This window comes from Pelmatolapia mariae, linkage group LG1 (genome assembly GCF_036321145.2).
Source record: "Pelmatolapia mariae isolate MD_Pm_ZW linkage group LG1, Pm_UMD_F_2, whole genome shotgun sequence".
NCBI lineage: Eukaryota > Metazoa > Chordata > Actinopteri > Cichliformes > Cichlidae > Pelmatolapia > Pelmatolapia mariae.
In genome coordinates this window covers 38,070,070-38,141,500 of record NC_086227.1, presented here as the reverse complement: position 1 = coordinate 38,141,500, position 71,431 = coordinate 38,070,070, and the positions used below count along the sequence as shown (strand labels likewise).

The following is a 71,431-nucleotide window of genomic DNA, read 5'->3' as shown; positions in this document are numbered from 1 at the left end:
CAGCTGCTAAAACCTGCCAAAGGCTCAAAAGAGTGTTTTTCGTGTTTTATGTTTACACTTTATTCAGCCTTTAATTTCAATTAAAGCATAAAAATCTGCATGCAGCATTGTTATATGATCATTATGACCTCTGACCTTTGACCTGCAGCTGTGGGAAACTGCAGGAGCCTGCATAAGCGCCCTGCGGTAGGACCAACCCTCCCTCTCTCTCCCCCTCTTTCTCTGTTTTATTGCCCTCCCCTGATGTTGGACAGGATGTCGCCAAGGCGACGGGGTAAACAGATGATAACAAGCCCTTAGCTCTTCAGAACTCATTTGAATGCTGCCACCGCTGCTGAGGGCCAGAAGAGGGAGAGCAGAGGCAGACGGAGGGGGACTGAAGACCGACAGGTAGGAAACTGCAGGACACACATGCAATAAAAAAAGAGAGAAATCAGGGAATTTAAAAAAAAGTTTTAGAGAATAAGACTCAAAGATTGGGTGTGGTGCAAATGTCAGAAGTGTAAAGCAAAGAAGAAGAATGGAAAAATTAAGAAGAACATAAAGTAGAAGTTGATGTGTTTAATGTAAACAGACAACTTTGTAAAAATATACAAGGATTTTTTAAATGACAGTTTTCAAATAAATTTTTAAAATCTTCATGCAGTCAGTGCTGGAGCAACTTTTTAGTTTTATTCCAGAAACGTTTTCTGCAGTGATTGAAGATCAGAGTCGGTTTAATTTCAGACATGCACAGAGAGCAGAATGTTTGGAGTCTGCACAGCTGGAAGCTTCAGTGATTCATCTGCTGTGTCTTCAATAATGCTGCCACTTATCAACTTAAAACGTCTGAAAGAAATAGTCATGAAGCGTTCTCGCCAAACAAATATTCAGATCTCACAAAAACAGCAAACAGCAGGATCCTTCACACCAGACAAGATGTTTGATTATAATTTGCTAAAAATTGCTGGCTTAAAAAGTATAAAATTAGAAAAGCGATGTGTGCACGGGATCTGCTACTGAACACAAACATGCAGGGATTTAATGTGCAGCCACATGCTGTCATGTTTTATGAATTTTAAAAGTGTGGACAGTTGGTAATCTGTTTATTTGTCTTTGCATAGTGACACACACACACACACACACACATGCATACACACTGACTGACACACCCATACACTTTACACAGTATGTGTGGCCCCATGACTAAAACACGCTCAAACTGAAGGAGAGCTGCTGCTAGAAACAGAGCATGTGAGCCTAGCTGAGCTTTGTTTTTAACACTGAGACAGGACTGAAGTTCCTACTATTGATTATCAATCAAGTTTTCAATATCTGTATGTGCGTCTCAAAGCAAAATCATAAAGGAGCAGTGAAGTGTCAAAACCCAGCCTTTCCCCCCGGGTTTCACGTCTCAGGTGAAGCTTTTCCTACCTGCCTGGTGATAATTGTGCATAGAATATTTGTTTTTTTAGGAAACCCAGGAATTACTCTAGATTATTGCTGAAGGACTCGGTCGTGTAAGATATTACACGATGTATAAAAACAGTGAAGTAAAAGCAAGTGATAGCCAGATGCTTTAGGCAGTAAGCTACAGTCAGGATGCTTTTGTAACAGGCTGTTGGTCACTATGGGCAGAATAAAGGCGGGGAGATGTGGGCAGCCCAGTCTATCGATGGTTAAGGAAAAAAAAATCACCTATTCGAGTCATTTTCACACATAAATGTTGGACAATTTCACAAGAATTAGTTCAGGAGAGTGTCTGAAGTTCCCCTTTCTCGCACGGCGCACCCAACAAGTGCTAGCATGAAGCTAACAACGTTCTCACTACAAGAGGTCCTTTTGCAAATCTTACGTCACGCTGACTTTTTACCACTGTTCCACTGTTTAATGTCCCATCTAACTGCGTTGAATGTTTGTGTCGGGTGGTATCGTAAAAAGTTCCCAGCTGCAGTGCATGTTTTAAATTAGCGCTGCGAATGTTGATCTGAATTTAAGTTTTTGTGTTTTTCATTATTTCTGTCAATGATAATGCACAAGAAACACAAGGAGGATGAGAAAAAAACTGTTACGCTTCAAACTGTTAGTCTACCTTTGCACAGGGAGTTTACGCTTGCTGTTTCTGCCAGATGTGATGTCACAACTGCTGGCGTGCCATTTTTTTTGGTGCTATTTCGGCTTGTTGTGCACCACCCAGATTTTAACTTTAACCTTACTGTTTCATCTTTGTTTTATTCCTCCAAGGAAGCAGGGAATTTTTCTGAGCAACGATACGTGTTTCTTAGGAAAAGACTACAGTGAGTCAAGTTCAAGTACGCTGACGTTAACGTTTATGTAAACAGTGACCTTGGTTATAAGCTCGGGGCTGCAGCTATCTCCCATGTCACCTTCCTCTTATTTCTAGAATTTCTAGAATCGCGTGTACCATAATACATCCAATTAATATTTGGTTATAGTCTCCTTTGTCTCTAACGCTCCTGCATTTCTCCTCAACCTCTGTGCTCCTGTTTTAACAGTTATTCATAGATTTGAATGTTTTAACATGTGATCGTTAAATGTCAGTCTCTGTTGGGATTAGCTGGTTTGGGAATGGTTTGTATCAGAGTGAATCATTCTACCACAATAACTGCTCAAACTTGACTGAACTCAGAATAGTCTTAACTTGTTGATGCACAAAGAGACCAGATTAATTCCTGCTTCGGTCTGTCTTCAGTTTTAACTGCCGTGATTGTGTTTTGGGTTCAGAGATGACCGACTTTCAGTCTTGCACCTGAACACATCTGATAGATGTTAGACCAGGGGTGGGCAATTCCAGGCCCCGAGGGCCGGTGTCCTGCAGGTTTTAGATCTCACCTTGGGTCAACACACCTGAATCACATGATTAGTTCGTTACCAGGCATCTGGAGAACTTCAGGACATGTTGAGGAGCTAATTTAGCCATTTAAATCAGCTGTGTTGGTTCAAGGACACATCTAAAACCTGCAGGGACACCGGCCCTCGAGGCCTGGAGTTGCCCACCCCTGTGTTAGACAGTACCTGCCTTGCTGTGAGCTAGTCCAGAGTCTGACTCCTTGCAATTAAACTATCGGTTGATTTTTAAATGTGTGATTTTGTGCGATATTTTCCTGTCTGTTTTCTAAAGAAGCGATACAAATCGCTGCTCATCACAAGAGGTCAGTCCCTGAAGATTGTTACAAGAGCCAATTGAATGCAGAGATGCTTCTTATGTTGAGATGTCTAAAAAGAGACTGCAGCGGAGCTGCACTGATCACTCTTCCTAAAAACAAAAAACTGGTTTAATGAATCAGCTTCCAAATAGAAGAGATCGCTTCACATTAAAGCTGCAGCTGCCTCCACTGCCTGGAATCCGACACCTACACACCAGTTTTAATGCACAGATGCACTTACACCTTTCACACACTGTGTGTGTGTGTGTGTGTCTGTGTGTGTGTAAGCAGGGCTCATATTAACTATCTGTACTATAACCTCAGCCACTATGGCCTGCAGCAGCTCTGATTCAGAGTTGTGCAAGTGGAATTTTCTCCAGAAGCAGCATGACAAGGAGACACAAGTGTATTTGGACAGAGATGCTGCCAGTTCTGTTTCCATGAAACCCACTATTAGGGATTGCATCAATGTGTGTGTGTGTGTGTAGTCGCACAAGCCTGAGAAACCACAGTGAGGTCACGTCTCACACCCTACACACACACACACACACACACACACACACACACACACACACACACACACATATTCTGTGGGCACATGCACACTTCTGCTGGAGCTGCAAAGATAATCAAAATGATCTTTATGTCCAAAACGCCTACACACAGAAGCAACAAGTTATAGCTGCTACTAGCACAGCAGAAGGTTTCCCAAAGGAAAACTAAGCATCGTTTCCAAGAACCATTCAGAAAGAGGAACTTTGCACAGAGAGGAGGAAATATCCACTCTGCTGGTTTATTTTACAAAGTGCTGTGCACGACATATTGACCTTCAGGAAATAACAGGATAGAATCTGTAACGAAGCTGTGCCAGAAACTGCAGTTCCTCTAATGACCACCGGAGGGTGACTTCAAAAGCGAATCAATCTCCACAGACGCTCATACATGAAAAACATAATCACAGCCTGTTCTGGGTGTGGTTGCTCTGACTCCGCCGACACAGTCACCTGTTCTCTTGGCCCATCTGAACCACTAAACTGAATCTGTCAACCACAACTGTGATGTTGGTAACTGTTGAAGCATTTTAATTAGAATTATCTGACAGCATGTGTGGCTCCAGGTGACTACAGGTGAGTAAACTAAATGAAGAGCTGTAATACATATGGCTTTGATTTATAAACTCAAAATGCTCTCATAAATCCTGTAGGGGGAGGAGATTACCTTCACACATGATCTCCAGTGTTGTCCTCTGCTTAATTTTATTGTAGATTATCTTTTCATCATGGCGGAGAGTGCAGACATGGAGCAGCTCCTCACAGCTTTCAGGAAGTTTGCAGTTCATGGAGACACAAAGGCAACAGGCAAGGATCTAACCGGGAAGAACTGGGCCAAACTGTGCAAAGACTGCAAGATCATCGACGGCAAGAACGTCACCGGCACTGACGTGGACATCGTCTTCTCCAAAGTCAAGTGAGTGTTCACATCAGCGCCAGTGTCAACAGACTGCAAAAAAGTGCAGTTCCTCTAATGGCCACTTGAGGCACTCTCCAAAAGTGAGACTCCCATATTATAATCCCCAGCCTCACAGTAGAAATGAACTGGTTAACTGTCGTCATTAAAATGTGCAGCCTGGAACAGAAAGCAAAATTTTCCCAGCTTTTTAACCAAGTTTGTGACCATCGGCTGATAAACTAGCATCTCATCTTAACATGGCCAAATCTCTCTCCAGAAACTCAAAAGGATTACAGAGGTGACTTTACATAACACCCTGCTGGTGACATGTGCATTTTGAGTACTGGAGATATTTTACTGTGGTATTTGAAGACCTGCTGGTCCACACTGAATGTGAGGAAAATTGAGTACCGTTATGCTAATGAAACAGCAGTGCTCCACTGTCAAGGTAGCTGTCACATTTTTATTGCATATGCACATTTAATGTGGATGATGGGGAGCTCAGTGTTTGGTGCAAACCTTGAAGGGTTTTGTGCTCGGACACTCTACAGATCATGTCTAATCTGGAAACGCCCTTTTAGAAGCGCCGTTCAAGCCTTGCTTGTAATGTGGGACAACAGTGCGTGCAGGGAGTGAATGTGTCCTGCTCTTTAACAAAGGTGGGGCGATTATTCAAACTTATATTTGTAAAACCACCTCCCTTAAAGTCTTTTGTTAGCATATTGTATGAAAACACGTGCATAAATCTTACCTCTGAAAGACTTTTTGCTCCGTATTTAGTTTTTAAGTCAGTGTCTCCTCCACACGCCCTGATAAAACTGCAGCGCTTTAGTCTATATTCAAACACAAATGTAGCACATAATTAGTTCAGGCAGAGCGCTGAAGTCATACTCCGAAAACTGATGAGTGTCATCCATCACATGGGTGTAACATGGGTGGGACTGGCGGATAAAGACAGTCGTGGAACTACATTATAAAACTTAGTAACAATAGTATATCATTGTTTTGGGGGACAAAATGTTAAGCACTGGATGAAATGATTGATGTCAAGTATTTCTTTAGAAACAATAACATACACTGGGGGACAAAGAAAATAATGGAAATGTTTAGGGACCCGTTTTGAACTATGCCAAAGATTTAGACCTGCAATAAGAAGACTTTTTGCTGTGTTCCTGGGATGGATGTTTTTGAGGAATTGCAGTGTGTTGTATCGAAGGGGCAGGCTGTTGTTTGTTTTCTGTAGTTTTGTTGCTCTACTTTTAGTTACTTGAGTTATTGTTGAATTCCACGTCACCACCATTACTCTGACAGTTTGTGTTGCGCTTCCCAAACTTTTCTCAATGAAACAAAATATCTGTTTAATAATTTAAAAACAGCTACAAGACATTTTCCAACCAAGAGAATTAATAGTACAGTTTAGACTCTGAACTCTTCCATGTCTGTGTTCTTTTTGTGTATTTCTGTACAGACAGAAGACGTCTCGGGTCATCAACTACGAGGAGTTTCAGAAAGCTCTGGAAGAGCTGGCTCCAAAGAGGTTCAAAGGTCAAAGCAAAGAGGAGGCACTGCAGTCTATCCACAAGCTGGTGGAAGGCCGAGAGCCTACCAACGTTGGTGTGACGGTGAGACAAGATGCTTGTGTGCCTGTTGTTTTAAAGCTCTAAATCCCACAATAAAGATGCTCAACAGTAAAAGAGGAAATTGTGATTCTATGCTATATATATTTTGTGAAATGTATCATTTTTCTTTTTGTGCATATGTGTAAAAACAAAAGCAATGAGTCTCCAAAAGAAAAGACTTAAAGGTAAGTGATAATGTAGTTATATGGATTAAGCCACACTGTCATGCTAAGCCACACCCATACTTATATATAAAATAGCCCCCTCCATGAATCGCCACCTTACCGTGGTGGGGGGGTTTGTGTGCCCGAGTGATCCCAGGAGCTATGTTGTCCGGGGCAGTTTGCCCCTGGTAGGGTCTCCCAAGGCAAACTGGTCCTGGGTGAGGGGCCAGACTAAGTGCGATTCAAAACTTCTATGATTGGATTCATCAAGGACTGAGGACCAGGAATACCAGGACTCTACACCTGGGGTAGGGCCTCTTTTAAAAGGGGAATAGATAACACAGTGTATTTAAAGTGATGATAAAAAACATCAAGGGGCGAGTGAAGTCGGAACCAGAAGAACATAAAACTGCATCATCTGCATAGAAACAAATTTTTCTGATCAGTTTAGTCGATTTCCCAGCTTCACACTTTGAGCTACAGTTTGGACAGAAGAGTGTCTGTCTGTGAAAAACAGCAGCATAATCGTGAAAACATGATTAGACGAGTTTGATTATGTGCTGCTCATATTTTATATTTAGCTCAGCGTTTAATCACCTCAGGCTCATCTTCTCAGTTTTCAGCTGTAGAAAAACAAGTCCTGAGCTGCTCCACAAACAAGCATCTTACTCTGCTCTAATGTTTCAGAGCCATGGCTCAATCACAGCTGGTTCATCCATCAGATCACAACTGCACACATCAAAGAGCTCTTATTTTATAATGATGAGGTCCTCAGAGCCTGAGCCAGCAAGTGAGGCAGTCTGGATCCTCTCCAGATCATTAAACGCTCTTCAGTCATCAGAGCAGATACAGTCAACACTAACCTGACTGAAATGCATGCATTACAGATGACAATCCATGAGTAAAAAACACGATCAAGTTACAAGCTTTTGTGTTCATGAAGGAATCAGCGTTATATTATCTATCATAGGTACTGTTATCGATTCAAAGTTTTAAAGTTTTCATGGATTAAAGCAGAATTTCACAGTAAGACGTTCTTGGTGGCTATCTGTGGAGTTACAAATGACACTGCATGTCATTTAAACTTTAGCTATCAACAGTACAACATGGGACTGTTGGTACCTATGGTGAAAATCCACTGTTTTCCTGAGGTGAAAAAGAACTGTTTCATATCCAGATCTACCCATTCACTCACTATTGGTTCTCACACTGATTTGATAACTATACAACTGTAACAGGCTAAGGAGTAGGCACCTTTTGCTACTTGCTAATCAAGTGGGAATGGTGCTAAATAAATGTGACTTTAAAAACTTTCAGATGCTTTATTTAAATGTCACTATTCTTTAAACTTTGGTTTCTACTACCCTTCCTGTTTGTCTTGTTTTGCCTGCTCTGACATTGGGCCTTTTTTCATTCGCTTAGTTTCCAATTACTCTATCTTATCCTCATTTCAGCTACCTGAAGAAAACTAATGAAGAAAGCAGAAATATTATTCTTGTTGTGGTTTTGCAGTGGAGCCTTCATTTCGTGCCCTGAGGCAGATAGGATTGCATAATGAAGGTGCAGTTTACAGGGACCCAGTGCAGTTAAATGCAGAGGGCTCCGTGTTATCTAAAATACTGTGCAATGATCAGAATCATAGCTTAAAGCAAACAACAATTTTAATTCCACTTTAAACTAAACTTGAGTCAGTAAGAGTTGCTTTCTAAGTGGTGTTTGCGTGTTGCACTCATGCGCGTACAGAAAGCATACAAGTTATGAAAAATAGTTGTAGCCACTGTGATATCACTTGTTGACTTCATGATTTTGCATTTTAATGCATTTGGCCATGTTTGATTTTTGGAATCACACGTTATCATCTGTGAGTTAAAAAGCAGACGAATAAAACACAGCAAGCCAGAATATTTATTGTGTCATCTATCAAAATGCTCTAAAAGGCTCCAACGCCCAAACACACGATCAATAAATAATGTTTAGTGACCTGAAGTAGTGGATGGTTTATGTTAGAGGCTGTAAACATGCTTTGTAATGCTGGATATTTTAACATGGAATTCTAGAAGGGCCAACCTCATTGTGGCCTCAAGTGGTCATTAGAGGAACTGCAGTTTTTGGCGCTTCTGCATTGTCTTCATTTTTCCCCTCTTGTTAAAAAAAACAGAGACACGTCCTGAAGCTGAGAGGATATTTTTTCTTTTACTGACTTTAATCTAATTTTTCTACTTCCATCAGAAAGTGGCAAAGACAGCAGCGGTGGACCGTCTGACCGACACGTCCCGTTACACTGGATCGCACAAGGAGCGCTTTGACGAGAGCGGCAAGGGCAAAGGTCGCGAGGGTCGTGAGGAGATTGTGGAGAACACGGGCTATGTGGGAGCGTACAAGAATGCCGGGACGTATGACACAAAGGTGAAAGCTGAGAAATGAGGAAGCCGGAGGCAGCGCCCCCTGCTGGGAGCTGACTGGAAGCACAGCTCCCCAACAGCACTTAGTCTGGACCAAACCTTGAACTTTGACCCTTCTATGTCTGTGTGGATGCCTGTGTGTTTGCACTGGACAGAGCTTTATGTTCATTCTGATTTGCAGATAAACATGTGGATCTGACAGAGGTGAGGTGTAGGCCTCATATCAACTCATCAGCGCCCCCCTTAGGCTGAAATATTCATCACACATCTGGACTTTTTGTTCATTCTCGGTGGCCCCATTCAGAGCAAGGAGGTGGGTGACGTAATCATTACCTGCTCTGCTCAGTGATGGTAATCCAGTCTGCAGCATGTGACTCAGTGTTCAGCTCAGTAATAATGAGCTGTTTCTCTGACCTGGCTTCTCCTACTGTGCTTTCAACCCTGTCCAGAGCCTCATTCATGTGATTCAAATTCTTTCCTTCTCCCTATGAAGGCACCAGTGCTGCTGCTAATCTGATTATCTTTATAGCTTTTATTTGGTTACACAGAAGCAAACTTAAAAACAGGAAACAGGTTCTGCATTTTCTGGAAGTCATTTTAAATCTAATGATACACGTTTAAGTTTGTTGACTAAATTCCATCTCTGAGGATAACTGCACACACTTTGCTTCCCTTTGAGTCAGTAGCGCCCCCATGGGGAGGCTTTTGTATTTGTCCCGCTGAATGTCCATTTCTTTTACACAATAAGTCACCTGTGATAACGATGGTATCACGATACAGCAACTCTGTGATATTTGACACAATGTGCAACAATCAACGATGCAGAGAAAAATGTATTTATTCTCTGCTTTCATCTTTAATAACACAATAATACAATAATTCATTTAACGCTGTCCACCCTTTTCTGCTTCACTGCAGTTTAGGGAACGTCCCTGCTCCCTCTTCCATTTCCATGAGGAGTCATAAAATGCTGATTCCAGGAATCCATTTAGCACACCTGCATGTTTGAATAAAAATCTCAGTATATGCAGCTGGTGTACCAATAACTGCATCACAGGAGGAAGCAATAAAATATCAGGACTGAAGAAGCTTCTTGGATGAGAGGTGAGACGTCTTCACGAAACTTAAAGGAGCCCAGTCGCTTTATCCCCAAGCTCCTTAGACTGTATATATCGCATTATTGAGACTTCACTCCTCTGCTGTTAACCTGAATAACTATAGTGACGGCTTCATTGCTCACCTCCTTCTGTGAGGTTCATGTGTCTGAATGGGGCTGTAGTTTGTGTGTAAAGTCGTTTAGCAAATTAAATTCTCACTGCCCATTACAAAAAAAGGTGTTGACTTATTAATACTTATAGTGTATATATAGTATATTCAATCTCCTTCAAAAAAAAAAAGTCAAACAAACAAAAAGCTCAATCATCTCTGGATCCACATCAGATTAAGATCAAACTGTTTCTGCAGCGCTGAGGTTTCTGAAGCCATGTTTGCATTTTTTTAAAATCTTTTTTTGTTATATATAATTTTTCAGCCTGATTTTTCTTCTGCAAAACAAATATTTTACATCTTCCCCAAGAGCTTTACATGTTAATTATTGTTGTTGATGCAGTGTAAGTAACTTTAGTGAACAAATAAAAGCTTTAAAATGTTTTTCTTGTTTCTTGTTTTTGTCCCAAAAGGCATTTGCAGGTTAGTTTTATTTAAAATAACGAGAGAAGACAGTCAGCGGGATGAGGAATAAAGATTTTTGCTGCAAGAGTTCAGCTTTTGCATTCTTTTATTTACATTTTACAAGCTGTCCAAACTTGTTTGGGAACAGGTTTTGAAAGTCCTAAGGCTTCCTTGTCTGCATGATACACTTAGCTGGGGCTGGAATACAAATACATTTCACGTATTTGTAGTTTATAATATACAAATAAGCCCTTCAGGTTTCTGGACAATCCGACCGTATTTGTAAAAGACAGAGGACCTTTTCAATCAGATGACAACCAAAGATCCAGACTGACAATTTATTTAGAATAAAAGCCTAAAAACAACAAAGGCATTAAATGACAAATAATAAAATCACACAGAGCAAACTAGCTGTCACAGAGTATTTTGTGTCCATAGCTGAACCTCCATGGATACGCCATGCACTGTATATTTGAAGTATAATACCAGCAAAATCACTTCTAATGACGCCTCTGATAGAAGATACCGCTAATATATATGATAAGAGAGAAACACCCTCATCAATAATCCGGTGTGAGAGTGTAACATTAATCCTGAATCTCTGTAATATAAATCATATAAAACCTTTTACTGAATCAGGTTTTATTTATGTGTGTGTTGCTGGATTATAGCCCAGAGCCGCTCCAGGTTACGGTCAAGCATTCAATCACATTTTTTTCAAATTAAATTCAGTCGTCAAATAAAAAGTGATTTGAATGATAGACTGTATACGAAAGGTGGAAGCAGCCTTTAGTTATGAAAAGTAAAGCCTTAAATTATTAATGATGACCTTATTAATGATCAGCTGGAGGAAAATCCTCAAAAGAAGTCTGATTGTATAGAAGTGTATGAAAAAATGACAGAACTTTTTACTTGATTTATGACCTCAATAAACATTTTCCTCAGATATTTGTGATCTCAGTCACCAGTTTTGGGTCTTACTGAACAAAACGTTGAAGTTCACTTTGTAAATTATTATTCCAGTTAGAGTGAAATAGATGATAAAGCAGGGGACGATTTAAGGTGTGGCTACTTTGTGACTGGTGAGCCTCTATGATATGTGTATGGTCCCTTTGCTTTTTGCACGCTTCATCCATGACACGCTTCATGGTTTTGCCAAAGTGACTCACAATCATAATCAAGATTCAGTGCAGAGTCACTGATGTCATACCACTTGGGACAAAATGCAGATCCTTGTCTTTCCCTTCCACTGAAATTTAACATCGCTTCACACAGGATGAATCGCATCCCAAACTCCATGCCGATGTTTCCTTAACAAAGATTCAGCAAAGACAATTTTTGATTCTGCTGCCACTCTATTTTATAGAAGTTTTATTAAATATGTTTTAATATTTTGTTTTATTTTTAGTCCTAATTTGTTAAGCACTTGTTGACTGTGTGAAGGAAGAACCCTTTAAAACAGGAAGAGACCTTCTGCAGAACAATGCTTGTGCAAACTGCCGCAAATGGTTGGGGCGTGAGAGGACAGAGAAGAAAAACAACGTATAGGCAAATAGTATGGGAGAAAGTAGCACTTAAGGCACGTGGAGAAGAGGGGTGGAGGAGAAGTTCTCATCATGCATCATGGGAAGCCCTCCTGAAGTCTGAGCCTCTTGCAGGGTCACCTGATCCTGCCTTATACTGCAGAACAATGATTAATTGGAGCAACTGATATGTTCTTGTCATGAATAAATTTGTCATGTTCAAGTCAACCTGCAGATGGAGCCTTTGGCTCTCATTAATGCTATCAATGCAAACAGCAGTGGGGAATCTGACCCAACTCACTCTCATTTAAAGTTGAAAGGTGCTGAGGTGGAGCTGCACATCCAAATATGTTGGAGTGGTACTTCAGTTTTATGAAAGAATAAAAGACAGAACTTTATCCTGTCTGCACTGAGTTAGGCAAGGTCTAAAGTAGATTTACCTCCAATCATCATTTATTAAATCTGCATCCCTCGTAGAGCACCACCCTTGGCCGTCTGTAGCATCCACTAATCCTGATTACACATGGAGAGACAGGATGGGGTCTCCGCCCACCACACCCCACCCAGAGATGAACGCATCACAGACTGAGGACGGGATTGCGACGACCACAGGAGGACACGGGAGACAGAGAAGAGACAGAGGACACGCGTACAGAAGGGGAGATGGGACGATGAAGGTGGAGGAAAGCTAAACTTTACCAACATGGACAGCAGAGGGAGGAGAGGAACTGATGGATCTTTCAAACGCTCATCCATAAAACGCAGCGCATCCTCTGCATCACAGAAGGTAGGATGGAAAACTCACCTGGGAAGGTGGCAATATTTACTGCGGTGGCCAGGATGAGATCATTACTTACAGCATCAAATGGTCAAAAAGTACCTGAAATGTTATCTATAGTTCCTCTTTTTGAACTGTTAAAGAGGCTCATCGATAACTGCAATAAAAGCAGGTGGTTAAACAGGAATTAAGAGAAAAAGCTCTTTAGTAGTCACTGCAGGTAACATCACCTGTATGCATGCACAGCCTTCTATAGGATGCATGCATGCTGCAAGACTTCTGTTCTGTCACTGGACCCACCTGGCCACTATTTGGCTCCACCCCTGCACCTCAGACTTACCTTAACTCTCAGAACTTGAATATCCTGCAATCATTCCCCTTGAGATTGTCTAGCATAATGCTGCCTCCTACAGATGTTTTGAGTGTAAGTTAAAATTAGCCGGTGGGTGTGAACCAAAGTGAGCTCTCGGAGAAACGTTTCCTGGTCTCTCAGTTAAGATGTTAAGATGAAATCTGATCAAACAGTGAAGCCTGTTTGATCAGATCAGGTGTTTGATTTTTTTTCTGGAATTTTTTTGGTGTCAGTGTTTTTCAGCAAACTTTCTCAAACTCATTTGAAGTTCTGAAAACACTCACTGAATATCTGAAGGCCTCCTCGTGCTGGTTTGGTCCTTGTTTGTGGTTTGTGGTTTTCTCTCACTGGTGCCATTATGCTGATTTAATCATTTTTCTTTCAGTCTTACTTTTTCTTATTTGTTGTCTTTATCTTTGTTCTGATCATCATCATCATCGCCGCCTTCATCCGACTCTGAGGTTTTGTTCTGAGACAGCTAAAAATGTTTGAAAAACTCCACAGAAAATTATCTGCAGACACTGAATCCACAGGGAGACAGCCAATCAGCAACAGCATGAACACAGAAATCACTCTTTGCGCTCTTTTATGACCGAGGGTTGCAACAGTGCAAAGCCCCCCCGGGGGTCAGAACAGGCAGCTGGGTTTGGAGGTCAGTTAGAGGACAGTTAAACTGGTTTAAATAAAGTGCTACTGCAACTTCACTTTTAGTAGCATTAAAAGACAAAAAGACAAATATCTGAACAAAAAAAAGAAATCAGATTTTTGTTTTTAGGTTCGGGGAGGAAACGGCAGCACCTTCTCTCAGACCATGTGACCTACTCATGCCCTTCTCCCCTCCTCTTCCTCCTCAGATCATGTGGCCCGCTCACTTCACGGTTCATTGGCTTCATGTGATTTTGCTCAATGAACACAATCAGCTGTTTATTTTCCCTGGAAAACATGTGACTGTGAAATCAGACACATTAAAGTGCGAACAACACACAATGAATAAAACAGAGACGCCAACGTCGCACAGATGAGTAACACGTTCGTCTTAACACTCAAACCAGATCCTTTCTGTCAGAAGCAGGCTTCACCTGTATCTCCTCAGTTAATCAGTTTCCCGTTAATTTGATAAATGACAAAAATGGGAAAAAAAGTTTCATATTATGAAAAGTTTTTTAGAAGTTTTGAAGAAAAGGAACAAATTAAACTGACTGAATGTCATCGAGGGTTATACTTGTTTATAAAAACTAAGACAGACACTTTTCCTATAGGAAGAAAAGGATTGCACAAAACCTTTTATAAGATAAAGTGCTAGAAAGGCAGAAAGAACATTTATTCATAGAACAAAATAAGAATTAAATTAGAAAAAAATCCTAGAATATCCTTCTCCCAAACTGGAGCAAATAATTTTTGGATTCTCTATTAATACAATTAACTGCACATTAATCTGTGATATTTATCACAGATTATACTCATATATAAAATGAGTTTGATAAAATTAATAAAATGGATTCATAATTGTATGAAAACTTTCAAAAGGCATCATCATAGTAAACCTGCATGTGACCCAATTCAGTAAATCAAATTAGTGGTAACCAGTTAAACATTTCAGCTAAAACCACCTTTATAAGCATCCACCTCAGACTTAATAATGCCAATTTTGAGCCTTAATGCAACTGAAATACTCCGTACAAAGTAGGTATTATATAAAGAGAACCAAAAACTGTTTCACATCGCAGGCTGTAAACATTATTTTTTAAATTTCTGCTGTAAAGCTGGACATTTTAAAAAACGGAAGCCTGTGGCGATCGTGGGAACTGCAGGGTTTTTTGTTTTGTTTGTTTGTTTTGTTGGCACAAATGCTTGATTTTTCTTTTCTTTTTAAATTCTTCCAGCATTTATTCATTGAGGTTTTTATTTTAGCTTTTTAATGCTACTTTTTCAGATATTACAGTAATATTTTTGTTGCTGTTTGTGTGTCTGTCAGAAAGATTGTGCAACAACTGCCCTGATGAGCCTCAGGAAACTCAGTTAAGTGTTGATGCAAGTCCAAAAGAAGAACTTTACACATTTGCTTCTGGCACGGGTGTATCAGTTTCCTAAATATTGCTTTCACCGTTGAAAGAATTATCATCAGCATATATTTGTAATATGTTTTCATACAATATTTACATAAATAAATTAAAATGGGCTCCAGTTCACATGGAAACACAAGTGCAAACTAGAGACCACCGCGGATTGTTGTACAACCCCAACTGGTTTTGGTCCTACATACGTGACATGCACTAAATCTGTCCAAAAACAAAGAGAATAAATGTTTGATTTTTGCTGATTCCTCCCCATCAGTGCATTGTGCTGCTGTTGTGCTGACCCAAGAGATTTGCTGTTTATTCCCACCTTGTTATTCTCTGATTGGTTCAGAGCTGCGGTCCACTTCCTGTCTCTGAATGAAATAAAACAGAGCATAATACAACAGCTCATTATGCAAACAAGTAGTTCCTCTGAACAGCATTAATCTCATTTAAACCCCTGATAATCCAAATCTCCAGGCCTCACTCACACACCCTGTGCATTGTTGCCGAGTCCTTCCTTTTTTCTTTAATCGCTCTGTTTTCGTTGAGAAAAAACACTCCTTGATTTTATTTTATTCACTTTAAAAGTACTTTAGCAGAATATTATTGCACAGAAGCACAGTACAAATACTCCACTAAATTTTCAAGTATAAGTACTGCAATAAAAATCCCTGTGAAGAAGTCCATCAGTATTACTTAGAGTATCAGAAGTAAAAGTACATGTTCTGATCGATTTGCAGGGGTCATGTATGACTTTAGGATGAATTTGTATTTTGTTATTGAGGCACCCAATAGATGTAGGAAAGACGATAAATGTGTTGTTGTGCTGTTTGCTGATTGCTTTTCATAAGTTGTTATTTCTCACTGATAAGCATTTAAAACGTATGGTTTTGTCTCAGCAAATCAATTTTAAAAACTATATCTGATATATTCAGACTTCTTATTCAGTGCCTATTATTGATCCTTTTTTATATGCAGTCAGGTAGCTCAGTGCAGTGAGTCCCATTCTGGGACTTCAGACCCTCGGGGGGGTCAGAAGAAAAATATCGGGGTGACTTTAAACTTTAATTAAATTGTGCTTAATTAGCTTTTGTAAAATCTCTAATAAAGGAATCAACACAAAAATGAAAAATGAAAAAGCATAACATGGAACAACCGGGGAAAAGTATCTGAATGAATCTGCTCCGGCACATAAACTGTCATATGGACTGAATGTGTGTTCGGTCTGTTGTGCAGGCAGACTTTGTTTTCACGAGTGTTTCCCAGAATCCAGAGGCAGTTATATCAGCGGTGCTTTTCTAAAGGCTAAAAATGGGAAAAACTTGCCATAATAAAATGTTAGAAAGTCTAGTTGGTCCACAGGTGAGGCCTTCCTGAATTAAAGTGGGCACTGCATTTCTAAACTCCTGTGTGGAGGTGACTGTAGTGAAGGAAAGAGTACAGAATTCCTCTCTGAGATGCGGTGGAAAAGCAACCAAATGTAAAAACTGGAGTAAAGAAGCAAAACGATTCAAACCAAAGAAGATGGACTCAGTTTCCCTGAAGACAAACCGAAATCTTGAGGGGGAGCAGGTTCAACAGGTTTCAGTTTAAAGCTGAGCACATGGAGGATCAGGGTTTGGGAGGTTTTGGACGGTTATGTTTTTGGGGGATTTTTAAAAGCAGATTTACTGAGTCTGCTTCCAGCAGCTCATGAAAATGCTCTTGTGTTGAAGCTTGATGGGTCATGAGACTCCCAGAAGGATTACCTCGGCCTGGAGTCATGAGACCAGGTCGAACAAAGAGCCCTGCTGCCTCACATGCTTGTCACATGAACTTGCTCAGCTGCATAAAGTCAACTCCTTTCTTATCTGCTGAGCTGCACCCAGACCCAGTCCTCACAGGGTCCTCGCAGAGCTGGAAATCATCACGGGGTCTTAACAAAGCCAGTGGGAGCTCACAGAGATGCTGGGTCTGCAGTTCACTTCAGGTTCAGTACTGAGTGAGATGTTTGGACGTTGGAGTAGACGTGCAGGCTGCTGCTGGTGTCCACACAGACTTCTGACTCTTCTTCGCCCGATCCGAACATGAAGCATCTGAGAGGTTTGTTGGTTTCTGAAAGATTGTGTAAGAATGATATTCATAAAGTGGATAAAAATAGAGCGAATCTACAACAAATCTATTTCATCTGTTCAAAAGATTAATTTTAAAAAATGTCTAAAAGGTACTTTTTTAGGTTTATCCCTGTCAATGTGTTTACGACCTCAAGACACTGAAAAAACTGAAGAGAAATGAACAAGAAGCAAGATTTTGTCCACCATAAAATTTGGCTATTCTTGAGGTTGACATCCTTCATTGCTGCCGGATGATTTCGAGCTGCTTTCTGGGTTTGAAAAAACAAAATCAGACAGTTGTCACACATCAGTTGCAGTCCATCGTTAATCAGTGGTGCTAGCTTCAGTCATTGTGCAAAGGTACTGTTTATAAGGTTGTGGAAACCTGCAGTCAGCTGACACTGAAGAAATCACTTGGATAAGTGAGGAAATGTTTCTCCCACTGAAAACGTTACGTCCAAATGAACAGATAGAACTTTTTGGGATTGGTTCCGTTCCTGGGTTTTTATTCTGCAGGCTGAAACAACTGCAGAATCCTAGCTAGAGGTAATGGCTCACCCACTTTCATTTAACCATTTCTCCCTCTAGCTGTTGTCACACAGGAAACTCTGGACAATTTGGGGAGAATCCGACTGGGAACAAAGTCATCTTTTCCCACATGGAGCTCTCTGAGAAGCATTTTTACTACTGGAAACACTCAGTTTGCTGCAGGTGTGGGCACTGCCTGGCTCAAGCATACATAAAGCAGCACACATTAGAAAGTTGTTTTCTAATTTCTAATGCTGGCCTTACTGGATATCAGACGGATTTGTACTGAGGGCTACATTTGAATTCTCACACACATCCTGATGTGAAAATCATGCCCTTTATTTGTGACTTCTTCACATCTGAAGTATTTTCTCTGACACGTCTTTCTTTCATTTAAAGTTAAACCCAGAAACAGTGACGCTTGTTTCCTTCTTTACGGAACATTTGCTGCCTGATGAATCACTGAATTTACCTGATTCTCTTCCTCTTCTTCCTCAGCTGCCAGGAGGATGGGGAGGGAAAGATAATGATGATGATGATGATGGTGGAGGGTTATCGCTCACGTGAAATAGACAATAACGCTGAGGCTCATGTGCCGTTCGGACGTTAATCCTCCATCATCCAGAGTGCAGGAATTTTACAAAGTGCAGACACACAATAACAAACAGTCATTAGTGATGTTTGGATTTAAACACACACAGGAAATAGAGCTTTAAAGGGGAGTTCCGTGTGTTTTTCTGTGCAGCTCCAGGATTAGGACGGAGGGTAAGAGGATTGGGTGCATAAAGAAATGGAAAGCTCCACTCTCCCAGAAATTAGCCAGATATATTCAGACATGAGCAATTTGGTGTTTCATTTGAGTCATTCTGCAGCTGAACACAGGAACAAGAATGAACCACAGCCCAGAGAGCACCGACACGCTCAGCTGACTTCCTGTTTATAATAGTTTGCTATATTAGTGACGGAATAAAGTTTTTGTTTTTATTATAAAAACTTACTCTGATCCATGACTAAGTTTATCTTGTAATCGTGTTGATGTGAGACATATTTAATCAACAATATCCACCTTAGGGGGCCCCAACAACATAAAATACACCACCAAATATTTATTTATTTATTATTAACAGCAGAAAAAGCAGAATAAATCAATTTGATAAATTAATAATTAAAGTTCCTTTGAAGATGAAAGGAAGCAGGTGTTTCTCGGACATTCGGTTTCATGTTTTTCTTGATGACAGTTAACCTGTTACTTTGTTACTGTGAAGAAGGAGAAGCAGAATCATCCTCATGTTTCTTCGTAATCACATATTTTCAGATCCAGAGAGCTTGGATCGACAGAACCTTCCAGAAGAGGGAATGTATCCAGATCATTCCCAGCAAAGACCCCAGCAGGTAACGACACAATCGAGTGCAGGACCTCAGAAAGAGAATTTTCTCTTCTTTTTAATTTCTCTCACTGGACAGAATGATTATGAACGAGGAGACGAGGTGCGTTCAGTCACTTTCAAGTGATCTTTATCAGCTGTTCCTCCTCCTCCTCATGCAGCTATAATTACAGCTTCCTAGGCTCTGGGGTTTGTTGTGTTATTTCTTTTCTTTTTTATATTTTTTAACCCTCATTTTCATTTTTGGAGTTTGATAATTGAGTTAGGTCTTTGTATTTTTTGTGTTTTGGTCTGTTGTTCCAGCCTCTGTTTTCTTGCCTTTGTGTTTAGTTTATTTCCTTTTTCCTTTATTGTTTCTTTTGTGTCTTTGAGCTAATCCTTAATGATTGTCCTTATTGTCGTCACCTGTGTCCCTTTTCCCCAAGCTGTCTCCACTTCCCTGATGAGCTCATCTGTATAAACAGACCAATCTTTCACCTTAAGCTCTGTGGGTTCTTGGCTCTGAGTTTGTGCTTGTTGGTGTTAGGGTTTTTGAGTGTAATGTAAATTAAGGCTGGTTTTCTGGAATAGCTCCCGTCTGCCTGAGTGTTGTACTTGTGTCGTACTTGAGCCCATGAGTGGAGCTTTTTAATTTGTTTTTGTTACAAGCAACTCAAGTTCCAGAGGAGCCAAAAAGCTTTCCAGTGACTGGTTTCTTTCTGTGTCTTTATTAGCTGCTTCTCTGTAGTCTACACTGATCGCTTCATTTGATCAGTGTAATGTGACTAGTCACTCGCTGTTGATTATGTGCTTTAGTCATATGACCTCATGTCTGTTAAATGACAAATGAGATGAGCTTGATGGTTAAAAATGAGTTGACCACTAGTTTATAACATGAGTTCTGCTGCTATGAGGAATTCTTGGAGAATCTGTACTGTTAGTGTTTAACTTCAGGTTCAGTAATTTTATTGGCGGTAATGTTGCATAAAACACTCAGTTCCTGCAATTTAATGAAAGCCTGTCTGCAGAGTTGATATCCTATATAAGCAAAAACGATTAAAGTGGAAATGATAGCTTCCCCCTCTGCTCAGTGCAACAGCTATCTTACACAATGAGGCGGTAAATGAACATCAGTGCCTGTAACCTGTTTGTAATGCTCTGTTTTTGTTCAGGTGCAGCTGTGGTCAGCTGGTGGCACAGCACACTGCCATCCCTCTGGGGACCAAAGAGGACGGGGCCCCACTGGTCCAGCTGGAAGTCCAATCTACGGAGAGATGGAGTGCCCTCAAACACACCCAGGTCTCCCCCACTGATGCCTATGGGGTGCTGGAGTTTCAGGGAGGAGGACATGTCAACAAGGCCATGGTAGTGTGCCTAATAAGTGACACGCCAGTTTGACTGCTTCTGTAGCGTTCTAGCACTGACACCCCTTCCTCCTCCTGTCCCTCTCCTGCAGTACATCAGGGTCTCCTTTGACTCCAAACCAGATTCCCTGCTCCACCTGATGGTGAAGGACTGGCAGCTGGAGCTTCCCACGCTACTCATCTCTGTTCATGGAGGCCTCCAGAACTTTGACCTGCCTCCCAAGCTGAAGCAGGTCTTTGGTAAAGGGCTGATCAAAGCTGCTGTCACCACTGGAGCCTGGATCTTCACTGGAGGAGTCAGTACAGGTACAGCCTTCATTCTTTATGCAAAGATGACTTGATGCCATTCCTGTTCTTTGACATCAAAAAGAGTCATTTTGTATATCATGACTCTCCCCCCACCCCCCCACCCCCAGGAGTTATCCGCCATGTTGGCGATGCTCTGAAAGACCATTCTTCAAAGTCCAGAGGGAAAGTTTGTGCTATTGGGATTGCACCATGGGGGATTGTGGAGAACAAAGAAGACCTGATTGGGAGAGATGTAAGACAAACCAGACTGAGTCTAAGCCGACAGTGTTTGCAGATATTTATGTAGTAAAACACCTGGCAGCAGAATATCTTGTTCCTCACTTAGGTGAAACATGGGGTTTCATGTTTTAGGTGACCCGGCCTTATCAGACAATGTCCAACCCACTCAGCAAGCTGTCAGTCCTGAACAGCAGTCACTCCCACTTCATCCTTGCTGATAACGGGACGTGTGGAAAGTACGGCGCTGAGGTTCGCCTCCGCCGGCAGCTGGAGAAGCATATCTCTCTGCAGAAAATCAACACACGTGAGTCAAACATGTGATCTACCCACAATTGCTTTTAGTGTGAGTCTGAAGCTTATCAGTCCATCAATCTGTGTGACCTGTGGGTTTCCCTTTGTCATCCTATGCCTGGAGCTGTCTGTAAGGCAGGGACAGCAAAGGGGAGCTCAGCTGTCACCTCTCACTTCATGAGGCCACCATAAATGACCAGAAACTCAAGACTTTTTTTTTTTTTTTTTTTTCTATCTAACCTTAACTGTATTGAGTCACGTAAGTCTAAGTGAGGCAGGCTGTTTCACACTACTACTTGTGGCAGAAATGTTGTCTTTAACAAATCATTTTTAGTTTGAGCACAATGCATGGCTAGAAAGCAGTTCCAGAATGAAAGGGGAGCTGGGTTTGGGTAAGTGGTCCTGCATAAAGGTGGAAGATCATACATGAGAGAGCAGTTTTCTGGTGGGTGGCTCAGCAATGCTAAAGCTGCACAGCACTGTGTGAATGAGTGACACTCCAGAAAAGGAAAACCAAATTGGTGCAAGTGAAGCTAATCATTGAATGCTAAAGGTCATTATTTTGAATTGCAGATGCTGATAGAAGTTAGCCTTAGAACTTGTTTGGTGTATTTTTACATTTTGTGTATGGTGGTTTCAGGTCTTGGTCAGGGGGTCCCAGTGGTTTGTCTCATCGTAGAAGGTGGTCCAAATGTTATCTCAATCACACTGGAGAGCTTGAAGGAGGAACCCCCTGTCCCAGTGGTGGTCTGTGATGGCAGTGGTCGAGCTTCAGACATCCTTTCGTTTGCTCACAGATACTGTGAGGAAGATGGGTGAGCTGAACGAGTGTAAAAGCCAGGCTTAACTAGATCATCACACCCGGTGGCAGTTATGGTATTGATACAATCACTGAGGATTGTCATCGACAGATTGTAGTCTGGCTATTTAACTTCATGTAGAAAATCATATTTGCTTCTAAAATACACAATTACTAAGAATTCAATTTATCAGATCATGTGAGACACTCATAGTATTCCAGTTTTAATATGGGAATACTTTATCCTTATATCCCTTTCGCTTTCCTCAGTTTAATGTTAATGTGGCTACCTGGATGTTTCTCCTGCACAGGTTGGTTAGTGAGAGTGTCAAAGACCAGCTGCTGGTCACCATCCAGAAGACTTTCAACTACAGCCGCAGCCAGGCTCAGCAGATCTTCCTCATGGTGATGGAGTGCATGAAGAAGAGAGCTCTGGTAGGTTGGGGGCAAATTGAAATATTAAGGTTTTTTTCGTAACTGCATTTGTCTGTCATGTATGTCCTCATCAGTTCATTAATAAACCTGATCTCCATCCCCAACCCATCTCGTCTCTGTCATTTATCACAAACCAGCACTGCTGCTTTCATACACTCAGCTGTGTTACTGTTGGAGGCAAAATAATCCCTGCCTGGATCTGAGCGGTTCAGGAGTGCATGAATGTGCTGCAGACCTACTAAAGACAACCGAATGTCAAACTGTGATTTGAGTTCACGCTGAAACACATCAGCTTTCCTCAAAATTAAACAGTCTGTGCCAGTGTGATGTGTGGTGTGTTGTGGTTTTTATTTTTTTTTTTTTATTTTTTTTTTTTCCCCTCCTCCCCCTTCATCTTGGCTATGCACCATTTTTATTTTTTTGTACTGTGTAGGGCAGGATGTCCTGGAACAGTCCAACTGTTACGTCCCCCTGCAGCTTCTAATCTGCTCAGTGTGTTCAGCTGGTGCTAATTGGCCACACCTAGTCAGGTGTGGATAAAAGCATACCTGAGGCAAGCTTCTGGAGAGCTCACTTGCTTTTGCCTTGGTGGTACCGGCCATTTTAGCCAACCTGGTATTCCATTTTAAAATAAAACCTCTTCTCACCTACACTCTGCTATTCGTCTCCTTATGTTGCGGCTTTTGAGCCGGGTCGTAACATAAGTGGGGCCTCATCCGGGATTGTTTGGACATTTTTGTGGAGACTGAATATGAGTTTGTTTCACTTTTAAGTGGGAGAGTGAAGGTGTTCACTGTATTGGGCAGACTCTCTTTAGTAAGTGTGTTTCGGCTGGGTGGCTGTGCTGCCCTTCCATTGAAGCACTTGTTTGGGGTGTGTGTGTGTGTGTGTGTGTGTGTGTGTGTGGGGGGGGGGGGGGGGGGGGGTGTTTTTTTTTGTTTTTTTTTTTTCTCTCTCTCTCTCTTCTCTCCTCTTTGTATTTGGTGGTTATCCTGGGTGGGGGTACGCTTCAGAGTTTGGTAGGAGATTATATCTCTGGTCTGCTGCCTGCTCTTGAGTTCGCGTTTAAAGTTGCCTCGAGCCCGGTACACCACTGAAGAATTGGAGAACAATGGCTTAAGTCTCTGAAGCAGCACTGAGCGAACACTTCTGAAGATTGCAATGACATAAGCTCAGTTCTGTGCAGTTCAGACCAACAGCTTTACATTTTTGTAAGTTGGGTTTTTACACGTCTTGGGGTTTTTTGTTGGTTGGTGTATGTGTGTGTTGGGTTTTTTTTTTTTTTTTTTTTTTTTCCTTCCAATTTAAAAATGATTTAAGTTCTTTTAAACCTGACATGCGTAACTGTGGTAAGCTAACCTACACTACTGGTTGGACACCGTTTCTGCGGATTACAAATTCATGTTATACAAACCTGTTCACTGTGACATTAACACAATGAAGGGTTTCCCTTTGAACTGACACTGCAGCACTTAGTGGAGATTGTTCTGTGACCTCCACCATTTATTTAATCCCACAATCCTCTGCTTCTTCCAGAGAACAGCTGCAGCAGCAGCAGGCTGCCCATAAATTTAAAATCTGAACATCAATTCACTTAAACTGATCTGCTGTCAGATTAAAATTGCTTGGCTTCAGGTTCACATGTTTGTCTGCAGACATGACCTGAAGTCAGAAACATGAGGAAAATAAAGTTCATGTAAGTCACACACGTAAAAAATGCCTATGTTCAGATTTACGACTTCCAGTGATGATATCATTATCCATTAATCTCTTCCAGAGAAGAACCTGACTTTTGAATGTAAATCAGTTAAGTAAATAAGCACAATAATGACCGAATCAACAGAATACAGATGGGATCGGGGGGGGAACAGCAGTGCAAAGCATCTGAAAACCTCCCGCACATGTCCAAACAACAGATTCTCACTTGAGATTCATCCTTTACTGACACTTACTGAGGGTCCTTCATATTTTACCACACTGGGAAGCCTTCAATGTCATTTTCAGTGACACTCCATGGTCTAGCTGAGATGGCCAGATAAGGGGGTTTAAAAACCAAATGGGTTCCTCATGAGTAGGCTGGAATATATATATATATATATATATCTATATATATATAATAATGACAGCAATATCAGGAAGAAGGAACACGAGAAGCTGGAGAAATACCAAGGGCTCAGAGAAGAGCTCGAGAGGATGTGGAGGGTGAAGGTAACGGTGGTCCCCGTGGTAATCGGAGCACTAGGTGCGGTGACTCCCAAGCTAGGCGAGTGGCTCCAGCAGATCCCGGGAACAACATCGGAGATCTCTGTCCAGAAGAGCGCAGTCCTGGGAACAGCTAAGATACTGCGCAGGACCCTCAAGCTCCCAGGCCTCTGGTAGAGGACCCGAGCTTGAAGGATAAACCGCCCGCAGGGGCGAGATGGGTGTTTTTTTTTTTATATAAAAGTTGAATGTGATACAGCCTGCATCTAAAAATAAATAAATCAAAATAACATTATTGGCAAATGTCACAAGAAATTTGTGTTCAGGTTGCTGTATTTCCTTGAGTGGCGTGAGGGGTGGACACCACCTCTGCCGGAGAGCTGCATCCAAATCTGCATATGTGAAAAATAACTGCTAACTTTTATATCTGATCAAAGGAAATAGATCCTTGGAGGCTCAGAGATAACAGGTACAGATTTTTGACTGCCAGAATACGTATGCCTTATTCCATCTCAAATCATCACATTTTTCCAACCTGCTTGACCGTCTCCAATTTGCATAAAAATGTTATTGTAGATAGTTTGAAGATAAATGATGATTCCTGTGAAATTTTAGCTTCATATATTTTTAATCCTTTAAAGATATTTTTGAATCCTTTAAATGATCAGCTGATCCACTTTTCATGAACATCTCAAAAAGGCTAAAAATGTCACTGTGTGAATGAATGAGAACTGGCTATTTAAACTATGAAAACATTAAGGTCTCTTGTCTAATATTTGATGCTAAATAAAATGCAAAATAAAGCATGCACAATTCTTTTTGACATTAAATTAATTTATGTTGACTCAAAGAATCTTGAAAAACATTTGATAAATGAAGCTAAATTGTAGCAGTAATCAGTCTACATGTGTCCAAGCTTTACACCATAAGATTTATAAGTAAGTTGGAGCCAGCAAAGCAGAAGATGCACATTGATTTGAGACAGATGACCTATAATGGGACCGGTTCTCAGTCTGCTTTGACTAAGTGTTCCCTGCCCTGAGCTTTGGGTGTCTGGTGTAGTTTGTGTCGTTCATGGTGCTGTTTCTTTATTGTTTGTGTAGATTACAGTTTTCAGGATGGGCTCAGAGGGACAGCAGGACATTGAGATGTCCATCCTCACAGCTCTGCTCAAAGGTTGGTGTGTGAAAGGGTTTTAAGAAGGAAACGCACAATAATATTATTGCTGTTGTGTTAGGTAACATCCTATTTTAGAGTTCAGGATCATTTCTCTAATAGGTCTGAGTACATCAAAGCAAATTATGCTTTTCTCCACTTAAACTGGGACATTTGGTGTAATGGGTGTCATGAAAGCCACATGTGGCTGGCAATACAGATAATTTCTTCAAGCATATGGAGTCGCGGTGATTTCACATGGTTTAATTGGTCAATGTAACAGCAACACATTCGTATTTCTAATATTTATTCCAAAAACATGTCTGTGTAGGGGTGGAACTGAGGGTGAGATGTTTTTTTCCTGGTTTCAGGTACAAATGCATCTGCGTCTGATCAGCTGAGCTTGGCTCTGGCCTGGAACAGAGTGGACATTGCTCGCAGTCAGATCTTTGTGTATGGACTCCACTGGCCTGTGAGTTCACAGATACAACAGCTATCAATCAGTCACTCTCTAAACTTTGTTTTTCTTTCTAGAGAAACTTTTTTCTTTGACATCAGCATTCTGTCATCCATTTGTCTGCTTCCTCAGCCCAGTTGTCTTTTACTTCTCTGTGTATGGATTATTGATTCCTCACTTGTGTTTGTTTTCTGTTTCAGCCTGTGCGAAATTCACCTTCTGACCGTCCAAAGAGCCCGGTAGCCCAGCGACCATCAGCAGGAGGGGCTAAAGGGAAACCCCGGGGGAAGAAGGGAAAAGGAGGAAAAAGCAAACCTGAACCTCCCGAAGAGACGGACCCTCGGAAACTGGAGCTGCTCAACTGGGTAGGAGACTGGACTAAAACTGATGTTATCATCTTGAATAGCCACCACCAGCATCCGCTCAGTGACTGATTGAGGCAAATCTGTGATCCAGAAGCAGATGGCAGGGGATGATTGTAATGATGGTGTTTTTGTGTGGGACAGGTGAACTCATTGGAACAGGCCATGATGGACGCTCTGGTGTTGGACAGGGTCGACTTTGTTAAACTTCTGATTGAGAACGGCGTCAACATCCACCACTTCCTCACCATCCCCCGTCTGGAGGAGCTGTACAACACGGTGAGAGGAGGACCTACTACATGACACCTCCCGTGTGCAGAGTCATAGTTGATTTACAATGAAAAAAGTGCTCTTTGCAAGAATGATATAATAAATAAAAATTAAAAATGACCTTGAATGAAATCAGCATAAAAATCCATCAGCAGCAGAAAGAAATAACCCATTTTAAACCCAGTACAAAGCATCAGACTCATTTTGTGATGGGGAATGAAACTGGGTAACCGATTTATGGTGTGATTATCCTGAATTAAGATGTTAGACGTAGCAGGGTGAGAGCTCTGATTATTTGGTGCTCACAGCAGGCTGGTAACACACACATAAACCTCAGGTTCACTCAATGGGGGCTGGAAGAGCATTGAACTGAGCTGCAGTGGAGCTTGAGCACACCCTGCTGGTAGTGCATGTTACATCACCTTTCAAATGGTTTTTCCCAGTCTGCCTGTTTGTTATTGATGCAGTAATGCAAAGCTTCAAATGGGGAATTCTCAGAAACCCACAGAAAGACAAAATAGAACAAGTTAAACTTACATAGAAAGACAAAAAGCTTGCCCATGTCCTGATCCTGTAATACACTATAAGTTATATATTTTTGTGTACTGTGCCGCTCACAAGTTTTGGGCCACTTTGAAATTTCCTTGTTTTTGAACCAAAGAACACAGAATGGGTCTGGTTGAAAATGAAACGATGATAAATGGTTACTGGAATCATTAATTATCAATCATTGGGGGGTTTTAGTAGAGTGGGGATGTGGAGCAACCATCACAGTTCTGCATTAAAGATAAAGTCTGTGCACCGAAGCAGAATAGACTGGTGAACAAGCAAGCACTGGTGCTACACAATCCAAATAAATGGTATGTCAGCACTGAACTGATGAACATGATGGAAGGGCTGGTTTGTTGAATATGAGAGTAACATTAAACTGCACTGTTTGAATCAGCAGAAAGTTTTGGTTTTATATGATGCATTGAAAAATCTTAATTCTCTCAGGGACACTGCTCATATACATCAGGCAGAAAATGCTCCACTTTCATGGTACTTCACCATTTGTTACTCTTCCCTTGTAATATAATACCTTCATGCTTGTTTGATCTCAATAAAATTTGGACATCTGTTAACAAAACAAAAGCTCTGCTCTAACCACTTTACTCTCGCTGACACGTTGCTCTGCAGCTTAATGTCCTTCTTCTGTTATATCACTGCTGCTGTCTCTAATCTAGCTCTGATCCACAGACATAAAAGCTCTTAAAACAATGGTTTAGCCACATTATTGTCAGATTACAAAACAGCTCTCTGCTGCTGTCTGCGTGCATCCCGCTCATCACGTCCTCTGGTCTCTAAGTGAATCTGTTAATTTGTATAAATTGTATTAAGCAGAGAAGCCACCGCTGTTTTTATTTGCATCACCTTGTTTTGTGGTTGGTTTCTGCAGAAACTGGGACCAGCCAACACTCTTCACTTTTTGGTCCGAGATGTCAAAAAGGTGAGTACTGTGCTCTGGATTCACCGAGTTCATGAAATATTTAAACTGCACTATATGCTTTGAGCTCAGGCTGCTTGTCCCCAGAAGGTACCAGGGCAGAACCGCAGCTGCACATCATTAGTGGAAAAATATGTTCATGGCCTTTAAAAACGAGGTATAAGTGTCCTGTTCACTGAAGGAAACCTGCTCTTCTACACTGCATCTGCAGAACGAAAACTAGCAAATCAAAGAAAATATGAGGAATGACTGAACAAAAGATGCATCATCCAATGACATGTGTTTCAGGGGAATCTTCCTCCAGATTACCAGATCACACTGATCGATATTGGACTGGTACTGGAGTTCCTGATGGGTGGAGCGTACCGCTGCAAGTACACAAGGAAGAGTTTCAGGACGCTGTATAACAACCTGTATGGCCTCAAAAGAGTGAGTAAAGTTGGTGGAGCTGCGATGGCACACTGAACAACCACTGCTCAGTCTGCTAGACATCATTTCACCCTCCTGATAGAAATGACCTTGCATCTGCTGTAGCATCAATATACTTATATTTACTCACATTTTCATCTTGTGTCTTACAGCCCAAAGCGCTGAAGCTTCTTGGCATGGAGGTATGTACATGTAGATCTGAAAACTAAAGGTGATCTGCTCTGAGAGGAAGACTTGCTGACCTGCTTGGTTTCTGCAGGATGATGAACCCCGTCCAAAGGGGAAAGGAAAGAAGAACAAGAAAAAGGAGGAGGAAGTAGACATTGATGTAGATGACCCTGAAGTCAGCAGGTTCCAATACCCCTTCCATGAACTGATGGTGTGGGCGGTGTTGATGAAGCGCCAAAAGATGGCATTGTTCCTGTGGCAGCGAGGGGAGGAGGCCATGGCAAAGGCTCTAGTAGCCTGCAAGCTCTACAAGGCCATGGCTCACGAGTCTTCCCAAAGCGAGCTGGTGGATGACATCTACCAGGACCTGGAGAACAACTCCAAGTGAGTCCCACACACAATCCTGGACATCATGTTCAGCTTCTGTTTATACTCTTAAGGCCCTTGTTATTTTTTAAACCTTCTCAGTTGTGTTTGTTAAAGCCACAAGCTGGTTTTCCAGCTTTAAAGTATCCACTGTGAGGCAGCCTAAGGAGGGTGTTGGCCTTTTTCTTTGCAGGGACTTTGGTCAGCTGGCCTATGAGCTGTTGGATCAATCCTACAAACACGATGAGCAGGTGGCCATGAAGCTCCTGACCTACGAGCTAAAAAACTGGAGCAACTCCACCTGCCTGAAACTGGCTGTAGCTGCCAAACACAGAGACTTCATTGCCCACACCTGCAGCCAGATGCTGCTGACCGACATGTGGATGGGCTGTCTGAGGATGGGCAAAAGCAACAGCCTCAAGGTACCAGCAGAATACAGCAGCAAGGTTTTCTCAGGACAAAGGTAGAATAAAGAAACTGGATAGACAGAAAAGGTTAAGAGTTTGTTTGCTTTTCAGAAATTCACAAGTTAAAATATAATTTTTAAATTAAATGGGCCCAAGAATAGAACCCTGAGGGATCCCAGCAATACTGGAGCGGAATCTATACGTTAACATAATTCTGTTAAGCTTGACCTTTGTCCCCTCCTCACCCTGTCTCCAGGTCATTTTAGGGATTATTTTCCCTCCTGCCATCCTGCTCCTGGATTTTCGTCTTGGGGATGAAGCTCCTCATCATTCGTCCAAAGGAAGCAATGATGGAAAAACTAAAGATGACAAGAAGTCAAACAAGGTATAAAACTCTCATGTCGTTAACATCGGCATAAAATTAGGCTGTTTGAGTAACTAAGACTTTGTTTTAGGATGCAGCATCTAATGTTGACGCTACTTCAAAGAAAGGAGATGAAGAAGAAAATGAGAGTGACAAGAAGCACGGGAAGAGGGTTCCTATCGGGAGGAAAATCTATGAGTTCTACAATGCCCCATTCACCAAGTTCTGGTTCAACACGGCAAGTGCACATTTCAATATTTAAAATAAGAAATATATAAAAGGGCATTTCAGATAATAAAAATAAGTATCTGGTAGATATAAAAAGACTGAACATTTATGAATATTTGCCCTGAAACTTCGTGTTTGACAGAACTGCAACAGACAATGTTATGTGCTTAAAAAATTGGCACATCAAGACTCAGAGGTCGAAGAGTCTGAAACGTTCCCAATTCTAGCTGTCCTTCATAAATCCAGAAGCTGAATTTTTACTTTTAGATTCTATGATCCTTGTGTTTTTTTGTCCATGCCAGATCTCATACCTGGTGTATCTGATGTTGTATAACTACATAATCCTGGTGAAGATGGAGCGGTGGCCGTCTTTGCAAGAGTGGATCGTCGTCTCTTACATCGTCACTCTGGGCCTGGAGAAATTCAGACAGGTGAACGTCAAACACACCTTGGCTGTGTGTTAACCCCCGCCTGCTTCTGTGACACTCACTCAGCAGCAGATTCAGATTTCAGTCCCTAACTACACAAGAACTGGCCCAGGTGGTATGGTTAAATGGATCCACATCAGGTTCTCTTCCAGTCTGTGAAGGTGTGCAAGAACAACATTATCTCTGCTGCTCCAAGTTGCAATTTATACTGGTATGCCAGTACTGTGTTATATAACACAGACACTGCTCTTGTCTGACAAGTCTATTTTTTACATTTTCAGACTGAGTGTGAGCTTGATATGAACTCTGGATTCTGCTATGAAGGTCATTAAAATTTTAAAGGCAAAGCAAAATTTGTGCCTGAAAAACCCCAGCCAGTAACAGTTAGTATGAGCTCAGTAGGTGTGAGGACAAAATGAAATCTGATCGGAGTGCAGGGTGAGATCTGAAAAGCTAATAACAGAAAAAGAAAGTTTTATTTTTGCCTAATTAGAATTTTGCACTTTACTGAAGAAACTACATGAAAAAATGTAACCAAATGCAACTTAAATTATCCTCTGAGTTGACAGGTTGAAAGGTGATCTGTGTCATATTAAAGGGTCTCTTCTTGAATTACACTTTTAACACAACATTTGATCCTTAATTGTTTTGTTCCATTAGAAATGCATTAGACTGAATTACATTAGGAATATTGATACTTTAGGAAACTTTTCAAATCATTACAGTTGGAGCGGGTTGTACAGTAACGTGTTTACATTCTCTGAAAAATGAACTTCTGACCTTTTCTTCTGACCTGGATGAAAACACTTGCTTGGTCAGATCCTGATGTCCGAGCCTGGGAAGCTGAAGCAGAAGATCAACGTGTGGTTGGAGGACTACTGGAACATCACAGACCTGGTGGCTATCTCGGTCTTCATCTTTGGGTTCCTGCTGCGGCTGGAGCCTGAGCCCTACATGGGATATGGCCGTGTCATCTATTGCGTCGACATCATCTTCTGGTACATCCGAGTTCTTGACATCTTCGGAGTAAACAAATACCTGGGGCCCTATGTCATGATGATCGGCAAAATGGTAGGACCCCTGGTGTGGGTTTTTTCTGATGTTTTCATTCAGGAAGCCGCACTTACAGTCAGGCCAACGCAATGTTACACAACCTTTTGTAAAGGCACCAGGAAATCACAGTCTTGCATTTAAAAGGACTGATGTACTGGTACCTCACAGTACACAACTACATGTACACTGTATTATCAGATCTATGTAGGGTACCAGCAGTGAAAGCACACAGGTTATTGTTTATATGTGATTATGTGGTATAATATTGATATTGTCACAGAGTCCACTTTAATTGGGTTAAATGTCTCGTGTTCCCACATGTCTCCAGATGATTGACATGTTGTACTTCGTGGTTATCATGCTGGTGGTGCTGATGAGTTTTGGTGTAGCTCGGCAGGCCATCCTCCACCCAGATGAGGAGCCGACGTGGCGTTTGGCCCGCAACATCTTCTACATGCCCTACTGGATGATCTACGGAGAGGTGTTTGCCGACTCCATAGACCGTAAGACTAGAATCCATAGTAAGACAGCTGTTAGTCCCCTGTCCTCATGTTGTCCTTACCCCGTCCTCCCTCCACACTGTAAACTATCAGTTAGTCCACACACCCTGCTGTCCTCTCCCTCCAAAAACAAGCTCAGATTTATATATTCACTTGAGTTTATTGATCTCTGTATTTACTTTTACTGTACTTATGCTTTTTATTAATGATTTGGATACTACAAACGAATTTTATTTTTTCCCCTGGAGTTGATTTGTTGTGTTCATTGTGACTGTGACTGTCATCCTCTCCTTTGTTAGACATTATCTCCTTCAGTGGTTCCAACATGAAGTCTTCTTCACTTTGTGAGGATTTTCAGCTGATTATTTTTCTTCCTTCTTTCCTTCCGCTGCTCCTGGACAGTTTACGCGATGGAAATCAACCGTAAGCATCTAAAAGCACTAACCCACTCAAACCAAACAGTCAATGTTAATGTGCCCATCTGTGCGTTTGAGATCATACAAGGCTAATCTCATAGTGTTGTGAAATCTCAGTTGTATTATCTACTAACCATCATTTGTTGAATTTATGCTTTTAAACTCATTCATTTTCTTTTAACGCCCTTCGGTTCAGTCTCATCGAACCAGAATAGGCTGAAACGAGTTTAGCAGCTGAAATAACTAACCTACCCTCCACAAAAAATGAGCATTGTGCCATTTTATAAGTGCTGTCTATGAAACAAGGAAGTTCTGAGTGTGGGTGTTACAGACCCTATTTAAAATTTCTTTGGTAACACTCATAAAAGCTCAGTTGCTCATAAATGCTGTTGCTTGATGTTGTCGTTTGCATTGTTATAGTTTACTCTTTATGTCAGATTTAATGAGTGCTGCAAGTCTATGTGTGTGTGTGTGTGTGTGTGTGTGTGTGTGTGTGTGTGTGTGTGTGTGTGTGTGTGTGTGTGTGTGTGTGTATTTGGGTTTCAGCTCCTTGTGGAGAAAACTTATATGATGAAGATGGGAAGAAGCTTCCTCCTTGCATCCCTGGAGCCTGGCTCACCCCCGCCATCATGGCTTGTTACCTGCTGGTAGCCAACATCCTTCTGGTCAACCTGCTCATTGCCGTCTTCAAGTCAGTACACCGAGCAGTCTTTGGAGACACGAGCTGTAACATATGTTCCATCGTGGCTTAAAAGTCACAACATAAAGAGGAAACAACATTTTAATTTTAAATCCGTTAGTAACCCGAGCTACTCATGACAGCCCAGAGAGCACAAACACAAAAACTGGCATCCCCCAAAGCCAGCCTCAGGCATGCCCTTATCCACACCATGTAAGGTGTAGACAACTGCCAATTAAGCTTTGACACTTGCACTGCAGACAAGGAAATTAGGGGTTGCAGACACTGACTCAGACAAAACCCACTTTAAAAACACTTGTCATATTTTTCAAGTTAAATGCAGTGAAGAAGAGTCGAGTTTAGTTTCAGTGTTGAAAAAGGGGAACTGGGGGAAACAGAAAAATATGAGGACAAAATACTGAGAATGATCCGTGTGTCCTAAAAACCATTTGGCTGCTGATTATGGCAGTGTTTACTTTGCCGTACTTACATACTTAGTACGTCGACAAAAGTCTGTTAAATGACGTGAGGTTCATTATCAAGTGGTGACTGCCCAAGTTCACAGCTGTTCATGTCAACAAGCATGTGTAATCCCGGCCTTATACTCACTTATTTGCTGGGAGCTGGAGGATGAACAGGCTGTTTGTGCCCTTATAGTTCAAACTCTTTGTTAACACTAGTGTCGCGACAGACTGTAGAGCATGCTGACATCCAAAAGGAGCCTCATGTTCACCCCGTTGATGACAAATTTTTTTATCACTCAGACCCAAGCAGACTCTTGTACACTTCCAGTTTAACAAAGCTTTTAAATGAAGTTTGACCTCTGCTCTTTCAAAGTTTAACCTTCTCTGCTCTGGTACAAAGGGCTGTGTGGTCAATAGAAACAAAGTATCCATCTGGCAGCAGGAACATAAGTTGATGTTATTGGTGCTATACTGTGTCTATATCAAGACCTTGAGAGGAAATCATTTTGTTGGAAAATTTTCTATCCAAGGAGACATCTCAGGACAAAATGCTTAGATCTGCAGTGTGTCCCCTCAGTTGCTCTACAGAGGTACAGCAGAGATGTACTGAAAACAATAGCCAGGGCTGGGAATGTCACTTCCTGTGTAGAAAAGTCACCATAATCTATTAACTGGTGGGAAGGAAAAATACCTAGAAACCATTTTCTAGTTAGCTCACGGTTCCAGTTGATAACTTCACCTTGAACTTTGAAAACCTGATTATATAATGATAAACTGATAATGAAGAGATTTTCTCCACTTCCTCCACAGCAACACCTTTTTTGAGGTGAAGTCCATCTCTAACCAGGTGTGGAAGTTCCAGCGATATCAGCTGATCATGACCTTCCATGACCGCCCCATCTTGCCCCCGCCGCTAATCGTCTTCCCCCACATCTACATCGTACTGAAGAGGCTGTGCTGCCACTGCAGACGGAGAGCAGAGGGTGGAGAGTACGACGACCGTGAAAGACGACTGCGTAAGACAGAGACCGCCATAATCAGAACCTGAACTTAAAGTCTGCATCCTGTTCAGTTTTTTTCGATATCTGATATCTAAATATGTAATATGTTTAAGCACATCACTAACAGAAGCTAAAGTAGGTTAAAGGCTCAGTATGAATACAGCATAATCCTGGTATTTCTCGAGCTATCAGAACCACCCCTACCAGTCTGAGGCACACATTGCAGTCACATGTGTTTGTGTGCCGAGTTTAAAATGCTGTGTTCCCTCAGAGCTGGTGTTGAATGCAGATGAGCTGAAGAGTCTGCATGAGTTTGAGGAACAGTGTGTGGAGGAATACTTCAGAGAGAAGGACGATGAGAAGCAGTCGTCTAACAACGAGCGAATAAGAGTCACATCTGAAAGGTTCGTGTTCATATGAGCGTGCAATCTGTGGAGGACCAAAACTGCCAGAATCAAAAATACATACGTTAAGAACTGAATAAAGCATACTTAAAATGCTGTTAAATGTGAAAAAAAAAAAACCCCAAAACAATTATAGCAATTTATTCATTTATAAAATGTAATGATTTACCCAACAACTGAAACTTAAGTGAGACAGCATAACTTACAACTTGCTCTGCAATTGGAAATGTTGCCATCGCAGCCCTGAGTACTCATGTCATGTGTTCAGGGTGGAGAACATGTTCATGCGTCTGGAGGAGGTAAATGAAAGGGAACACTCGATGAAGGCATCCCTGCAGACGGTCGACCTCCGCCTGGCTCAGCTGGAGGAGTTCTCTAACCGAATGATGAATGCTCTGGAGAAGCTGGCGGGCGTCGACCGAGCTGAGCTCGTCCGCACGCACTCTAGAGGATCGTCCGTGTGTGAGCCGGGCACTCTGCTGCGCCAAGGCAGCATCAACAGCGCTGACGGGTACAGTCTGTACAGATACCAGCTGGAGCACGACGACAGGACGTCGGTTTTCGGAGACATGGAGGGAAATGACAAGAGGGTCCAGCAGAGTCCAGAGAGGCAAGCTGGGAACAGCGAGGGAAGAACCAAAACAGGTAGGACCAGAGATGAGTCTTTATTGGACGCATTATATCAGAAGAATGAAGGTAAACGGTTATCCTCTGTTTGAACTTCTCTTTTTAGGTGAATTGAAAGAGTTCTGCTCAGCTCTGGAGGTACAAGGACTTAAGGACACTCAGTCTCTTTCAAACGTGGACATCCTGATCTCTCCCTGTGACCCAGACATCAAATCCCCCAAGACCTGCTCCATTTCACCTCAACGTGACTCGGCTGACACTAACAAAGATAAACCCATAGAGAAGGGCCGACTGGAGGCGGCTGTGTCCTTCCCTCTGGAGAGGTCAAAGGTCACACAGTATTTATCCTCTCCAACCCTCAGCAGCTCTCCATCCTCCAACAAGAAGTATGTCAGCAACATCATCTATAGCCCCGGCCAGCAGGACCAGAATTGGGCCACTGAGTTGACCAGCAAGGAATCCAAAGAGGAACTAGATGAGACCAAGCTGCAAAGCCATGAACAGGAGGGTCAGAATAATAATGCAGAGGAGGAGGAGGAGCTGCTGGTAGGGGAGGACCAGATGTATCCAACCCTGCGCTCCAAGAGTCTCAATGCCAACCCAAGAAAGATGAGGAAGAAGAAGGAGGATGAAGAAACACCACGTACAGCCAGCAGTGTCAAAGATCTGGTTTCAGCGTTCAGTGGGGGGCCATGAGGACACGGGGAAGGACCAGGTCCAAAAACTCTTCAGACAACCGTTTATCCTGAAGGACTGAACCCTGCTCTGAACTCACAGGAGATGAATAAAGCAAACATAATGCTTCAGTATTCCTGAATCAATAATAATTCTGGAATAACTGCTAAACCTGAAGCTGGAGCCCACCCCCGCCCCCTCCTGCCCAACACAAAGCTCCTGCATTTTGTTCGTTACATTCCAGAAGAAAAAGTAAATGTAACCAGTTACAACAAACATAGTATCTTTAATCTAACTGATCGTTTTCTCTGTCACGATCTTGACAAACAGCAGCACAAGAAAAGAAAACTGAAGAGATCGCATGCTCATTGGCTACGGGCTTGTGACTGACATGTCGTTAGTCAATGAACATTCCTTGTATAATACAAGAGTTTTAAAAATAAAAAGTAGTATTGATCATATTTTATAAACTACAACAGTTTCCTTGAAATAAATTCAGTTTTATTCACATAGTACAAGTTCACAACAACATATATCACGTAGGCAACTCATACTTTAAGGGAAACACGTTACAGTCTTACCTCAATGAGAAGCTCAATGATCAGACGATCATCAAGTGCTATCCATGTGCTTTTCTTTGTGTCTGCATTAAAAACATATTTGCAGCAAGTCTTTAAACTCAGCAGCACAGCGAAATCTTCTACTTTGTTAGTTTATAGCAACTGTGCAGGACTGAAGCCACAACACAACGAAACCTGACTGATTTTTTGTTTCATACAGAAGCCACGTGTCTTGCTATGCACTAAAGTGCTTCATTAAATCTGCAGTAAAATAAATAACAAACTGTCTAGAATAATAAGATTAATTAACATAAAATCTTGCTGTAGACCTGAAATTTTCACTTTTTATCGTTTGCCTTCATTATCATAAGAATCTTACCTGTTTTGTAACATTGTTTAATTTAATCCCTAAACACCTCTCACTGAGTAATGAACAATTTAAGAAAATGTTTTAGTTTGAACTTTGTGTCAAAGCATTTCTTCTATCCCAGTACTGCTCTGGACTGGAGACTGCTTCATGTTTCATGATCACCACAGGCACTGCTGAAAGAGTGGAATGAGCAGCTTTATATGGCAATTTTATCAACCTTACAAATGCTGAACATTCTAAACCTTTTCCTGTTGTCACCCGCATGACATATACATTATGTCCTGTGGGTGGCACAGTGGTGCAGTGGTTAGCCCTGTCACCTCACAGGAAGAAGAGTTCTGGTTTGAACATCAGATCTGAGTTTTCTCTGTGCCTGCACGGATTTCCTCCAGCATATTATACATATATGCATTTCAATAAGGCGAGATCACTTGTAAGAATTTGATTCATTGAGAAGGAGAAATTAATGTATCTGGTGATTCGACTCCTATGACCCATCATGGCATGAAGGAATCGCAGCAGTGATAGGATTTAGGACATGACCCCCTGAGTCTAGATGCTGGCGGGGGTGAAGATGAAGACTGAGGTCTGACTGATTGAGGCGATTGTCTGGTGGAGATGGGAAGGAGGGTGGGTTGCACGAGTGTAAAAAGGAGAATGTGATAATAAAGGACCTATTCACACAGCGTTACACATTGGGTGTTTGTTTTTAAATTTCAATCGCTTTCTGCAGGAGCTTTCAAGCTGCCCTCCTTCAGCTTCACACCACACGCAGTTCTCTCTTCAGGTCCCGGCGACATACTCAAGTGGTGAGACATGATCAGATGATTGGGGTCAGGTTTGTGAGCCAGCCTCACCTGACATCACACCCTAAACGCACAGCTCCACCCCTCCCCTGCAGATGGAGAGCACAGATTTAAACTACGTGAATTGGAGGCAGAGTGGCTCAAAGAAGGTGGGCAAGAAGAACATGATTTGACTAGATTAATGATGACAGTACTGAGGCTGACAGCGTGAGAAAGAGGTAGTGATGTAAAGAACAGAAAAAATAGGCTAACACCCAGGAAAGTAGTCAGATGATTGATTACAGATCTTCCTTACTGAACTTACAGAAATGCTTTATATTAGGTTAACTGGTGATTCCATATTGGCTGACGGGTATAGAAAGCATATTGAATATAGCACTATATGAATATGTTGTTATGCTTGGTCAGACGTGTAGTCTAATGCATTGAGTGGTCAGTAAACCTACAAAAGTGATACATAAATGCTTGTCCATTTAATAGTCATATGACCTTTTCTTAAAGACGCAGCAGACTTCCATGTTTTATAGCATATTGTGTGCTACATAATGTTTCTTGTCCAACGTTCTGTGTAAATACCATGCACTTTACAGCACATCCAAACAAAGTGTCTGATTCGAGCTACACTTATCCAGGGTTACACTGAGACCTGTCACAGTCTGCCAGCGCAGACTGTGTGGAGTGGAGAATAGAGGACAAAGTTAATTTTCACTGAAATTGTGGCTGATAAAAAGGTACAAAACAAACAGCTAGTCAAAATCAATATGACACTAAAAAACCTAAACTGGGGAAACGCTTTTCACAGATAAAAATCATAAAGTGCTTTACAACACAAGAAATGGAAATATAAAACAATGTAACAGTAACTAAAACAGCAATGTAAAACAAAAACAAGATATTAATCAAATGCTTTTCTAAATAAAAATGTCTTCAGCTATTTTTTTTTTTTAAAGAATCAATGGAGTCCGTGCAGCGTAGAGATGGTGGAAGAGAATTCCACAACGGTGATGCCACTACATGAAAGGCCCGCTCACCACGAGTTTTAAAACGAGTGCGTGGTACCACCAGCAGTCTCTGACCTTAAAGCTCGAGAAGATGAATGCGGTTTCAGCAGGTCAGATAAATATTTGGGAGCTTGACCATGTAGGGCCCTAAAGGTTAGAACTAAAATTTTAAAATGAACCCTAAAACTTACAGGCAGCCAGTGAGGGGAGGCTAAAACTGGAGTAGTATGAGATCTTCTCTTGGTGCCGGTTAAGAGACGTGCTTCAGCACTCTGCACAGTCTGAAGACGATTTAAGGCTGATTTGTGCAAACAAGTAAAAAGACCGTTACAGTAATCTAAACGGGAAGAAATAAAAACATGTATAATCATCTCAAGTTCAGGCTTTGACACCGTTAGTCTGAGTTTTGAAATATTCCTTAAATGATAAAAACAGTTTCGGACCAGCTGCTGAATGCTGCTCGAGTGACATCGAGCTGTCAAATATGACACCGAGGCTTGATTTTACATAAGGGTCTAAGAAGCTGAAAGTAAACATGAAAAACCTAAACATGGAACCTGGCGAGAATACTTAAAAACCTGGAAGTGTGAAACCTCGGAAACATGGCATGAACATAACAGACGTCCTGAGAAAGAGTGAATGAAAACTCACAGACTATAAACAGACAGGAGGTGATCAGGGGAAGTGGAAACACATGGGCAAACAGCTGATACAAATGAACATGACACCACAGGGGAAGCAAAACTAAACACACTTAACATGGAACCCAAGAACTTCAAAATAAAACAAGAAACATGGAGCAACGTAAACTGGGACGCTCAAGCTTGACACGAGAGACAGCGAGGCAGAGGGAAACTTAACCCTGGCTCACAGACCCAGCACCCTGACAAGACCACTGTATTAAAAGAGAAATGAAATTAAAAAGCAGTGAAGGTTGAATGGTTGTCTTTCTTGAATGCATTAATTAACTGCTTATACTAGGGCAAATGTGATACTGGTTTGTTTTACCATAATTGTATAACAAAATAATAAAATAATTATTGAAAAATAAATAGAAGAATCAAAGGATGGCAAATAAACGTGCTAAGATGGATTTTAACTTCTAAAAAAACAGCAATTTTAATGAAAGAAATTAAATATTTTCATTTTATATATTCTGCAAGTTAACTTGGACTCTCCTAAAATAATACAAATACGTATTCGCTTGTCTGATGACATTCACTATATGATCTGTTTTTAAACAAAAATAAAGTAACATTTTACAAGGATTCATATTTCTTATGTAAATCTTTTTTCTTAAGTTGCAAATATGTAACTTGGGATTTTGAAATGAATTTCTATCATAAACGAAAGTTTTTAGTTATGTGTGAATGAGCTTACATAACATTACAAAATCTAAAATTCCAGCACAAATTAAAACTGTGTTACTTCCTGGATCCAGAAATCCACCTTTGAACTCTGATTCAGTCAAACTTGTTTCTAATCACAGGAAAGACTTTCAAACTTGAGGAGCACAAGAGTGGATCAGAGTGTTGGAGGAGATTTTGCAGATGACACATTGCCAGTAGGACGGTCCAAATGCACTGCAACTCTTTTGGAGACAGATGAGGAGATTTTCTGTTGTTGAGCAGATGAAAAAATGGTCATTAGAGCATTCCAAACTCCAGGACCGAACATTTGATCCAAACACGCGATCCTCATTGTTTTTGCTCCCTCTGTAAGCTACTGATATATCAACATTTTCTCTCCACTCAAACTCCCAGTAACAGTCAGAACATTTTTGCACAGCAGCTGAGGATTGACACAAAATCTGTCTAGATTAACTGGATATGACTGAGTTTTGTTCATACATGTCACAAACTTGCTTTTACCAGATGGCTTACGTTTCTTTGTGCTGTGTTTACATCAGTTCCAGTTCACGGGCATCTGATGAATAATAAATCCCACAATACAGCTTAAGTACACAGTCTGTTGTAAGTGCTGTATATTTACAGTGCACTATTAATATTTACAATCAACAGTGCACTGTAAATTTAGCTGTGTAGTTTTCTAAACCAGGAATTACTTTCATTATTATTATCATTGTTGTCTAAGAAAATGTTTCACTATCATATCACTATGATATCTGTAAATATCACAATATTTATTAAGATTGCAAAATTGTTGCAGTGACATATAATTTGCTTCTGTTTGGAACAGGCTTTGTTCTAAACTGATTTTATATTTTTTCCCTCAGAACAGGGGAACAGTAGCTATTATAACTTTGTTGTATTAATGTCAGTTGCAAGACATTATAAAAATAAATATTATATTTACAAGATGAAACTTGAATCCCAACCTAAGCATTTCTCTGATGTCTCAGTCCATCAGAAAGCAGATTCACGCTTGAATCATCCAGGTTGTCCTGAAGATTTCTCAAACTTCAGGACTGGGAGTTGAGAACTACAGACAGAGCTTCACAGTGTCCTGCATTGGGTTTGGTATCTCACTGGTCCTGCAGGAACACAGCTAATCTTGCAGCAGTGGGTAGCTATAAGTAGCTAGTGGGTCCTTAGAACCATTGTATTATGCCATGATGTTCAGCAAGTTGTATGTATTTCTTTGAAATGTGTCTTAGGGTTTTCTTTTAAAACTACTCTTCCTCACAATCATATAGTATTTGCACATGTACCAGAATAAATATCTTATTTTAATATTGCATTGTTAATCACAGGTTAGTCACCAGGGGCACTTCCAGAATCTTTTCATAGGGGTGGCTGTATGGGGGCCACTAAAAATATTGGGGTGGCACACCAAAAGCAGAATTTAGAAGGTTTTTTATGCTGTTTTCAGAAATCGGAAATCGTGATGGACACAATACGAGTGACAAAAATTGTATGTGCACGAATAACTAAGTTAATTTTTAAACTCATTGTAAGGTGTCTTCCTCTCTCTTGTGCTCACGTTTATTAAAATTACCAACATAGGACAGTCTTGCCACCTTTACTTTAGCCTGAACCATCAGGAAATGGATGTGTTTCAGTCAGTGTCTTGGGCAGTTCTCCTCCCTTTCTCGTTGTCAGTTGTTGTTGGGATGATGGCTGCTGCAAGTTGTGTTGCTATCCAGAGATGAGCAGAGGGAAGGAGAGGTTTGTCAGCAGAACATCCACTGATGTAGACTGAAAGTCCAGAGGAAGTCCACACTCATCTAGACCATCAAAGATGAATGCAGCATGGAAGCCTTCAAAGCTGCACATTCCTGTTTCTTTGGCTTCAGTAAAAAAGGGATGAACAACTTTAAGCAAGCTAAAGCTTTTCTCTGTTATCAAATTTAGCTCTTTGAAAATGCATAGAAATGTGAACTGGAAGTCCTGATTGGCTCTGTCTTTGGTCCAGTCCAGGGTGAACAACTAGCTTATGATTTTTTTTCCATGTTTGATTATTGTTTCAGGTGTATTTAGTGTCCTGGATGCTGTTTCATTCAGTCTTACCGTGTCTTCATCTTTGTCCTGTCCATCCCCGTGACTTCAGTTTACACAAACACAGGTTTTGGAATAAAGAAGTAATAAATAGATGAATGAATTAGTGAATAAATTCTAGATAAAATTATTTAACAGAAACATTCATTAAGGTTTTTTGTACATTTTATATTGTATAGTATACACAGTATAGTATAATAGAATACAGCGATATACTTGACATCACCATGTTTTTTTTTTTGTTTTTGTTTTTTTTTTTTGTTTTTTAAACCTGTCCCGTTTGGTTCTTTTGCCATCAGAATTATTGTCTAAAGGCGAAGAAAGATGCCCAACGGATTTACTTTACCAAATGGACCATCCCAGCCTTGCCGTAATGGTCCATTTGATTTACCTTTTATTGTTTTTTTTATTTTTTTTTATTTTTTTTACTTGCTAGATACGGGACAGGGGAAAAGAAAAGGGAGAAAGAAAGAGGGGGGAAAAAACAAAACAAAACAAAAAAAAACAGCGGAGAAGAGGGACGGGGATAAAGGGCAAAAAACAAAAACCAACAAAATAAGCAGACAAAAAATACATATATCGATCACCTGGATCACCTGTTGAGAAAGAAAAAAGAAAACAAGCAGAAGAAAACGAGAGTAATAGAATAAACAACATCACAATGATATATGGGAATATAACACTAAATACTTAATATTAAACATTATTGTGCAGCACGTAAGATCGACAGCGCACAGTGTGCTTTGAGGTAGGAGCCAAAAAGGGTGTAGTTTGTGTGTGTGATCACCTGTGTGTACACCTGTGAGCATGAACGCGCTTGTATTTAAAAGGTTCCTTAATGTAATGATCTGCTAGAGGGTGTGGGGGGCCACAGTCCCATCCTCCAGGGCATGAAGCAGGTATGGAGGAGATCAAAACTCCAGACATCCAGAGGCCCCCAGAACACAAGAGACCAAGGAAGACCAACAGAGGGGCAGCCGCGCCACTGTCCCAGAAAGAGCTGAGGAGAGTCCCAGATGAGGGGTCACTCAGCAGCCGCGGAGCAGAAGCCAGGGGGGGTTGCAGTGACGTGCCCGTGAGCTCCGCCGGCAGCCAGCTGTGCCTGAGTGACCGAGCCCCAGGCCGAGAGGCCGAGGGCACCCCACCCCCGAAGTGGCCCGAGCGAGCCCCAGGTTCCAGGCCCGGATAAGCAGCCACCAAGGAGTGAGCCGGTGTGTACCCGGACGCCCACCCCCGGACACAAAGAACCACCAACGCATCGATGTCTGAGGGCGTCTGCCACCGGCAGGGGAAGTGGTGGGGGGAGATAGGCCTCCAAACCTTGGAGAGCCTGAGATGTCCCCACCATGTTTAACCAAACAGTACGAGAGTACTGTTAGGATGCCTGGGTCGTTGACCCAGAGTTTTGAGTTTATTATGTTATTTATCATTTCTAGTCTTTGGTTTCTTTGTTGGAGTTCTGTCTTATGGTTTATGTCTCTGTGTAATCCTTAGTTGCTGTCTGCTATATCCCCGTGTCCAGTCAGTGTCTGTGTCTGCCCTGGTACCACGTCTCTGTTCCCTCTGTTGCAGTGCCTGCCTGTGAGTCTGTGTCTTTAAGTTCAGTCTGTGTTATGTTCCCTGTTTTACTTTGGAGGTGCGTGTCTTATGTTAATGTGTCTGGTTTTGCTTCTCCTGTTTCGTTAGGCCTGATTTGCCCCAGCTGTGTTTCCCTCCTGTTGCCCATTCCCTGATTGCTCCCTCTATGTATTTAAGCCCTGTGTTTCAGTTTGTCATTGTCGCGATCTACCCTTATCTAGCTGTGTGTTCTGTCTGCGTAAGTGTATTTTGTATTCCTTGTTTTGTTACCCTTTTGAGTTCAGCATTAAAGCTGTGTTTTGAGTTACTTTCTGTCTCCGGAGTCTGCACTTTGGGTCCTTTTCCTGTCTGCACACAGCCGTCACATAACAAGTACAGAATATTACAATTGCTTCCCTTTGTTATGCCTTTATGTTTTAATAAAGATGGTAGTTTTATTCACTTTTATTTGCCGGGTTTTCATTTAATGCCATATATATTTCTTCTTTTCTTCTTCGCTCTGCACATATACTGGCACTAAATGTCAGACAATGCCCTTCACATAGACATGAGAGTCCAACGCTTGTTGAAGTCAGTTCATACTTTATTTACACAGAAAGAAACTGTGGTCAAACACCTGTGATTACACACACTATAAATATTACACAGATCATCAAATACAGACCTTGCTCACTGCCTAATTAAGTCAAACCATTGGTAGTACGTTGCTAATGTGGAGTAATTGTCCATAAATATGTCTTATTGTCTTTCATGCACACACATTCATCACATCCAAATGGTCATTTCTGAACCTGTTCTCTGTCCCCTAAAAGAAAGGAAACACATAGTTTGACTGTGGACCAAACCTGAACGAGCTTCATTAATTATTAATACATTTTTAATGAATCAGACCTAATTTCATAACGTGAGACACAGAAACAAACACCAAACGTTATAAATGTAATTTGAATCGGGATAAATATTCAGATTTCATGTTTTCAAAGGTTCAAAAAGGTTGCTAATGAATAAAAAACACTGAATTATAAAAAACTGAAATTATAATCTGAACTAGCACAATTATTATAAATAGATAAATAATTTTACACCATTAAAACTGAAATACAGATTTAAAGTTTTTTTAAATTAATTTATTTTTGTGAAAACAAATTGCAGAATTATTTATTATATTTTAAATATAATTAAATTTTTTAACTGATCTGGTTACTTTACTCAGTCAGATCTGGTCCCTGTTTTTGTTGAATATATTTAAACTCGCATGTCTTTCTTCTAGACTCTCGGTCAGTCCAATCAAAATGAATGAAAATATGAAAAATGTAAACGTTTATGTATATTTCGTTTGTATACTGTATGTAGTATGATATGATGACAGTTTACATTTTCAAACTGAAAGATTTCAGGTTGCGTTAATGGTCTGAAAAAATTCTTCTGCTTTAAAAAAAAAACCAACAACAAAAAAAACGTGAAAGTATGAAAGTTTCAAAATTTTCGATAAAAAAAACAACACATCACAAAATGTTTTTTTAATATTAAGTTTAAAGCTTAAAAACAATATCATCTGAAATATCTTTACACAAAACTTAAAGCAGTCCAGCAGGCTCTGCAAGTTTCTGATGAGTCTCTTGTTTTCTTGTGAATAAATCCTCCAATCACACGCCGTCTTATTTTCATGTGACCTGCCTGCAGCAGATCCACTCAGACAAAGCTTTCCCTCATTTACTGCTGGATAAGCACCCTGAGCTTCATTTATCTTGGCCCTTCATATGTTGGTGGTGGAGTGTGTGGTGGAGAAGTTTTCCATGCGAAAACGAACCACATTTTCTGTGGGCGGCGGTGGGTACAGGAAGTAGCAGGTAAAGACCTTGCGACAGGCTTTGCGGAAGTTCTCAGACAGGAAGGCGTACAGGATGGGGTTAACACAGGAGTTTCCATAGGACAGGCAGTGGGACACCAGGCGGAAGACATAGGTCGCCTGGGTCAGGGGGAAAGTGCCGAACTCCGCCCACATGACGATGATGTGGTGGGGCATCCAGCAGATAGTGAAGACAGTGACGACCAGGAGGACCGTCTGAGCCGTCTGCAGGGAGAGATAACATCTGTGTGAATCTACAGGATGTAGTCGTACAGTATATCAGCACGCCCCTTTATACTCCAGCAGTAATCTCCTAAACTTATAAATACTTCACCAGTGCTCCACCATCACCATCACTCACCTAGTGACTTCTCCAACACTCCACATAGTCCACAAACACTCCCTAATCACTTTACAAATACTCTCAGAGCTCCCCACACATACTAAACCAAAACTCCATAAACAATGTGAATTCACTTTCCAAACACTTAGAAATATGCCCGACAAATATTGACCAAACACTCCTCAAAGATTCCTCAAATCTCCATCAATATTCCTCAGTATTATTCTCTAAAGTCCACCACCGCCACCACTCAAAGTAATCCTGTTATCCTTTCCTTATTTTCTGTATATACTTTTTCAGTGGCGGATGTTCATATTAAACATGGAAAAATATTTGAATGATGAGGCCAAAATATGTACAACTAATCTCTGCGAGCCAAGAGGTAAATGGACTTATATAGCATTGTTCTACTCTGAGCCAATAACAAGCCACTTCACCCATTTACACAAATATTCAGACAGCACTTTCTTATTATCACACACTCCAATGGATGCATCAGCGGTAATTTGGAATTTGGCATTTTTCCCATTGATGCTTCAACTTGAGGACTGGAGGAGTCAGGCATCGTCAACCCGCCACTTCCAGCTCAGGCTTCAGACTGCTCTGCACACTCACTTTCAGACAGGTTTTTCTTCTATTGGATCTGCATGATGTCCTAGAGGGAGAATATTGTTAAAATGCCATCTCGGGCACATGCCTCTGACTGTGACCACCGCAGGCTGACTCACCTGTGGTTCAAAACCCTTTGTGAGGTGCAGCCAATCAGAGGAATTTTGACTTAAAGTGAATGATAAACTGGAACAGCAGGGCAGCATAATTGCAGGATAAAATAACAAAAGCAAATCTATCAGAGTCCATGAATAAATGAATGAATGTGCTAGAAATTAGAATAATTGGTCCCCTTTTAAATGCTCATTAACTACAGTATGTTACCATTATATCTGTGAATCACTAGAATCACATTATTTTCCATATTTTTGTCTTTATTTTAATTCAGAGCTTTTGAGTGATCTCTCTTAGTTTATTCTTTTCAATTCTCAGAAATCTTACTTTTGGTGCGATTATTGCAAAGCAAACAATAACCACTCCAACTGCCCCTCCCTGAGCCTGTTTTTTCCTGTTAAAATTCAATTCAATTCAGTTTTATTTACACAGCACCAAATCACAACAACAGTCGCCTCAAGGTGCTTTATATTGTAAGGCAGACCCTACAATAATACATACAGAGAAAAACCCCAACAATCATATGACCCCCTATGAGCAAGCACTTTGGCGACAGTGGGAAGGAAAAACTCCCTTTTAACAGGAAGAAACCTCCGGCAGAACCAGACTCAGGGAGGGGCGGGGCCATCTGCTGCAACTGGTTGGGGTGAGAGAAGGAAGACAGGATAAAGACATGCTGTGGAAGGGAGTTTTTCCTTCCCACTGTCACCAAGAACTTGTCTGATTGTTGGGGGTTTCTCTGCATTATCGTAGGATCTCTACGTTACAATATAAAACAGAAATTTAGGCTCCATATGACCATAACCAGCGAAAAAGTAACCCAAGATAGATCAAATATCCCTCTGCATCATCATGAGTGCATTACACTCAAACTCACCTGTCACCACTCATCTTGCTGGCTCCCCAGCTTATATTCCAGTGGTCCACGATCACTCTTTGTCAGACTGTTTTTGTGTGTTTGTCACAGTTATCTGCCTAGAGTTTTTTCGGGACGTTTTTAGACCGCTAACTCAGCGTCAGCCCTTTTCTTATCATCCCAGTCTGTTTTGGGACTTTGAGTTTCCTCAGCTGTGATAGTTTATTTAAAATATCTTTTTGAAACATACCAAAGACCTAAATATTGTTTCATGAACTATTTCTTAATCTGTACTTTACCCGTAAGATGGTAATGGCTATTTATTTTACCTTTCATGTTTTATGTTATCTCTTGTTACTGTAGTCACTTGGAAACTAATGGAGATCAGAGTTTTGTCCTTTTTTGAGAACCAAGATTCAAACCGCGTGATGTTTCCAAGGGTCACAGGGTTAAGTGTGAATTAACCGTGTAAGGCCCACATTACAAAACCGTAAGCTATCGCAAGTCTTGGCAATCACTGGACAGTAAATGCATCTTCTAGCGACCACAAAAACCTAAAAAAAGTTTGTTTCTTTGTTTTTTTAAAATAAAAATCTCCAAACTTGGGGCTAGGAGATGATAACTATTAATTATTAACCGTCAGAAGGCAGGTCTGGACTTCAAAGACTCGGCCGATAATGCAGAAACCGATCCTGCTCCACTTCACCTGCACTCGGTAAACACATCAGTTAACAGAGTGTCACTGTTTTATTGCTGAAATACTTCACAGCAGAAACTGAACATAGGCCTGATTATAAATGGAGGTTTAACAAGCTGTTCTCAAAGAATATCTGCATTTTTTGTAAATCTTTGGCAATGAAGAACTGACTTTAAAAAAATGAAAGTAATAACAGAAAAAGTAATAATTCATCCCCAGACACTTCATCCTGAAATATATATGAGTTCAGTGTTTGTCTTAACAGCTTCAAACCAATTTTTTGTTGTCATATTTTTACCGTGACTCATCTCCAAAGTCAGCACATCACATTTCCACCCACAACCCTGGAACCGCACATTTATCCATACTCAGTTCATGTCAATATTTAATCTAATTAAAAAGCCTCTTCTCCCACACAGGCAGCTGCGATTTCACACTTCAACTCAGCAACAAAAGCTTCTCAGCTCTCATTTATTAAGCTTTGGCTCTCCCAGAAGTCCTCACTGCTTTGTCCCAGTTATGTCTGATTTTTTTTAAAATGTGTTCACACTCACTTAGTATCCTGTCTGCAAAGATTCTTTCATTATGCGCTCATTAAAATGTTCACTTGACTTGATTTCTACAAGTGTCCTGACTGTTCACAGTTGCCATGCTCTTTTCCATAAAAGGGTTGTTTTGTTCTTGTTTGCTCTCACAAAGTCTAATCCTGTTACAGACAGCACTTCATTTATCCTCCAAACTAAAGCACAACACTAAAGTTTACATGGCTACACTTTCAGAAAATGTTGCGAATTTCAAGCTGCAAAAAAACAAACATTCCCTAAAGTGTCATCTTCTTTCCAGAAAAACTCCCACATGTCCTAAAATATTCTCATGTTGTAATCTCTGTCTGAGAGAGCCAAAAATATTTGTTATGCTTGTTTTTAACGTCTGTCATATTGTATATATACTATTACATTTGAAGATGATCATAACAAACATGGCCAAAGTACTCCCTGAGAGCCAGAAGCTCAGGCTTCAGACTGCTTTGTTTCCACTCCTACCTGCTATCAATGAGGGCGGATATCTCTAATATGATCATCTCAGGCACACAGCTGTTCCTTTTTTTGTTTGAAAGAAGCACCAGTTAAAGGGAGCTAAAGCATCTTTTTTCAGACAGAAGATGACCTGAAAGCCTGAATTAAGGCCCAGTGTAACATTACAAGGATTACTTTGAACTGTAAATCAAGCAAAGCTGATCTAGCCAAGACTAAAACTGTGGAGGAGCCTTTGCGACTTTTGTAGGTTTAAGAAAAGTCTGATGCAAAAGCAGGTGAGTGTGTTAGCTGATGGACACTGATAAAATACGCAGGGCTTCATAATCCAAACAGAGCGGCCGACAGGTGATAGATGACAGTCTGTCCACTTCAGACGTACAAACAGACTCTGAGCGCTGAAAGCAATCCAGCTACGCTCACTTTTACAATTTCCACAACTGAGTCTCACAAAAATAAAATTTCTCTCAGGTGAAGGACGGTGCTGGGCATCATCATGAGCTTTGTATCAGCAGGTTTCAGTTGTAGCCTAAATGTATTAGGCAGGTTCAATATGTCTTAATTTCTCTGGATGATATTAGTCTGTTTTGTTTTATCCATACGGGCAGTTCAAAAATGGCCTCTGCTCATGTCCAAGGATCCATCTGCCTAAGTTCTCTGAGCCAATTGGCTCAAAGTTCCTGTCCTTTAAATATGCTGTGATCTGTCACTGCCTTTCAGCTCATTCACAGATCGTAAATCCACCTCAATCTCCACCTCAGTCAGCTTGTCTCGACAAAAGTGCCCATTGCTTCGTCCGGGATTGTGCTCCATGATGTTGCTTCTCATCAGAATTCAATCAGAAACATTTACATTTTACACTGAATTTTGTTATCTCTCTGCTGAATCCTGGGCCTCGGTGCAGCTGCCATACTGTTAGAGGGCAGCCGCCTCTCCTAATGCATGCTTTTATAGCGCGAGGATGAAGATCGTACTGAGGCTGCTGACAGTAAGAGATTCGTGACAGATTCATATGATGCCTTCAAATATCAACTAATTTTATATTTGAGCATTACAAGATGTATTCACTCATATATTTAACTTCTCCTCCATCACCATCAGGAGGCATCTGAGCCCAACAAACCAAGCAGAGTCCTGATTTGAATATCACTGAGTCAAAGCCAGCGCTAAACCCGAAAATCTCTTGAAGACATGGAGACGGAGTAACTCCGTAGAGGCTGCAAGACCCTTACAAGAAGAAAGAGACAGCTGATGAAGGTGTACTGTGGGGATCTGTTGTTGATTTAAAAGTTCACACAGCGAACACTGATTCGATTTAGTTTTTTCTCTCGTTACTGCACGAAGATCAATAAAAAACTATTCATCCTCAGGACTGTGGGCAGATGAAACTGACCAGCGACCGAGACGTCTGCGTTTCATTGTATGAGACTGAAGATAACAGCTGACTGCGTGTCTGTCAGCGAGGCTGGAAATGGAAAAAAGCATGTCCTCCGAGATGATCTCAGTTCCAAAGTAATCATGCCGGGTCTTCTTGTTTTTTGAACTCTTGTGTTGAAATCGTTGTTTTTTGCAGCTAAATCTGCGTCGTAAATTTTTACTGCAGTCTTACGTGAAGAGATGAGACTCAGCACTCAACCCGAACATCAGCTGAAACATTATACTGTTTATATGGAAACAATCTCTCTGTTTTCAGCTGCATTAAAGTTTCCACGACCTTTCTAAAAGGTTGCACAATTAAGAAGCCACATGTCCACTGCATGCTCAGCGTCTGAATATGGACACACTGGATTCTATTTTAAAGAGCTGTCGGGCTAATGTATTTTTCTTTATAACAGTAACCCTTACAAGTTGAGAGCAACAGATCAGACTCACTAATGCCACCCACAAAACAACAGCATTTTGACAAAACTGCACTAAATTGTGCCCAGATGGAAAATCTCAGCTGATTGCTTAATATGGAGTTGAGGACTTTTCCAAGAAATATTTTTAAAAAAGTTGTTTGGTGTGCTAACCACTGCAGCATGCTTGCCTCACAGCAAGAAGGCCCTGAGTTCAATTCCACCATCAGGTCAGGATCTTTCTGTGTGGAGGTTGCATGTTTTCCCCGTGTTTGCGGGAGGTCTCTCTGGGTACTCTGGCTTCCTCCCACAGTCCAAAGAAATGGGCTCACATCTAAATTGCCCATAGGTGTGAATGTAAATGCAAATGGCTGTCCATGTGCAACAGACTGGTGACCTGTCCAGGGTGTACCCCACCTCTCGCTCAAAGACTGCTGGGACAGGCTCTAGCCCCCCCGCGACCCTGAATCGGACAAGCGGAAGAGGATGGATGGATGGATGGATGGATGGATTCTATTCCACAGGTCCTCTTATTTCATAAGTTGATGCAAATATTTGTAAATTCAAACAAACTAATGTAGTCCGGATGGAAAGCACTGAAAGGTGCCAAGTTTCCAGCCCCTTATTTAATTTCAAACATAATAAATTCACAGGTGTTGTTTAGTCATACGATGCGTTGTTATATTTTATTACTTGGTTTTATTGTCTTTCTTGTTTGTGTGAATTCATATGATGTTTCTGCTCTCACACTTTAATCAAGTGTGTTATCTAACCATGTCACACCAGCATAAAACCTTGCACAAATATTGTAACAGGAAAGAACTGATGAAACATTTCTTGGTTTATTTATGCCTATTTTGGGTGTTTTGCATATTTCTGACCACATATTGTATATGTGTGTGTGTGTGTGTGTGTGTGTGTGTGTGTGTGTGTGTGTGTGTGTGTGTGTGTCTGTCTGTCTGTCTGTGTGTTTACATCATATGTGTGCAGTGTTGGGGAGTAACGGAATACATGTACCGGCGTTACGTATTTAAAATACAAAATATGAGTAACTGTATTCTGTTACAGTTATCATTTAAAAAGGTGGTAATCAGAATACAGTTACACGGTTGAAATAAGTTGATCACACAGCGGCCATCTCCTGTTTAATATGTTAGCCTATGCCCTCTCTATGCCTTCTCCAATTTTGGTGATTAAATGCAGTTGGGTGCAGGTTTAGCTCAGTTGGATGAGCATATGGTCATATATCGCATGCCTGCGAGTAGCCAGCCCGGGTTCAAGTATGACCCGCGACCCTTTTTTTTTTTTTAAATGGGTTGGTGGCATCAGTTACACAATGGACCCAGAGCCAGCAGTGCATGGGCAGACCCGCAGCCCGCACAGCCGGTCCAGCTGCTGGGCCAGATGCTTGCGGAGATCATGGCGATGCATAAAGATGCAGAGAGCAGAGATTGACAAACTTCAGTACCCAGCCAAGAGCCTCGGACAGGAGAAACCCAAGAAAAAAGAGGAGCAAGAAGACGAACCATCATGGGGTCTGCCGGGGTACAGGCCCTGCACGGCATGTACCCCGGCAGAGAGAAGAAGTGGCTAATATCGAGAAATCCTACCAATGGCTGCATAAAGCTGGACTGAAAGACAACACAGAGGCACTAATTATGGCAACACAGGAACAAGATCCATAGATGCTGGGGTGTACAACAGCAGGCAGGACCCCAGGAGCAGGCTGTGCAAAGATACCCCAGAGACAATTCATCCACACAGAACTATAGGGTCTAAAATGCTAGCAGGCAGGGCATACATGGAACACCAAAACCAAGTGGCTGGTATAGTATGCAGGAACATCTGTGTCACATATGGCCTGGAAGTCGCGAAGTTTAAATTAGTTCTACCCCTTGGGTTGTTGAGAATGACCAAGGCAAGATCCTGTGGGACTTCCAGACACAGAGGGACAAACTGGTGAGGGCTAACCAGTTGGAAATAGTAGTGGTGGACAAGCAGAGGAAGACAGGATAACAACATTAGGAAGAAGGAACATGAAAAGTTCAAGAAGTACCAAGGACTGAGAAAGGAGCTCAAGAGATGTGGAGGGTGATGGCAAAAATGGTCTGATCTGAGCACTCGGGGCAGTGACCCTCAAACTGGGCTATTGGCTCCAGCAGATCCCAGAAACGTCATCCAAGGAATCTGTCCAGAAGAGCGCAGTCCTCGGAATGGGAACGATACAGTGCAGGACCCTCAAGGTCCAAGTCCTCTGGTTGACTTGGGTCTGGTGGATCCGAGCTTGAAGGATAAAGACCGTCCACAGGGCGAGCTGGGATATATTTATATATACAGCAGTATGTCCTCACAAAGAACTCAGCTGGCTGGTGTTTCCATGACATTGAAACATCAATCTGACGTGAGCGCTTACATAATTGTTATCAGTGTTATGGTGTCTCTTGTTTCCACAGAGGATGGAACTGGTGTGAATGAAGGCCCAACATTTCTCTCCTCTTCAGACTTTGTGGGAATCTCCTCTATTCTTAGTCCTGTTGTCTAAATATTTACCCAGTAGCGTTTATTCCTGCTCCACTGACCCGAGAAGCAGCAGATACTTTGTTGTAAATTGTCTGTAGCTAACGTCTCTCTGATCTGTTGGTACAGGAGATCTGCACACTGTCACCTGCCAGCTAGGACCAAGTAACTCAATCTTTGAGGCTTGTCGCCCACACCTGTCATGTTAAACTTCTCCCACTGCTCCACAGCTGTCACACTCTGGGCAAACTATGACCTACATGATGGGGCAGGTGAGCTAACACAACTGAGCTGCTGGCTGAACAGGTTTGACCGTGATGGTGATGTTTAATCATATTATATTGATTTTGTTTTTGTTCCCTCGGTGGCTTTAAACCTGAGGTTCCTATTTTCTCAGACCAAAACATACATTTTAGATAGAATAACAAAAATCAACTTCATTAGTTTCAAATACCTCTCCACCCTTATCATGGTGTGATGGGGGTGTACTTGCTCAAGTAATCCCAAGATCAGTATTGCTGGTGACAAATGCCCCTGGCAGGGTCTCTGAAAGCAAAGTGTCGGCAATCTGAAAAAGGAGACATAGCCCCCTCATAGAGCCATGCCTGGTAAAGACGCTAACTGGCCCGCCCCCAGCAAAGAGAAAAGACATTCAGAGTTCCTCAGCGTGACAGAAAACTGATGTTCAACTACAGATTTAATCACTTTGATATTTTAATACAAGAGAAAGAAGTCCAATTTCAAAAATACATCTCTTTTTTTCTATAAAGAAATGCTGATTTGATTTGAGCTTAAATTCTAAGAAATAAATGTGTAAAATTATAGAAACAGTTCTATTAGCACATTGCGCAGACTGTCCCGTAATCCAAAATCAGACGTTTTTTAACTGGCAGAATCTGTATTTTGTTTTGCTTTTTGTTACCGTGAAAATTATCCGTTTTTATGGTACATAGTGAAAAAACACAAATTTTCTGATATGTAATTGTTTATCTATTACTTATTTATTTTGGCGTAGTATCGAATGCCATGGGGGAGGTCCACCAGATCTAAAAGAAACAGGTGCTGTCTTACACCAGACTCTTCGCTCTAGCAACTCAGATGTGGTTTCAACTCAGGATTACAACTTATTGTAGAGAAGATAAAAAGCTGTTACTAAGCTAATGGGTTGATCACTTTCCACTACTCCACTGAACAGGTCTACTCCAGAAAATCTACCCCAGAAGAAAACCTGTTATTGTACGTTTGATTAATAGGCCATCCATCCTCTTATCCTTTTCATGGTCATGGGGGGGGGGGGGGGGGGGGGGGGGGGGGAGCCTATCCCAGCTGTCTTATGGTGAGAGGCAGGGTACACCCTGGACAGGCCGCCAGTCTGTCGCAGGGCTAACACAGAGAGATAGACAACCTTTCACACCTAACCCCACTAATTGCATGTCTTTGGACTGTGGCAGGAAGCCAGAGAACCCACGCAAACACGGGGACAACATGCTCCAGAAGAGATGCTCGAGATGGGCAAGGTTTCCCCACATTTTAAATGAATGCGGTTCCTTTCTACCACTAAACATTCTAGTTTGTGAAGAACTTCTATGTGCTAAGCACCAGAGTTATAAGCATATACATTTCTAAAAAACAAAATATATGCAAAAACAAAAAACATTTGCTGATAAAACAAGATGGCTGCATGTGCATTCAGGTAGGCACCACTTTTTTGGTTTTTGGTTTTTTAAAACTACCCTCTCCACTTCATCCCTGTTTCAGCTTCATTATCTCCTGAACTGAGCTGTGTTTCCTGTAAGAAAAACAGATCAAGGTTCAAGCTCTGCTCACTTCAGCTCTGCTAATGCTCCTTTTCTTATCTCTCCTTTAAACGTAACTGTTCTTTCCATGTAGCTCACCGAGAGAAAGAAGACAGAGAGGACAGTGCCAAGAAAAAACAGACCACCTTCAGTGCCAGCTGCTATTGTTTTGGAGGAGCTCATAAGTTTCTTTTTTAGGCAAAACCTTTTAAGATGAGCCAGTTCTTCATAATGAACCTATTTCCTTTTTTTATTAATGAACCTGTTTACATTCTGGGAGAAAAAAAAACATAGCCTGGCAGCCAAAGGTTTCATATAAAATAACTCATTTCCTACAGTTAATACAGCTGCCAATCATCCTGTTACTGGGAATCCTCCTCCAGCATCGCTTCATCTTAACCTTAACAGTGTTCAAACAGCCCGCTGGTGCTCGTTTTCAGATTTGACTTTCTCTTTTTCCTGTATGGTTTGATAATGCTGTGCACGGCACTAGCTTGCTGCTGTACCAGTACCAGACCAATAGTCCCCACCAGTTTGGATGAAAGTTTACTTACAGGAAACTGCAAGCTGTCTTTCCAACACCTCATTAAAAATAAAAGCTGGAACACCTGCAGCCTTTTTAATTCACGAGCCATATGTAATGCATTTACAACTGAGTGATTCTTCTACAGAAGGTAATCGTATGCTTGGTCTCCCAAGCACAGAAGGAAGAGGAGACCCTTACTTTTTTTTTGGAGCGCTCAGACTTCTTGGACATGTTCTTCATTTTTTTATGGAGATGAAATAAAATCTGGAGAGAAAAAGTAGAGCAGATAGATTAATTTTGAAGGAAATACTTCTTAATGATTTATCAAAAACGGATCAACTGGTCTGTAAAAAGCAAATGCATCAACATGGTCAACTTGTACTCATATCAGCAGCTGAAGGTTAAAGTTACACAGTTAGGTGCCAGCTGGAGGAAGTCACAGGCCACACCAGAGGACTTTTATTGTGACAGTTGGCTGTTACATAAACACAAACTGACTCTGTGCTACTTCAGCTTGACACTTTTATCTGATAAGTGACTTTAACCGTGAAAAAAATCCAAATAAATGAACCTGGAATTTATTATGAATTTATTTATTAATTAGTTCCCTGGTAACCGAATCACAGCTCGTATTAATGCACACTGGCATCTTTCAGGAAGCAACAGAAATGTTCATTTTAAATCTGTTTAATCTAATCAATGTGTAGTTCAAGTCAACAATCTGTAGGTATTAAAAGCACTTTGCCAATAAAATAAATACATTTTTCACATTCCAGTGGCAAGCTGGGATTGGTTCCAGCCCCTCTGTGAACCTGAAGGGGATAAGGTAATGGAAGGACGGACTTATACTTATTTAATGCTTATTATTTTATAAGTCTTGTTTGTTTATTAAATAAGTGAGAGCAAATGGTTAACCCATCAAAACTGAATTTATATGTGAAATTAATATATTTGTATTATTTGTTTATTAAACAGTGCAAACGTGTTCAGAGATTTTTCTTTGGCTGGATTCCAGACTTTTATTAGCAGAAAATGTGATTAATTGCGTTTTAAAGCAATTAATTAATGAATCAGAAAACATTTTACACATAAACTGACAATAACTGCTACAGGTATCGCTGAATGGTTATTTATGACTGACTTATAACAGATCAGCTTTGACGCTCACAGATCTCTGACCGGAACAGTCTGATCATAAATTTAAATGCAGAGGATGGATATTAAACTGGTTATCAGGGGTCTAGGAGGCTGATGTTTTTACTGTCTGGTTTACAGAAAATGAACCATATTTGATGTTAACTTTTATTTAAATGAAACAGTTCGGGAAACGAATAGTTAACCTCTGGGAAATGTCTCGATAAGCATTACGATGAAGCAAAAACTTCTTACCTGCATCTGGTGCGTTTATTCTGAAACTTCAGCTGGGTATTTTGTATGATGTTATCATCGTTTGGTCATATCGGTTTATCACATGTGACCCACATTAAGCTGACCTATTGAATTGGTTTTATTCTGAAGCGCCACACCGGTGCTGGTGAGTGCGCGCCTCACGCGCGTTTTTACGCACAGCTTTTATGATCTGCAGGACTTTGTGCACGGCCTTTGGACCTTCTGCTCTGTTCTTAATGCCTGTTTTACTGCAGCTGGGAGTCAAAGATTACCCCGTTAAATGCCTCCTATTTTGAACTGACCTTAGTGTAACAGCAGCTGATGAGGAGCAGCGGTAGCAGGTACCCCAACACCAGGAGGGTCACTTTGTAGGCGTTTTTGGAGGCTCCGGCCCAGTCCTCCCAGCAGAAAGTTCCGTTGTGGTAGCTAATGAGGCCCTGGTGCTTGGCCACCGGCACCGAGCACACCAGAGACATCGTCCAGATGACGCACAGCCCTGCCAGTGCGTTCCTTGGGCTCCGGACGCTCAGAGATTTGTTGGAGCGCACCACGGCAATGTAGCGGTCCACGGACATGGCCACGAGCGTGAAGATGCTCACAAGCATGTTGACGGTGAAGATGTAGTGTACAAACGTACAGAGGAAGGCCCCGAACACCCACTCCGGCAGAGTGTAAATGGTGGCTTGGAAGGGCACGCAGAAGAGCAGGAAGCCGAGGTCCGCCACGCTCAGGTTCAGGATGAAGATGTTGGTCGGGCTAAGCGAGCGCCTCCCAACTCCTCCTCCACTTCCACCGCCGCCTCCCCCACCTGCGCTGTACCCCACCTTCCCTATCACTACTAGCACTAGAATGTTCCCCACCACCCCCAACACGAAAATGAGCCCGAACACCACAGGCACAATCACCGACTCCGGTGTGTGTCCGCCGTCCACTGACCGATTGAACTCGGGGAGGTCAGCCACGGAGCAGGAGTCGTTTTCCGGCAGCGCCATAGTGGGGCAGCTGGAGGGTTAGAGGTGCAGAGAGTGACAGGCTGACAGAAAGACCAGCTCCATGATCCCGATCAAACACCTCCAGCAGCGGAGTCAGTGGAGACTCTGAGGACTCCTGGAAACACTGCAAGTTTAGGGAAACGTTGGCAGCTGTTTCCTGTCCGGGGACTTCAAAGTAAAGCCAGGTTATTCACAAGCTAGTCCTCTATTTCTTTTATTCGTGCTAATAAAGAACCTAGATGTCCAGCAGTGAACAAAGCACATTTACTTCATCTTGAGAAAGACAAAACAAAACGTCACTGAGAACACATAAAACAGTATTAGAGTGAAAGCACATAAAGCAGGTGAAATTTTACATCTTAAAGATGTCAACAGATTCATTTAAAAGCTCAAGAGATATTTAGTTAATTGAAATTATTTATAAAACAAAAAGTTCACTTTTTAGGGAGTAATGCAAATAAAAAAAATAAAAAAGCTCCAATGCAGTTTGTGTGAAAACATTTTATAAAACTCAAACAACACTTTTTAAAATAACAATTCTGGACCTATTATTATTTACATCAGATGCATATTTTTAAAGATTTGTGTTCCAGAGATTAATATCACTTTTTAACATGTTGTCATATAGAGACTAAAGTGCATGGCATTTGTTGTTGTTATTGTATATTCTTGTATAATAGGTTTCTGGTCACTTTATATGGTTAAACGCTATGAGTGTGGAGTGTATGAGTTCGACCTTTTGCAAAAATGAGCAGAAATGAAGCTGAACTACTAAGAGTTGGTTTGATATTTTGTGTTTTTTTCCCCATTATTTTTTGTCCATTTTTGTATCTGCACGTTTATACAATATAGATTCTGTTTATGTTCTTTGATAGGTTTAAAGTGCTTTTTTATTTATTCATATCTGTTTTTCTCTCTCAATAACTAACAGAATATCAGTAAACTGGGTTTTGTGATTTTTCTCCTTCTCAAAACTTTCTGCATCGCTCCCAGCTGTCTTGACCAACGAGGCTTTTATTTTGTTGAGCAATTTGTTTGCCATTTCCCGTTCAGAAGTTTTGAGGCGTGACTCAAGTTCAATTTATTTCGATGGCACTTCGTACACGCTGAGCTCTGCTATGAGTCATCACAGCATTTCATTCATGTCAATATTTAGTTTAAAAAACGAAGATAAAGTTTCCGTGAGTCTAAAATCGGAGTATATCTGATCACTTTGCTTTTAAACTTTTAAACTCGGTTACACTAAAATCCTCTCGTGCTGATAAGTCTAACTGTGGATCATTGCACGCACAGATTATGTTTTATCTGGTGAGATAACATTATCACACATTACATCACACATTTTCTACGAGTGCTTCTCAACCTGCAGTCTTTACTGAATGAAGAAGCCTTTGAGAAAAAGTACTGTTCTGCTTCAGAGCAACACACCTGTGCTCAGGATGGTGTGGAGAACTAGGTAGGAGCCATGGCCTGTTAATAATACATATTTAAAACCAACCACTTTATTTAGAACACATACCCAGTCTAATGAAACCCAAAACAACAGCACAGATTCCAATTTTGTTCTTTTAAGCTCATTAAAGTTGCAGTAGGAGGTGGTTCACCTCATTACATGATATTGAAAAGTGTTCCTAATATTTTGCCTAGTATAATAAACGTGTAACCCAGGTTAAAACCTGTTGATGAATCAACATATCACTTCCTCTCGCTTTGCCTCATTACTTTTGGACCTGTTTGGTTTCTACTACCTGGTGCTCTGAATGGGTCAGTTACCATTTTATATTTACCAGCCTAGCTAGTGCTGTTTATGTTAAATGAACACAGATATTGTTGTGCAATTAAGGTTGTTTTTTTAATGCTTTTATACTTATACTTTTATACAGCTTATAAGATTATATTTGGACAAAACTTTACTTAATTTAATGTTGTGCAACATCAATCAGTAACTGTTACTTGGGACTGAGCTGGTCAAGCATGAGGAAAATCATGTAGTTTAAAAAAAATTACAGAAAATGTAAAATAATTAAATAAAAAAAGTCAGAATTTTGGTTTTGGTGGAGTTTTTAAAGGAGATAAACAAAACAAAACTTAAGTTGTAGTGCTAACATATAACTGAGTAATAAACTAACTGCTCAGATAAACTCACCTAACATCCAGGAGAAGAATGGGAGCTTGAATACTTGTTGATCAGATAAACTTGAGCACATATCGGTGACACGCACTAATACATGACCTGATTACAAAAAGCTAAATAAAATAACTTCCTTTTCAATTACTACTTTCACGTAATGGTTATTAAACCCAAAATATCTAAATAACTAAGTCAAATGATATGAACAACATATTTAAAGTAACTAGTTTCATCATCTCTTCCACCCATGATATCTCAAAAATTGGTACAATCCATTCATGACTTCAAGTATTTAATAGCCAGTACTGATCTGCTCATTTCACTCCCTCAGCAGCTGTACCCCCCCAGTGCAAAGAAGAGACAAGAGAAAGAAGTTAAGACAAAATAAGAAAGTAGTTCAGCAGACCAGGACCTTTAATTAAAAGTGTGCACTCTAAATATAACTAAGTGTTTTCATAGGTTACGAATTATGGTTAAGGATAGGCCCGCCCAGTAAAGTCACTGTGAGCTTCAGCTGAATTCTGTGCTTCAACTATAACTTACATTAATTCATACAATTTCATAATGAAAACCTTCGACACACATACCCCAGATTAGTTATTGCAGTGCAAGCTCAGTTTAATTATTCGGTTCACAGTAGTTTAGCATATCTTTGGCTATCGCAGTGAGCAGCATGACTCAGGAGGACATTGAACGGGTGGGCCTGTGCAGGTCCCACTTTGGGAAGTACCCCTCATGTTTCTTTGACACTAAAAAGAGCTCATTCATAATTTGTTCAGCTAGTTTTAAAGAATAATGTTACCATAAACTGCTAAACAAATGGAAAGGAAATGTGTTGAGGATATTCTGCACTCATAATCAACTGTTCTAATGTGTGGTGGGTTCACTGATCTTCTTCTGCGAAGAAAATGTTTCTCCTGTTTGTTGTGACTTTGCAGCAACTGCTAAATAAACTTGAATCTGTAACATGAAATCAAAATCGCGTGTCATTTGTGTGCAATGGAAAATTGGTTTTATTTAAATGAACTGGGCATTTATTTGTTTTGGGCGTCTAAATGAGCCTTCCACTTATGAACTGGGCTTTAAAATCCGGCAAATCCCACTTCCTGAAGTCACTGTTCCGCTAATTAAAACTGAAAATGTGGAAGCGTTGAGAAGTTGCTGCAGAGCTGTAAAGCTTTCCTGATAAAGTTGACGCGTGTCACAGGTGACAGAACGGGGAGAGGCAGCGCCAGCATAACAGATTCAGTACAAATGCAGCTCACCCAGCTGAGCCTGAAAGCTATTACCACCATGATTAATATTATTATTGTTCATGTAATTAAAAAGGATCAGTGTGGATATATATATATATATATATTTTATATTTCCAACAAACCTGAAACCTTCAGGCAGAACCTGTTAAACATCACATCATCAGTGCAGCTCATTCAGAGTCAGAGCCATGCACTCCATCCTGCTGCTGGAAACAGCATTTTATTCATCTGTCAGAGATACATGCAATTATTGGAAACATTTGTAGGAAGTGGAATAACTTTAATAACAGTCAAATTGTGTATTTTCAACCCAGTTAAAAAACTTATTGTCAGTAGTAATGAGTGAGCTGAAGGCCGAGAATGCCACAGACAGACTGACAGGCACTGGGAGTCTGAGATGGGCAGATGTACTGATGTTTTTTCCACTTGATAACTATATTTTTCTCTTCGTGCAGCTGATAGCACTCTCATGGAGAGTAAATGTGATTAAAACCTGACGTAATCAACACAGCAGAAGGTGATCAGACAACATGTTTACCAATGACAGGGTTCATTTCCTGTCTGATTTATGGCATCAGACATTTAATAACATGACTGTGAGTGAGAGGTGGTAGTGGTGTGTTTGTGTGTGTTTGTCTGTGCATTTGTGTGCACAATTATCTGCTTGTTCTTGACGTATCTTACTCTTGTTTCTCCTTTGTTACGTCAAACCTTTCTAGGATTCCTGTTTTTATTACCTTCTGGGAATTCCAGAGTTTTTAGTTAATAAAAAGCTTACTTATTATTGTTCAACCAGCCTGTTGGGTCCTCTCTCCAGCTTATTATGACACTAGTGTCCTTACTTGCGAATACCCCCAAAGGAAGAAGAAGAAAAAGATGCAATAACTCAGAAATTAGTTCAACTAAGCAGCCAGCTGTGAGCTCAGCTCTCTCAAAGATAACTCAGGCCACTGTGCAACAAACCACATATGAACAAAGCAAACATATCATAAACGCACTGATATCTTGGAGTAAGCGAAATAATTAGATGCAAACATATGAACATATTATGTGAATGAAAAAAATATTTACCCTTGTCCTGATTTCTTAGAGCTTTTTGATTTTTGTAGGTTAAAAGATGTCAAAAAGAAACATCATTCCTTGATCTAAAGAAGCTCAAGAACAACCGAGAAAGAAAGTCAGTGACATCTATCAGCCTGGAAAGGGTTACGAAGCCATTTCTAAGGCTGTGAGACTCCAGTGAGCCATGGTGAAGATTCCAAAGGTTGATTCTGTTCATCTGGACATAGCATTTCAAGGGGAGAAATGTTTCGTCACTCATCCAAGTGACTTCTTTGTTCTCAGCTGACTGCAGCTTTCCCCAGCCTTATAAACAGGACATTTGCACAATGACGGAAACCAGCCCACCGAATGAACAACGGGCTGTGAGGTCAGTTCCTGGATCATGTCGAGGAACTGACCTCACAGCCCGTTGTTCATTCTGAACAATCTGATCATCAAAAAGTGTTGAAAACTTGTAACAGTGGTGAACTTATTCCCGAGTAGCTAGCCTCCCAAAATTACACCAAGAGCAAATCAACGACTCATTCAGGAGGTCACAAAACTCAGAACACCATCTAAAGTACTGCAGCCCTCACTTGCCTCAGTTAAGGTCAGAGGTCATGATTCAACAATAAGAAAGAGCCTGGAAAAAAAACAAACACTGTTCACAAAAAAGAACACAAAGGTTTGTCTCACATTTGCCAAAAAAACATCTTAAAAATCTCCAAGTTTGGAAAATATTTGGACTGATGGACAAAAGCTGAACTTTTTGAGTTCAAATCACACATAAAAACACATACAACATTTCATAAACATACCCATAATACCACCAGTCAAACTTGGTGGTGGTAGCATGATGGTCTGGTGCTGCTTTGCTGCTTTAGGACCTCGAGTTCTCGCTCTAGCTGATGGAACCATGAATTCTGTTCTCTCTCCTCAAAACGTCAGAGAAGGTCTGGCTCAAGTGCACTTGGGTTTTTCATCAGACCCAAAACACACCAGCAAGTCCACCTGTGATTTTGGAGAGGCCTAGTCAAAGTCTGACTCTGAACCATTTTAGATGCTTTGGCCTTAAATAGGCCGTTCATACTTGAAATCCCTCCAGTGTGGCTGGATTAAAACAATTTTACAAGGAAGAGTGGGCCAAAATTCCTCACCAGCAATGTGTAAGACTCAGTGCCAGTTATCACACATGTCTGATTGCAGTTTTTGTTGCCAATCACTTATTAGGTATAAGGGGCAGTGACTTTCACACAGGGCCAGATAGGTTTGGGTAAAAAAAATCCTTAATAAATGAAATAGATTTCTTCAAACCTACATTTTGTATTTACTCAGGTTATCTTTGATTAACGTTAGAATTTGTTTGATCTGAAGCATGCAAGTATGACAAATATGTAAAACAATAATAAATCAAGAAGGAGGAAAATTCTTGTTCAAGCCGCTGTACAACAACTGAAAGGATAGGAAGATTTCAGAAGAAACATAATGTGATTAAGCAAATTTTTGCATGCATTAAGAACTAATTAATTCAAAAGAACAAATAATGTGGCCTGGAGAGACTCTGCTCCTGCAGAGCCTGCTGCCTGTGAGACAGGAAGAAAGAATTTTAAAATCTCTTTAGATACCACTGACTGTTCAGGAGCTGTTGTTGATTGGACTTTCTGAAATATAAAACAGAGCCATGCTGGTGGCTTCAGCATCAGATGAATATTAATAATATGCTGCATTTGCAAATTAAATTTGACAGATTAGACGTCTTTTCAGGCATCGCCATTCGTCAGTGGTTTAAAGACAAAAACACAGCAGCAGTCTCCTCCTTTGAAGGGGCAGCGCGAAGTAGAGCAACAGTCTCAGACCTTTGCTGCCATTTAAATGGCATCAAGAACCAGTACCAGCCTCGGTACTGGTTCAGGCTCTGAATGCTGCATGCTCCAGGACTCCAACAAACAAAATGTGTCCAAGCTTTGACTGTTTTTACTAGAATGAGGGGTACATAAAAGTAAAATCTGGCGCTTCTGTTAGTTTTTACCCTGTAAAACATGAAATCTTTTTTTTTTATTTTGTTTGTTCTTTTGCTGTTCTGTTACCACACTCGGCTTTTCTGGTGCTGTAAAACTTTCAGAGCTTTCATTGCTGAATTAAAACATGAAATTCTTTTTTTTTTCTGAGTGCAGGAACACCGCTGATTTGGGCCATTTCCCCTGCAAGCTTTCATTATCTTCGCTCTGATGTTGTTCTCACTTCATGAAGTCAATCAGAGGAGCCGCAGCAGCTTCACGCCTGCAGCAGCAAACTGGAGAAAACACAAATCATAGGTCTTATAATGCTGAAATCAAAATGAATCATATAGGTAATGTGCTGTAGGCCCCTGCGTACAGTCAGCATCAAGAGCTGGAGACCAGTTACCATGGAAACAGAGGCTGAGTCCCTGATGACCTGCGGTCTGAACTGAATCATCTGTTTATTTGACTCCGGTTAAAACAAGCCAACAACAAATCTACAGATTGACTCTGACATTTTATTTTCATCTCTGCACAAAGAAGAGCTTAAACAAGCCCCCCCAGCCCCCGGCCACCATTTGTTATCCACTTGAAATATAATCATTATTGATCAGGCAGGATTCTCAGAAGCAATCTGGCCGTGTGTATTTCCTGGAAACATTTAATAAAGATATAGTGTGCAACATTTGAGCGTGATGTTACCTTTGTTTTTTAAGCTCTGCTCACTTTGCTTTGGAGTACCTTTTCAGCTGTGAATGAGTAAATCAATAAATAATAATAACTTTCCTAAATAAAACATGCGAGACGGCAGTGGATGCTTTCATTTTCAGGACCATCGACAGCCGAAAGCCAACACCCTGTTGCTTCACACCACTTCAGAGAGGACTCAGAATATGAGAGATTTCTACTAGGCTAGGGCTTAAAGACAGACTTTTCCATCGTTAAGAGCTCCACATATGTTGAGGAGGTCAGCATGTGACTACAGTTTAACTGAAGATGGGCATACACAAAGTAGCTACACTCTTTAAATTTCTTCTACTACCTAATCAATTTGGTGGTCTCCCATAACACTAGTTACTAGTGCATGCATTTATTACTTCCAGGCTGGACTACTGTAGTTCATTATTATCAGCCCTAAAACCCCCTGAAAAGCCTTCAGTTAATCCAAAACGCTTTAGTAAGAGTCCTGACAGGGACTAGAAAGAGAGAGCAGATTCCACCCATACTGGTTTCTCTTCACTGGCTCTCAGAATCAAATTTAAAATCCTTCTCATAAAAAAAACTATCTTAAACAATCAGCCCCCATCTTATCTTAATGACCTTGTAGTACCATATCACCCTATTAGAGCACTTCGCTCTCACACTGCAGGCTTACTTGTTGTTCCTCGAGTATTTAAAAGTAGAATTGGAGGCAGAGCCTTCAGTTTTCTGGCCCATCTTCTGTGGAACCAGCTTCCAGTTTGGACTCAGGAGACAGACACTATCTCTACTTTTAAGATTAGGCTTCAAACTTTCCCTTTTGATAAAGCATATAGTTAGGGCTGGATCAGGTGACCCTGAATAGAAATGGTGCAATTGGCTTTGGCTACTGGGGGAGTCCCATGATGCACTGAGTGTTTCTTCTTCACTCAGTATGTGTTTATTCACTACTTTGAATTTAATTAGTTATTATTAATCTTTGGCTCTCTTCCACAGTGTGCCTTTGTCTTGTTTCCCTCCTTTCATGCCCAACAGGTCACAGCAGATGGCTCCGCCCCTCCCCGTGCCTGGTTCTGCCGGAGGTTTCTTCCTGTTAAAAGGGAGTTTTTCCTTCATATTGTCACCAAGTGTTTGCTCATAGGGGGTCATATGATTGTTGGTTTTTTTCTGTATTTTAAAAAAATATAAAGTGCCTTGAGGTGACTGTAGCTGTGATTTGGTGCTATATAACTATATAGTTTAATTGAATCAAATTATACTATACAGTGCCTTATTCAAAGTTGAAAAACATTTAGCTTGCTCTATCCATCCATTTTTCTTATACTCATCCAACTCAGGGTGGTTGCAGAGGGCCTGGAGCCTGTCCCAGGTGTCATGGAGGAAGAAAATCAGGCTACACCCTGGGCAGGGAGTGACATTCATGTTTTGCATTCACATTAAAGCCAAATTGAAATGACCAACTCATCTAACGATGCAAGTAGGCAAAAGGCGAACGTGCTGACTCTAAATGCTCTGGCATTTCTAGGTGGAGCCAACACATTCAAACCCCACACCTGTGGTTCACTTTGGTTCTAACAGAGAACAGAATAAATCTTTTAACAGTCTGCAGTAAAGTTTGGTGCCACTTTGTGTTTACTGATTCTAAGAGTCATCGTGTCAGTGAGCCCAAAATTCAATTTTCTATGAACAAGACAAAGTGCTGAGTCGGTGCTTTGAACTCTCCTCATTTGTTTTTACTTCCGATGAACTGTCGATGTCATTTTTCAGCTCACTGAGCCGCCTTCTCTCAAATTAATTTCTACAAATTTCCTGAAACAACGGAAATTCTAGCTAGAATAAATGAGATTACTGAAAGAGTAATGTGGGTGTTTGACAAGCAGCTGCTAACAAACTCAGAGTGTGAAGTATCACGACAGTTTTAGTTTGCTGTCAGCTGTTTCACTGAGTTTTAGTGAGTTTCAGTCATCAAAACTAGAACACCAATTTATATAATTTGTCAGATAAATAATGTGGCCTGCATTAAAAATACTGCAAAACACATATTCAGCCCACACATCATGGAGAGGTTGATTGAGGTGAAGCCTAGCAGGCGGCCTGTGTTAATGTGAACAGTTCAGAATAAGCTGACGGTGATCTGAAACGCTGATATATCCGAATAAAAAAATACAGCAGAGTTTGCAAGCCACAAGTTTGGCATTGAGCCAATGAAAGATAAATATTATATTTGTGTGCAACTTTCCCAACCTATCTGGAAAATATAACAAGCATAGAAAAAAGCTAAAGCTTACGGTTATGGTCTTACATTTTTTTATCCCCCTTTTCTGACCTTTAAAACTGCTGTTAACTGTTATTTGTGCTGCTTCTTTTGAGCTCAGTACATCCGTTCACCCTAAGAGAGGCACATCTCTTTTGAGTCACACTTGACAATTCTAACAATTTTAAGCCGTTGTGGGAGTCTCATTATCATGTCTTATGCAGATTTTTAAAGAATGTGTTATTTATTAGAGTTTTTTTCCATTCTGTTGATCTGCTCGTGACTTTGTGAGCCCTGCTACTTCTTTTCCATTTGGGGAAAGAGTTGGCAGCAAAAGGTTGACTGTCACTTCTCTGCTTTCTTTGCAGCCACTGAATAAAAGCCAGTCTTTAGGAAAGTACCCTGTAAGTGGTGCTGGCTTTTGTACAATAGAATGTCTTAATATTTGGAACAAGGTGCAAAAATGCTGTGCCACAGAGGGGGTGTGTCACCAGTAAATTGACCTTACTGTAACACCTATTTCAATTTTAGAAGTTCAATAAAACTTAATGTTTTGAACCACGCTGTAAAAGTCTCTATCTATAAGTGAATCTATGGGAGATTGATGGCAGGCAGCTTCAAGTAGGCACTGGAGGAACTGCAGTTACTAACATTTCTGACTTGGCTTAATTTCTCAGATCCAGAGGTTGCTGCTCAGTTTTTCCTGCAGGAGTTTAAAGGCAGGGATCCTCCAAACAGAGATTACATAAAACAGCCCCAAGGTTTTCTTGTCTGGCTTTCCTGAATCTATATCTTCTGTTTTTTATCAGTCAAGAAGGCCCTGAGTTTGAACCGAAGGCACACAAGATGAGAAACTGGCAAAATAAGATCTGAAGTAACAAAACATGAAACCTACACTAAAGGAAATTTAACATGGGAAACACAGGCTGACAAAGATAAGAAGACACAAAACTAAAAGATCCAAAGCAGTAAAATAATAGAAAATAAACATTACTTGAAACACAGCACATTATCCAATATGAAAACTCTTAACTGAGAACCCAGGAGCCATAAGCTCTAAACAAAGGAATCAGGACATAAATGCCCTTAAAACGCTATTCTGACTGACATTAAATCACCTCAAAGGCCTTAAACAAAGAGGATAAATGGAACTTAAATTAGAGGACAACCAGACTAATTATTAACTTTTGACTTTGTTGTGTTAAAGTTTTAATTAATCTTGAAGTTCCTGAATTTGCTGCATGTGAGCTTCTTAGAAAACCTTTCAGGAGGTTTAGTCAGACTCTCTCTCTCTCTCTCTCTCTCTCTCTCTCTTTGCTTTCATTAATAATTTTTTCTAAATTATATTCTAAATTCTAAATTATTGTTTTTATACATTTATAAAAACAATAATTGGTTATGGGACAGGTTTTATTTGAGAAAAAAAAGATTTTAACTACAGTGACATTTTTTCTGGCGCAACAACAAAAGGAAAAAATGTTAATGTTCATCATTTATTACAAATTCATTAAGGAAGTTTAAAAGACTCACACACAGCGCAGGATCAAACTTGGCTGAAGTCTCTGTTGACTCCGTGTTGCCCCCTGGTGTCAGAGAAGTCTTACTGCAGTCATCGTGGTGGATTTCAGGAGAAGTGATACAGCAGTCCTCGGCAAAAGTACAAAAAGTACAAAAAGCTGAGAAAAATGTTTGTCATAGAGCCTTTGAGATTAGATGAACCAATGAGTGATCTTCCTCCACCTGCCTCACTCTGACCAATCATTAACCTGGTGCATGGAAACAAGGTTTCCCAATCTTCAGGTGCTGAAAATCAAGTGTTTCACAGCAGCACTTTCAGAACCAGCAGAGGCTTGATCTGTGTGGATCCTGATATTCTGAGGTGAAGCACTTTAATAGCCCAGGCAGAATTTTTTTTAAAAAAGATCCAAATAAACACTGTGGTCCAGATAAACAGAACTGAATCAAGTGAGTTTTAAACCAAAGCCAGTTAGATGAGATACTGTATCAGAGTGATTCATTTTTGTGTTATAAAAACTTGAAACAACAGAAACCTTTGACAGTTAAAATGTTCATATTTTTAATGCTAATTTTAAATGTGTTACTTTTCAGTAAACTGTGGTGTTTCTTGGTTCACATCTTATTAATAATCCCACAAAAGCAACATGTCAGAGTCACAGCAACCCTACTGTACTGTCTAAATATGCAAAGTGCACCGTCAGCCTGGTGGAAATAGACTGTTTGCTTAACCATTAAGAAACCAGATATTTTAATGAACTAAAGGAGTGGAGTTTATTTTATTTATGCAAAAAGGAGTTAAAAACCAAACTGTTCAAACAAATTGACATTTATTTAAACAGTCTGTGTCAGTTATTTCTTACAAAACAAATATTATATGTATCACTAGTGAAAACGTGATAAAACCTATGGCAAGTTTGAGTAAATTATTCATTACCTTTGGCTAGTATTCATTATATAAATATGTGACTAGGTAAAAGTTTGATGAACAACAAATAGTCCCACTCTTTCTGCATATTTTGTTACATCACACTATATTAAACCATAACTGTGGAAATAATTAAACAAATTCAAAGCAAATCAATCAACAAACAAAACCTATGATACTCCCTGTAATTTTTGCCACACTAATATAATAAAATATAATACCCGTGAAAACTGTGAAACTGACAGGGAGCATTTTCCCATTAAATGATCACAACAGCACATTTTAATATACAGTTAGGGTCATAAATGTCCACTTGTGGTGATTTGAAGGTTAAAATAATTTAATTTATCTTGGCCAAAAAGAGAAACGGACATTGTTTAGCATCATAAAAATGATGTTTTAATCCCCACAATTCTCCATTAAAAGGTTAAGCCTCCAGATGCTAAACAAAGCATTAAAGCATTAGTAGAATAACACAGACATAACAGGGGAAAAGAGACTAATAAATAAATACTACACTCTTAATCAAGGTACAATAAAGGTTTTTATCATTTAATTTATACAAAA

At 40.7% G+C, this 71,431-nt stretch overlaps 3 protein-coding genes across 5 annotated transcripts; 2 read left to right on the top strand and 1 right to left on the bottom strand.

The window, feature by feature from the left end:
* The first annotated feature begins 279 nt into the window (after positions 1-279).
* On the top strand, positions 280-10,385 carry tppp3 (tubulin polymerization-promoting protein family member 3). The gene is made up of 4 exons (XM_063468926.1): positions 280-390; positions 4,412-4,613; positions 6,064-6,217; positions 8,608-10,385. Exons 2-4 carry the CDS (start codon positions 4,426-4,428, stop codon positions 8,800-8,802), a joined length of 537 nt encoding a protein of 178 aa, XP_063324996.1. The 5' UTR covers positions 280-390; positions 4,412-4,425; the 3' UTR covers positions 8,803-10,385.
* Positions 10,386-12,563: 2,178 nt separating this feature from the next.
* On the top strand, positions 12,564-38,322 carry LOC134631869 (transient receptor potential cation channel subfamily M member 1-like). Of its 3 annotated transcripts, XM_063480427.1 has the most exons (28): positions 12,564-12,761; positions 19,101-19,177; positions 20,322-20,514; positions 20,606-20,819; positions 20,930-21,054; positions 21,174-21,345; positions 21,973-22,147; positions 22,443-22,566; positions 25,872-25,944; positions 26,295-26,395; positions 26,581-26,745; positions 26,887-27,021; positions 28,451-28,501; positions 28,787-28,927; positions 29,080-29,109; positions 29,187-29,479; positions 29,655-29,883; positions 30,125-30,253; positions 30,324-30,470; positions 30,763-30,891; positions 31,708-31,959; positions 32,270-32,444; positions 32,844-32,864; positions 33,404-33,548; positions 34,811-35,016; positions 35,273-35,405; positions 35,674-36,050; positions 36,139-38,322. In XM_063480427.1, the coding sequence occupies exons 1-28, from the start codon at positions 12,678-12,680 to the stop codon at positions 36,726-36,728; spliced, it is 4,686 nt and encodes a 1,561-aa protein (XP_063336497.1). In that variant the 5' UTR covers positions 12,564-12,677; the 3' UTR covers positions 36,729-38,322. The 3 variants fall into 3 exon arrangements, with proteins under 3 accessions (XP_063336497.1, XP_063336504.1, XP_063336514.1); XM_063480434.1 differs by lacking the exons at positions 32,844-32,864; positions 33,404-33,548; positions 34,811-35,016; ... (1 more) ...; positions 35,674-36,050; positions 36,139-38,322 and having other exon boundaries at positions 12,566-12,761; positions 31,708-31,886; positions 32,270-32,370; XM_063480444.1 differs by lacking the exons at positions 25,872-25,944; positions 26,295-26,395; positions 26,581-26,745; ... (15 more) ...; positions 35,674-36,050; positions 36,139-38,322 and adding an exon at positions 22,704-22,817 and having other exon boundaries at positions 12,577-12,761.
* A 7,527-nt stretch (positions 38,323-45,849) lies between these two features.
* On the bottom strand, positions 45,850-59,127 carry galr1b (galanin receptor 1b). The gene is made up of 3 exons (XM_063468918.1): positions 58,351-59,127; positions 56,858-56,923; positions 45,850-46,554 (listed from the first exon to the last, which is right to left on the bottom strand). Exons 1-3 carry the CDS (start codon positions 59,038-59,040, stop codon positions 46,237-46,239), a joined length of 1,074 nt encoding a protein of 357 aa, XP_063324988.1. The 5' UTR covers positions 59,041-59,127; the 3' UTR covers positions 45,850-46,236.
* Positions 59,128-71,431: the final 12,304 nt, after the last annotated feature.

Bases quoted from the DNA above. Each gene is read 5' to 3' on its own strand.
- tppp3 (XM_063468926.1), top strand. From the start codon at position 4,426: ATGGCGGAGAGTGCAGACATGGAGCAGCTCCTCACAGCTTTCAGGAAG. The intron at 4,614-6,063 runs GTGAGTGTTCAC...ATTTCTGTACAG, and splicing joins ATCGTCTTCTCCAAAGTCAA to ACAGAAGACGTCTCGGGTCA. The intron at 6,218-8,607 runs GTGAGACAAGAT...TACTTCCATCAG, and splicing joins CTACCAACGTTGGTGTGACG to AAAGTGGCAAAGACAGCAGC.
- LOC134631869 (XM_063480427.1), top strand. From the start codon at position 12,678: ATGGACAGCAGAGGGAGGAGAGGAACTGATGGATCTTTCAAACGCTCA. The intron at 12,762-19,100 runs GTAGGATGGAAA...ACATATTTTCAG, and splicing joins CATCCTCTGCATCACAGAAG to ATCCAGAGAGCTTGGATCGA. The intron at 33,549-34,810 runs GTCAGTACACCG...CTTCCTCCACAG, and splicing joins CTGCTCATTGCCGTCTTCAA to CAACACCTTTTTTGAGGTGA.
- galr1b (XM_063468918.1), bottom strand. From the start codon at position 59,040: ATGGCGCTGCCGGAAAACGACTCCTGCTCCGTGGCTGACCTCCCCGAG. The intron at 56,924-58,350 runs GTCAGTTCAAAA...TTTTCTCTCCAG, and splicing joins TCAGCTGCTGTTACACTAAG to ATTTTATTTCATCTCCATAA. The intron at 46,555-56,857 runs GTAAGGGTCTCC...CTCTCCCTGCAG, and splicing joins CTGAGCGCTCCAAAAAAAAA to ACGGCTCAGACGGTCCTCCT.